The sequence below is a fragment of the Lolium perenne genome, chromosome 7 (genome assembly GCF_019359855.2).
Source record: "Lolium perenne isolate Kyuss_39 chromosome 7, Kyuss_2.0, whole genome shotgun sequence".
In the NCBI taxonomy this organism is placed as follows: Eukaryota; Viridiplantae; Streptophyta; class Magnoliopsida; order Poales; family Poaceae; genus Lolium; species Lolium perenne.
In genome coordinates this window covers 197,600,701-197,672,789 of record NC_067250.2, presented here as the reverse complement: position 1 = coordinate 197,672,789, position 72,089 = coordinate 197,600,701, and the positions used below count along the sequence as shown (strand labels likewise).

At 43.3% G+C, this 72,089-nt stretch overlaps 2 protein-coding genes and 1 pseudogene across 2 annotated transcripts; all 3 read left to right on the top strand.

Annotated features, from left to right (window-relative positions):
• Positions 1-1,700: 1,700 nt before the first annotated feature.
• Positions 1,701-4,422, top strand: LOC139829659 (probable cinnamyl alcohol dehydrogenase 5). The gene is made up of 4 exons (XM_051345038.1): positions 1,701-1,910; positions 3,096-3,723; positions 3,838-3,991; positions 4,093-4,422. The coding sequence occupies exons 1-4, from the start codon at positions 1,816-1,818 to the stop codon at positions 4,308-4,310; spliced, it is 1,095 nt and encodes a 364-aa protein (XP_051200998.1). The 5' UTR covers positions 1,701-1,815; the 3' UTR covers positions 4,311-4,422.
• A 4,331-nt stretch (positions 4,423-8,753) lies between these two features.
• On the top strand, positions 8,754-12,924 carry LOC127314550 (GTP-binding protein ERG). Its single transcript, XM_051345039.2, has 9 exons — positions 8,754-9,296; positions 9,843-9,932; positions 10,301-10,446; positions 10,561-10,719; positions 10,801-10,867; positions 11,575-11,682; positions 11,766-11,905; positions 12,145-12,261; positions 12,469-12,924. The coding sequence occupies exons 1-8, from the start codon at positions 8,793-8,795 to the stop codon at positions 12,242-12,244; spliced, it is 1,314 nt and encodes a 437-aa protein (XP_051200999.1). The 5' UTR covers positions 8,754-8,792; the 3' UTR covers positions 12,245-12,261; positions 12,469-12,924.
• A 40,177-nt stretch (positions 12,925-53,101) lies between these two features.
• On the top strand, positions 53,102-53,197 carry LOC127318136 (small nucleolar RNA Z247; annotated as a pseudogene).
• The last annotated feature ends 18,892 nt before the right edge of the window (positions 53,198-72,089 follow it).

The window sequence follows — 72,089 nt, the reverse complement described above, 5'->3', positions numbered from 1 at the left end:
ATTTTTTGTGATGTTCTTTGGGACTTCAATTAAGTTGTGGAGATTATCTAAGAGCAAGACCTTTGTGGCGATTTATTGGGAGCCTCCAATTAAGTTGTGAGATAGCCCCAAGCTTTGTGCGGGTTCGGTGACCATCCTCAAGGTTTCATAGTGGATCGGGGACATCCCTTTTGGTGGGAATTCTCGAGGAGAAAACGGTGAGACCTTCGTGGCATTTGGAGTGCTTTGTCCTCCACACCACTCCAACGGAGAGTATCACTCGCAAGAGTGTGAACTTTGGGATACATCGTCGTCTCCGCGTCACGTCGGTTATTTCTATACCCGAGCTATTTACTTGTGCACTTTATTTTGTTATAGCCTTCGTGTTTTAAGTTATATATCTTGCTATCATATAGTTGTTTGTATTGCCTAACATAAGTTATTGGTGCACATAGGTTAATCCTAGTTATATAAGTTTTGTGCTTGGCAAATTAAACGCTAGTATTATTTCGCATTTATTAAGCCATAATCGTAAAAGTTTTTAAACCGCTCATTCATCCCCCTCTAGACGATATCCGTATCATTTCATTTACGGTTTTAATTTAAGATATTTTTAGTATATTGTGCCTAGCTGATTTGGTGCTATTTTCGCCAATGTGTAGTACCCAAAGTGAACTTTGCAATGGAAATGCTTATCGATCCAGCATGGAGCGGGCTCCCCGATTCGGCCGAGATTTGCCGCATTGATGGGCGTTTCCAGAGGAAATAGTTGCTTTCAAAGGGATAAACATAGCGAACGATTTTATTCCTATTCACATCACACTGCAAGTAGTTTTCTACAATGTTTAAATTTACTGGGTGATTTTTTTAAAAAAAAGTCCACAATTTATATTAGTAGGATATCATCAACTTGTTGTGTGAGTTGGGCTGATCCCGAGCGGCCTTTGCCATCGAAATGCACAGTCTTCTTTGTGGGGCACATATGAGAATAGCAATAACACTATTATAAATTTGTATATTTTTTGTGGAGCTTGTTGAGCATGTGTGCTAGAAAGCAATAATTTTCTAAATCTAGCTATTTTAGCTGTAATATTATTCACATTGTTGTATGAGACTAGTTTGTATCAAATGTTTTGCAACAACAGTGTGATCCGTACCAGACCTAGCCGCCAGGGCGACTAGGGTTTTCCGCCTCCACCACCGAAGTTCTTCCTCGCGTGGAGTTCCAATCTTTCCCGGCCGAGATATATACTGGATTCTCGACCGAAGTGTTTAGCAAGCAACTTCCTTAGAGAATCCCAAGTCAGCCCCATATATCGTGAAGCATAATTTGAAGTGCCGACCACCGAAACGCCGCCAAGTCCAATCGCGCATACTACATCACCGCATGAATATAATGGAAATCAAATGTTTGAGGTATTTTATGATGATATATTTTATTTGGAGGGGTCACGTTAAACATAGCTAGCCAGCCGTGTATCCCATCACAAGTGTGTGTGGCTGGGGAATGTTTCATCCCGGCATGCACGGTGCACACCGGGCCGGACAGCGTCACTGTTCACGTGCCCGCACAGCCACAACCGTCACGGGCCGGTGGATCGGGTATTCGATTTCGATCGCGGGAACCAGCCCGACCGTGGCCCACCAAGCAGTGAGGCGCGGGCCGCGGCTATAAAGAGCACCGGGCCTCTCCCTTGCCCTGCATGCGTCGCCTCCAACACCTTGCCATATATATCGGTCAGCCGTACGTACGTTGCAGCACGACGACGCAGAGAACGGAGGGTGCGCTGCGCTCGACGAGTTTCTGGCCTGCCGGATCGCGCGCGAGCTGTGAGGATGTCACCCACGGCGGCGGAGCACACGAGGACGGCGGTGGGTCTGGCGGCGCGTGACGCCTCCGGCCACCTCTCCCCGCTCGCCATCACCCGGAGGTACGCCGTACGCGCCCCACCCCCTAGGCCTCGATCCATTGTATTGTAGCCTCACGTGTGTGTGTGTCCGCCCGTCCGGTACGTGTGACCACCACGCGCCGTCGATACCAAGGCCGCGCCCCGGTCGCCGGCCGTCGTGCGAGTGTGGCCGGGTTGGATACGGAGACAATGGCGGTGCTCTCTGCGCCGTCCGCCCATCCGGTCCGGTTGCTGCTCGCTAGATTTTCCCCCCTGAAATCCCTCCCTCGTGGGAAGAGGACGTACGCCCCCTGCATGCATCTCTGGAATGATTTATTCTCCAGAAATTGTCGTCTAGCTACGGCGATGCATGGTTACCTTATTTCGAATTTATGCCAAATTAAGAGCAAATTCCACATTTTTGCTCCCTAGCTATGTGAGACTGATCGTCGCATTTAGTGAAAATTCCTTGTAGTACCCCAATTAGTGAAACGTGTCTCTGATTTTACCCTTTCTAAACCTTTATCCAATATATTCATAGTGTATCGGTGGGCACAAAGCCATCACACGGCAATGGGGCCTTTGGTAGTTGGTGCTCGATAATTAGCTTTACTCTTCAAATTTTGAGTTTTATCGAAATGATTTTTTTAGTCTGGTTTAAAAGCTTTTATCAAATATGGCTATTTCAAATTCAATACTACTCCACCCGTCCAGAAATAATTGTCTCAAGACAAAACTAAGACACACATTTTTGGATGGAAGAAGTAAAAACTAAATCAATGTATTAACATTAAACAATGGGAGAAAAAGTACTAGTGTGCCTAAATGCAAACATTCCTTCAAGTATTAATCTCCAAGCAAATAAACGGTAGATCCGTGCACGAAACAAATGCCGCTCTCAAGCCAATTGTCTATATAAATTAAACTCTGCAGGTCTTTTTTTTAGGGTGTGTCTATGTCTCAGTTGACTGAGATTTTCTTAAGTCTCAGTCACCTTAGAAAAGTGCAACTGCAGTTCAAATAAAAGTGCAACTTGGTCCAGTTGCACATTTCTGGCAGAAAAGTGCAATTCACTTTTTTAACAGAAAAGTGCAACTCAAAGCACTTTTTTGTAATTGACTTAGACTTAAGAAAATCTCAATTGACTGAGACATAGCAAAACCGTTTTTTTATCGTCTGCATGGTGCATGGATGGAAGGATAGACAAATTTCTCATATTTCTTCCAGGAGCACTGGAGATGACGATGTGGTGATAAAGATCCTGTACTGCGGGATCTGCCACTCTGACCTGCACGGCATCAAGAATGATTGGAAGAACGCCAGCTACCCGATGATCCCCGGGCACGAGATCGCCGGCGAGGTGACGGAGGTTGGCAAGAACGTTAGCAAGTTCAAGGCCGGCGACCGCGTGGGCGTGGGGTGCATGGTGAACTCGTGCCAGTCGTGCGAGAGCTGCGGCAAGGGCTTCGAGAACCACTGCCCCGGCATGATCCTCACCTACAATTCGGTCGACGTCGACGGCACTGTCACCTACGGAGGCTACTCCAGCATGGTGGTGGTGCAAGAGCGGTTCGTGGTCCGGTTCCCCGACACCATGCCGCTGGACAAGGGCGCGCCGCTGCTGTGCGCCGGCATCACCGTGTACAGCCCCATGAAGTACCACGGGCTCAACGTCCCCGGGCTGCACCTCGGCGTGCTGGGGCTGGGCGGGCTGGGCCACGTTGCGGTCAAGTTCGGCAAGGCGTTCGGGATGAAGGTGACAGTGATCAGCTCGTCGTCGGGGAAGAAGGAGGAGGCCCTGGAGCGGCTCGGCGCCGACGCGTTCGTCGTCAGCAAGGACGCCGACGAGATGAAGGTATGCGGGCACGCTGGTTCAGATCATTTCCCCTGTCCGGTGGAGACTGGAGACGAGAGAAGAAGTGGAGTCTGGAGGGTTCATGTTTGTTTTGCTTTGTTGATGTCTTTGCAGGCTGCGATGAGCACCATGGATGGCATCATAAACACGGTGTCTGCAAACATCCCCCTGGCCCCTCTCTTCGGGCTGCTCAAGCCCAACGGCAAGATGGTCATGGTCGGCCTCCCCGAGAACCCCATCGAGATTGCTCCCTTCGCTCTAGTTGCCAGTAAGTCGGACGATCTCCGTAGATTGTCTTGCAAATATCATGCATTGGGCATTCTGTACGTAACTGATGCACACGTAATGAACGTGTGGCTGTACTTACAGCGAACAAGACCCTGGCCGGGAGCTTCATCGGTGGCACGAGCGACAGCCAGGAGATGCTGGACCTCGCGGCGAAGCACGGTGTGACGGCTGACATCGAGGTGATCGGCGCAGACTACGTGAACACGGCCATGGAGCGCCTTGCCAAGGCCGACGTCAGGTATCGCTTCGTCATCGACATCGGCAACACCCTCGACAAGGCTGCGGCCACCACGGAGTGAACCGTGCGGCTACATACTGCCATTGCTTACTGCTCCGTCCCAAATTAAGTGTCGGAGGTTTGTCCGTACGTCTAGCATTGTTGGAGGTTTGGTAAGCGTTTTAGTGTTTAGAATTAGCCCATCTATACCTAATAATAAAGGAAGGAAGGTTTCTGCCAAAATTTTCGTCCAACAATTTATTGGACGATTTTGCCCTCCCACCAAATCGCATAATACTGCACTGCCACTTGATACCGGTTCAGTTTATAATGTTTCCTGTTACGCCTCCCGCTCGGTCCCGGGCCACTCGGCGCGGCCGGTTGCCCCGCGCGCAGATGCCACCGATAAGACAAAAGAAAAACGATTAGACTTTTCTATTTATCTCAATCGCGGAAAGAGGAAGACCTCGGCCCGTTCGTTGGTTCATCCGAGTGAAGCGGGGTCAATCCAATGGGCCGCAAGGCGCAAGTCTAGAATCAGCGAAGAAATATGCAATTTCGTTCACGCGAAGTGCCTCCTCTTGATACGGTTGGATTACGGGTGTTCGATAGTCCCACCTCGCTCAATTGTACCTTACCACGCCGGTTTATATACCTAAAATTTCTGAAATCACCAAGCCGCCTAAGAAAGCAAAAAAACAGCAGCAATCATAAGAAAGGAATTAGCTGGCAATCGGGAGCCTAGATCTCCCAGTGGGAATATTGCAGAGCCACCATGACGAACGGCCGGTAGGCCGCCGGTCTCTGCGGGTAGAGAGACGGAGAATAATGCGCTGCCTTCCAAATCTCAGATGGGAATAGAGAGCTGAGCCTAGACCGCAGGCCTCTGCGCTCCGAGAGAAGATCGCGACGGTCGTGAGGAGAAGCGGAGCAGTGGGAAGAGAGCAAGATGAGGGAGCCTACGACTAGATATGAGTTTAATTCTCCAGCCTACGACTGTTCCTTTACAAGAGCTGAAGAGTCACGACTACCATTCACCGATCTTCTTGCGGCCAAGAGAAGAAGAAAACAAGGCGGTTTCAAACATGATATTACCACAATTATAATGTACTTCTCGCAGTTCACATGTGTCATCACAAAATTTGTCGACGACTTCTCGCGCGATCGTGTCAAATAGCAATGCCATTGGCAGCTAAAAGACATATGAGTTAAATAATAAATATCACAAAGACACATATTTATCAATAATTTAGACTAAGATCCATAAATTATAGCTTATACATAACATGTTTGAACCCACTTTAAATATTACTTGGTGACATTTTAGTTATGCTAAAAAATATTAATAATTATTTAATAACTATATTTAGGGCATTCAAATATTAATAATTCTCCAGCTTTATTAAAATTTAGATTAGATTTAAATGTATCTAATACAGTATATCTTAGTATTTAGATACATCCAAATTTATCTAAAAATAAGATATCCTTTTATAAACGGTGGGGGTATCTTTTTTAAAGACTAGGACAAAATCCGTGCGTTGCTACGGTATCACGCCGATCTAAATTACCATTCTTTCATATGTTATATATGTATGGTGATCAAATTCAAAACAAAATGGACCATCTTATTAGCATGGTTATTATACCGTGTATTAGTGAAAATCATATAACATCATTTCAAACATATTAGCGTGCTCCGCGCGTCGATCGAATCCAAATAGCATGTAGCCATTTATTATACGATGTATTGTAATAATCCAAATAGCATGTTGCAAATTACTCTACACCCATCCATGATCCCCACGCCATCAACAACGTCCACCTCTTAACCTGACATGCGGCGCTAGGATGCTCTCTCTCCCTCTGTCGGCTCGCCCCTCTCGCTCCTCCTCTCCACTTGTATCCTCCTAGGGGCGGTCATGAAATTTCAGGGGGGCAAGGAAAAATTTGAATGCCCTAAATATAGTTATTAAATAATTATTAATATTTTTTAGCATAACTAAAATGTCACCAAGTAATATTTAAAGTGGGTTCAAACATGTTATGTATAAGCTATAATTTATGGATCTTAGTCTAAATTATTGATAAATATGTGTCTTTGTGATATTTATTATTTAACTCATATGTCTTTTAGCTGCCAATGGCATTGCTATTTGACACGATCGCGCGAGAAGTCGTCGACAAATTTTGTGATGACACATGTGAACTGCGAGAAGTACATTATAATTGTGGTAATATCATGTTTGAAACCGCCTTGTTTTCTTCTTCTCTTGGCCGCAAGAAGATCGGTGAATGGTAGTCGTGACTCTTCAGCTCTTGTAAAGGAACAGTCGTAGGCTGGAGAATTAAACTCATATCTAGCCGTGGCCTTTTGCAGTTATGTTTAGATGCGCAAGAACATCGTCGAAGTAGAGTCGCAGCACGGCAACAGGAAGCCAGACGAAACGTCTTCATCGATCTGATCCGATCGTGCGTGCGTGTGTGTTGATTCCTCAACATGTCTCTTGACCTGAGCGGTGTACTAATTGGCATGGGCCTATTGTATGTCTCGTACATGAACATGGCCTAATCCATTCGCAAAAAAAAAAAACATGGCCTAATCACCGCGGGCCAAATATATTGATTAACATGGCTTAGCAATTGAGTTCGGCCGATTGGGCCATATGGGCTGCTTTATTACGTGTGTTACACACGGATAGGGGGGGGCGAACATAGCGATTTACGGGGAAATTAGCGATCATCGCTTATCTTTCCTGAGGCGCGAGCGAATCGTTGGGGGGGGCCTCGCCCCCGCTCGTCCCCCCTTCCCTCCGTCCCTGACTAAGTCACGAGGGAGAAGTAGGAACATAAGTGTGAGTGAAAGGAGTAGAAGAAATCGAAAGGCAAAAGAAAATATATTGATTGTGTATGAAATCACCATGCCAAGTGGCATTGTGCTGGTGGAATAAAGGAAAAATAAAAGGAAGACACAAGGTCAGAAATAGACATACTATGACCACAACGGTGAGGAAAAAACTTGCTTCAAATTGTCGGGGCTTCGAAGTAGTATCAATCACCGGAGGAGTGTTAGGATTCTTCTGATGGGGTTTCTCCCAATTAAGGATAGATGGACTCCTACTCAAATACGTTAGGAATATAACATACTCCCTTAAGTGTGCGTTTAATCGTCTTAAATCAAGCTTTATTAAATATGAACTATTTCCTAAAAAAATGTTGCTAACTTTATGTAAGTGTTTGACTTAAGAAAAACCTGGACATACAAAATGTGGACGTATATTTCTTTAGGGTTAGATACACGTGTTCTCTCTCAGTAGTCGGGAGATCTGAATATAAAGAATTTTTTTTGCGAGAATATAAAGAAATTTATCTATTCTAGTGGATGAGGGGTTTTGCAAAGGCCATGTTAGCATGTTTTTCACTCATTGTCGGGTGTAGGTGTTGCATGGTGGCTTTGAGCAGTGGCGGAGGTAGGAATAAATTTAAGGTGTGGCGGAATAGATAAATTAAAAATGCAAGACTCCACTAAATAAATAGTACTTTGTGTTTTGTGTTTAACATGTAGTACAATTTAATTTTGTTATTTCAAAAGAAAATATTGCACCCAAAATGTCTCGTAAAATGAAATTAAGAAGTGCAATTTCAGTCCACAAGAACGAGATCAATTTCAAGTATGAAGTGCAATTTCAATTGCAGCATGCATGTCATTATGTAGTTGCTCTTCTTCGTACCGTGTTTGTACTCACCCTCCCAGTCTTATCGCTTTGAGGGTCACGGTCTCACCTCGCCGGCCGGCCGGCGGCGGCTCTCTGCTCGTTGGTTTCTGTCGTGCAGAGCCGTCTCCGCTCCACGCACAATCTCAACTTCAGGGCCACGAGCCGTCATTTCAGAATTAGGCAGTTACCGACCGGCCGGATTGTACGTATACTACGCGTATCTTTGTTGGGAATGAATTATAAGTAACCACGTACTGCCTTAGGAGCGTTAGCGAAGAGGCTTGGCCCATCAATCCATCACAACACCCGGTATAGCTTTTTTTTATGTAAACGATCAATAAACCTAGTAGCACTTGCGTTACACTCTTAGGTATGGCGGCTGCCAAACCACGACAGATAGCTGGCTCCGCCCCTGGCTTTGAGGTTTTTGATGTATAATCTTTATCAGAGCTTTGTTAAGTAAAATAATAAAGATGACCGTATGCATCGATTGATGTAGAGGCTAGGGCATATCCTCCATTTTGATAAAATCTACTATATCTTGTGATCATTTCGTGTCTTTTCGTGTGTGTTTTACCTTAATTTCAAATATAGGCCAATCTGGACTTGAGAAACCCATCGGGCCGCATTTGAGCGTAAGAAGATGACTTATTTCCCAGAAGTTGCCCCAAGGACAAAGGCTCAATCACAGCCGGACTTGTGTAACCCAAAGGCCCACAAAGCCCGTTACACATTCCATGCTCCATTCCTGCCTTCCTTCCTTCTCTCCGCATCTCTCCAAAAAACGAACCTTAAACCCTCCGCCGCCGGGCGCCGCCGCCGCCTCCTCCTCCGCCGCCTCCGCCGCCATGCGCCGCGTCGTCCGAGCTCTCCGCCCCTTCCAGACGCTAGCGTCCCCGACCACCCACCTCCCTCCCCCCATCCTCCGTCTCCTCTCCACTTCCTCGTCCGCCGCCGGCGCCTCCTCGGACTCCGACTCCGCCGCCCCTGAAGCTGATTTCAACAGCGCCGACTTCTCCCTCCCACCCTCGGACCCCGCCCCCGCCCCAGCCTCCGCCGCACGCGCGCGCAACCCCGTCTCCGCGCTGCGGAAGCTCCGCTTCGACCCGTCCCTCCGCGCGCGCGCCGACGAGGCGCTCTTTGGGGAGAATAATGCGGGTATGCGGGTGCAGGACCCGGTCGAGGAGGAGCGGTCGCGGGAGGTGGCGCTAGCGCTCCTCGAGGCGGCCATGGAGCCGCCCGACGAGGACGAGGAAGAGCCCGGGGAGGTCAGGGAGGAGGACCAGATGTCGCTCTCCGTCGGGATCGTCGGCGCGCCCAACGCCGGCAAGTCGTCGCTCACCAACACCGTGGTACGTGTGATTTCTGCTCTTTCGTTATGTGTTCCACGGATGTTTCAGTAGTGGAGTTTATGACTTGGGTTACATAGTAGGAGGCAGAGCCTTCAGTCGCTCGGTACTAATTGGGAAATGTAATGTCCAAACTCCGAACTAATGCATAGAAACAAGCTAATAGTAGTGTTCGGACATGGGTTACATAGTAGGAATGTCAAGCTTGTTATAAGACCGTCAAAAGCTACATGTCATTCTACGATTTGGAGATAATCTGCACCAATGACATACCTCTCTATTTGGCTATTTCCGATGCCATTTATTACCTACTAGAGTAACATGATCCATTCAAGACCAATAAGGCAGGGGCAATGTTTCTTTTTCTTCTTTCTAGACGTGTATTCCTATGGTACAAGTTCTACAAAGATATCTGTTCATGAATGGACGGATCATTATTATTGAATGGTTCAATTCATGTTTGCAGTCCTGCCAATATGATGCACTTTCTCGTGGATGTATTTCTTGTAGAGTGATGCCTTATGTTTCCTTGTTCATTTCTGCTAACAGGTTGGCTCAAAAGTGGCTGCAGTCTCCCGCAAGACAAACACAACAACTCATGAGATTTTGGGGGTTCTCACAAAAGGAAAAACTCAGATAGTATGTTCTTTACCAAATATCTGCTTGTATTTCGTTTAACAAATAATTAGCGCAAGTCTTCAAAAGGGGAATTTTCTTTGACAGATAATTGGAATTTGGAAATGAGTTTGATGCCATCTAGTGCTTGTATCGTATCTACCAAGTTACTGACTGCATAAGAAATCTGGTTACATAAGTAGCGCAACTAGATTTTGGCTCTTTGCATCTGTTTATTCTATGAAAATTAAGAATTTTATAAGTTTAATGTAAAGCATTCTTTTCATCATAACATATTATTACCAATAATTAAATACTTGCTACTGAAAATGAACTGTGTTCAAAATTGTCTTGAAGTTTGAGTTGTTTTCAGCTGATAAAATTCTCTGCAGTGCTTTTTTGATACCCCAGGGCTCATGTTAGGGCACCATGGACTTCCTCATAGGGATGTCACAGTTCGTGTGGAGAGTGCCTGGAGCTCAGTGAACCTCTACGATTTACTAATAGTCATGTTTGATGTCAACAGGCATCTGAATATGTAAAGACTCGGTCTCGCATCAGTTTTATTTATTTTTTTCCTCTCATGTTCAAGTTTCGAATTATTTTAAGGTCATGATAAGGACATCACTTGACCATGTATTCATTTATGCAGGCCTGATTCACGAGTAATAAAGTTAATCAAACGATTGGGTGCTGAAGTAAATCCAAACCAGAAGCGCATATTATGCATGAATAAGGTTGATCTAGTGGAAAACAAAAAAGACTTGCTGCAAGTTGCAAAGGAATTTGAAGATCTTCCTGGATTTGAGAGGTACCACTTAGTCTGCATTGGAGTTTACATCGCCTTCCATTCTTCATATGCCTGATTAAAGTTTCTTGGAATGTTTTTTAGGTACTTCATGGTATCTGGACTAAAAGGCAAAGGAGTGAAAGATCTTGTTCAATACTTGATGGACCAGGTATTCTAATATATTCTCAACATTCAGTTTACGTTCGCGAATTGTCAGATAGCTGCATTCTCTTTATTTGGAAACATGCTTGTAATGAAAATTAAGAAGATATCAGAGATTCAAGAAAGTTAGATGCTGGGATCTTCTGTTTCAAAATAGTTGGAGGGGTACCATTGTGTAGATTGAAATGGCCATCTCATGTCCTGTTTATCATCCTATGAAGGCAGCTGCTTGAGATTAGGAAACTTGGATATAATTCTCTAAAGAATTTTAGCAGATATACCATTTAGCTCTGCTTGTATTTCTTGCTCCCACCGTTCCATAAAAAATTTGACCAAATGAAGTTGCTGAACAAAATGACCTTTATTTTTATGATTTGACACTTCACTTGCGTTTCGTTGTTGATGTAAACTGAATCCGAAATGCTTTGTTGGTTGATAACTAATACTCCCTCTGTCCCACAATAACTTGCACAACTTTGTCTAGATACGGAAGTATATAGATGCATTTTAGTTATAGATACATCCGTATCTAAAAAAAGTTGAGCAACTTATTTTGGGACCGAGGGAGTAGCATTAATGACAGTTTATGATCTCCTTTTAGGTGCTTGTCAGTTGCGAAATAGAAACATACGATGTAATAACTCTTTTTTTTGTCAATACCCGAAATATATCTCTTCTGTGTAGGCAGTGAGAAACTTATCTCTTCTATGTTAGGCAGTGAGAAGACCTTGGGATGAGGAGCCAACCACAATGACTGAAGAAGTCATGAAAACCATATCATTGGAGGTTGTGCGGGAGAAGATGCTGGATCATATTCACCAAGTAATTCTTCTAAATAACTCTCTCTGGGAACTGAGCAATCGTTGAATAAGATGGAATTATTTGCTAAATATGAGTTTCTGCAGGAAATCCCGTACGTAATTGAGCATCGGCTGATGGATTGGAAAGAGCTAAAAGATGGTTCTCTTAGGATAGAACAGCACTTCATTGCACCAAAGAACAGCCAGCGTCAGATTCTTGTTGGAAAAAATGGCTCTAAGATCGGGTAACATTCTCGTGTGCAAACATGCTCACATGTATTAGCATGACAAGCTCTTTCTATGATGAAGTGCCTTTTTTTTTTTATGTCTCCAGTTAGATGTATTACGAGAATTATTCTTGTGCGTGTTTCATGCTAATTTGTTGGCGTCTGTAGTGAAGGGCCTATTCAGTTCACACCTACAATCAAATGTAATCTTGTCCTTGCTTGATACTAATGTTCTGTTTTGGAATAAAACGTTTCAGGAGAATCGGTATTGAAGCCAATGAAGAGTTGAGGTCCATATTCAAAAGAGATGTCCATCTGATGCTCCAAGTTAGAGTTGCTAAGAAGAGGAATTCTTGAACAGATCACCAGATTGCGTGAGTTCCCCGTTTTATTTTCTGTTTACCCGCTTTTCTCAGTATTTTAGCAGCTTTAGTAGGAGAGATAGAAAGTTTCAAAAGGATTGCAGTTCATTTTTTTTTAAATAGCCACTGAATTGTATTTTTAGTTATCTTGGTCTCCACAGTTCTTATGATTCAATGCTTGATCACATTGTCTCAAGTAATATATGTTACTTTGTGTAGTTGTAGCGCATGTATAGACAGACTGCTGCCGAACTGAGATCTGCACCGCAGTGCTGGCAGAATGGCCCCCATTCACGAGACATTTGGTTGCGTGAGCCTATGTTTGGACCTTGGATAAATCAGGTCCACTGAATACTTTTGATGGCACCTCCACTTTGAATCAAGGGACCTAACCTATATATCAGCACTCAAATGCGAGCAGCGATTTTCAGTACAAGATTGCTCGATAGTAATATTTAGCACACAGACAAGGACAACAATTTGCAAAGTGGCGAGCTGCACGGCCCAGTGTATGTTGTGATATAGATATATGTACCTGTACTTGGTTATTTAGATTTCTAGTTCAAATAAGTTGTTCCCTCGGCCTGATATTGATAGACACACTTATGTAATCTAAGGACAACGAAACATCATCTAGGGTTGTGTCTTTTGTCAATTCTACTTTTTAAAACAGAATTACTGTGTATTTTTGAGAAAAAAACAAAATTACTATGAGTTGATATGCTGGAAATTTTCGCAGAACAGATAACAGGAAACAGTAGGAAGAACATAAGGGTGTGTGTGTGGTAGCTAGGGTAGATTTTTGGCTAATTGGAGCAGGCTCCATAAGTGTTAGCCCGTTTGGAACAAGCTTAGGGCTATTTTTGGCGATTTGTTTGGTAGCTTGGGTTGCATCACTAGGGCTTTTGGTGATTGGTTGCTTGGGCCAAATTCCGGTGATTGCTTGCTTGCAGTTAGGGGTTTTAACAGATTGGATCGGATTTTGCTATTTTCATATTCTTTACTATATTTTTTTATAGTGGATTTGGATCATAGCGGATAATGATCGGATGCGGATTTAAATATGGATTATGTTGGATTGCGAATATGAAACAGACTCGGATCAAAAGGGCATGGTTGAAAAAATATAGAAATAAAACAAGTACATTTAACGTGCACACTTGTTCATATAATAAAGAAAGTTACCGTGCCACTAGCATACTAAGACCCACTTCTTTTGAGTTTCTGCTTATGCATAAGCTAGTTTATAGGTTTCGGTGGGAGGAAACTGTGGTGGCGAGAAGCTTCTAGAAATTGTTTTTTTCTATTGTTTTAGGCTTCTGGAAATCTAGCTTATGTACTCGAGTTATACGTATACTACTTTTTAGCAAAAAATAACATATAAATAAATGAGAAAAAATATGAGAAGTTAAAAGATAACTAGAATATGGAGTCGCAGTTTAATTCATTGCATGTCCAAATAAAAAATATGTTGGCTATTTTGAAATTACGGTATAGATAACTTCTCAAGCTACCAAACTTCCAGCAATGGTTTGTCCAAGTGCAGCCATGATACCATCAGCAGAAGAGGAAGAGGGTCCACCACTGAAAGATGCACTGTCCACAAGGAGATATGTGGCTCGCTCGATCATGTCAAAATAGCCATCATATAACTTACTATCATGGATAAAATTAGGTAAACACATGCATGTAGTGATGATCTCCACTTGTGTCAGAGGATCGTAATGAGGTATAGAAAGCAAAATGCGCCACTTCATCTTGAGAACGCCAAAAATTATTAGTACAAAGCAATAATATTTCTAAGCAAACAATAATATTTTGTGTACATATTATAATTGTAATTGCTTACCATTAGGAGGGTGTGTACAAAGCAATAACATAGGTTCACGCCAGATACAATTTCATGCAAATACAAGATCGTAAGACTACTTCTTGTTGTGTTGTTCCCAAGTTATCTTTGTCCAATAAACCTTTGGCTAGGCGTATTATCCTCCTCCAAACAAGTGAATACATCACGATACTCATGTATAATGAAAAGTTAAGTGGCATAGAAGTACTCCTTACTCCCGGGCTTAGCTCCACCCTCGGAGATTAAGGCAACCATCCTTCTAATCTCCTTCCTTTTAGAATCCTTAGCATGCCCAGGGATGTCACATAATTCCTGCTATTCTCACCATCCACCATCCTCCTCTCCTCCTTTTTCATGAAATCAAGCAAGCGGTCCAACCTTGACACACTGCCAGTGCTCATCTTTGATGTTGCTTGAGGACTAGGTGGATAAGGGCATCTTTTACTCTTATTACCATGTGCACGGATAGGTGTAACAAGAGAGCCATCTTCACCTTCACACCATGAACCTTCAACTTCCTCAATGTTGATCCTAGATTGAGAAGCTTCAACCCAAGAGACCCAGACCTGAGATGATGGAGGCACCCTAGCAGTCACATTGGTCACTGCATTCTTGTCAAAAATTATTTTCATGTCCTCCTCATCTTGTAGCGGGGCTATCCGAAACTTGGCTGCCTCTGGACACATCTGCATAACACGAAACAACATTATAACATACCAAAATAAAACTAAACTAAAGCCTAACATATGTATTCGTCATTACCTGTATCTCTTGTGCCCACCAATCGTTGCTAGCATCAATAGTATGAGTTTTACGATCTCTTCTTAGACATGATGCATGTTGGACCAGCCCTTTCCAAACAGTGTAATCTTTTTTTGAGTGTTTCCACCTATTTTTCATTTGCTTGCGATCATAACCGATGGCATTCAAAACTTGGATCGGTCGATTATTACCATTCACTTCTTCAATGCACACATCAAGGAAAACGCGGTGAGCAACAACATCCCAAATTTGCTTTCACGTGTTTCGGCTTTTCCATCTAGATGCATAACACCATCAATTAAACTATGTACCAAATTAACAAACCCTCCCACATAAAGTGCCCGCAATTTCAGAGAACAATTAACATCACAGATATTGTAGTGACAACAAATATTTAAGCTGCTGATTAGAAGCATCACTACAAGAAATCCTGTCAAAAATTGCAAGCAAATCGAGCTATTTTACCAGAGCATGCGAGGACGACATCGTTGCTGCGGTCATGCGGAAGGATGACCTCGCGAGCTCGACTCGAGGACGAAGGGTGTCGCGGTGGGGTGACCGGGAGGCGTGAGCTGCGGCCGGCGGTGGATTGAGCGGCGATGGGGTGAGCTCCTGCGGCGGCGGGCTGAGGGGCGGCGGGGTGTGCTCCGGCGGCGCCGGGTTGAGCGGCAGCGGTGGCGGAACCCTAGCTCGCTATGTCCGTCGCGTGTGCGTTTCTTTTGGCAGAGAGAGGAGTGTTGTTTGGCTGTTCCTGGATTTTTTTCTTTCTTTCTGATTTTCAGTTGAGTCAAAATTCCAAACGTTTTGCGAATCCCGGGAGTGGCAATTCTGTTGTACAAAGAGAGAGACGGAGGGGCTGCTCATTTACCTGTTCGGTAGAAGCTCGAGAAACGATCGAGAAACTGCTTGATGGGAGCTTCTCGGTGGACACAGAAATGGGGCTTCGCGGTGGGGAGAAACGGGCCGGAAAATTTTCCTTCTTTTGGGCTTCAGCTCATGTGGACCTAAAAACTGCTCTATAAGGTGAAAACAAGTGGGCCTAACTATGTTGTCTACACATTTGGGGTTGGTTTATTTTATCGAATTATCCTCTTTGAGAACCTCAGATAATCCACAAAAATATCATATAATCCATTTCAATCGGACATTATCAATATCATATCCGCTACGTATCTGATGAATATCCTCTTGTCCAATATCCGCATCCGCATCCATATCCAGCGGATTTGTAAAAGTGAATACCATATCCTTAAAAAGGGATGCAAATTCGAAGCGAAAATTATTCGTACCATTTACACCTCTACTTGCAGTCTAGCCCAAATGGCATTGACGATGCAACATTGAATGTTTGGTACCATCCATGCAACGGTTGTGGTCATGTCTTCTCTCTATTGGTGACATTACCATATAGTTCATAAGTTCATAAGCAGATCCCTAACTATTACGAATGACAGTTCATCGGCATAATAATTAGCTACTAAGAATGGCAAAAAAGAATGGCAGTTCATATACTCCCTAGCTACTACAAATGGTGTATACCATTACAATACAACGGTAATCATAAAGGAGTTCGGCAAAGGGGGAGCATGGCGGAGTTTCTTCTTCTCAGATTATGGCATTACCTCTATCATGCTACATTGCATTTTCCCGTCATTAGCTCTGTCCTACCATATTGCATTTGCCCACTCCAGCCTCTTTTTGAAGGCTTCATTGTCGTCTTGCTCCACGCCATGGCCGGTCTCAACTTTACCAGGCGCAACAGTTTGTGGGAAGTAGTCATATTCGCCCCAAGCCAAGGTCCAGTTGTGAAGAATGTAGCAAGCAAGTACTAGTTTGACTTGAGCCTCGTAAGTGTGGAAAGGTTTCTGGTCAATAACCTTAAACCTATTCTTCAAAGCAGAAAAAGCCCTCTCGATTGTGACACTAAGGCTTGAGTGTCTCAGATTGAACTACTCTGTAGCATTTTGGGGCATGTTCCTTGCACTGAACTCGTTGAGATGGACCTTGTTTTCCTAAAGAGGGTAGAATCCATGTGTCAGGACAAGGATGCCGCCTAGAAGGGGAGGAGGGTTGAATAGGCGGTTTAAAACTTTTACGATTAAGGCTTGAACAAATGAGAAATAAAACTAGTGTTTAATTTGTCAAGCACATAACTTATATACCTAGGGTTCACCTAACCAACATCTTATGCTAAGCAAGACAAGCAACTATGTGATAGCAGATAAATAACTTCAAGCACGAAGGCTATCACAAAGTAAAATGCATAAGTAAAGTGCTACTCTTCGTTGGAGCGGTGTCGAGGCATAATGCCACGAAGGAATCACCGTATTTTTCTCGAGCCTTCCCACCAAAAGGTAAGTCCTCGATCCACTATGGAACCCTAAACCGAACCCACACAAAGCTTAGGAAATCTCCATAACTTAATTGGAGGCTAAGAACACCACAAAGACCACTAAGCCATCTAGAATCCAAAGACCCAAGAAGAACAAGCTACCGAAGTGAATATCTCACAAACTTTCACCTCCACGTATCACCGCAGAGAACTCAAACCGATGCACCAAATACAATGTCAAGAACTAAGATGCTCAAATCCTTCACTCTTAAATTTCAACAAAACTACTAAAGCGGAAGAACAAAGAGAAGAACACCAAAATATCCTAGATATAGATCCAAAGAATTTACTCACAAAGAGATGATTTTAATTGGTCAAAGAGTGGATCTAGATCTCCTATATATTTATCTCAAATAGATTAAAAAATCATTGAATGAAGGAGATTGCAAGCTCACACAAAATATCAACAATGGGTGAAAAGAGCTAGTGAAGAGAGAGAGAAGAGAAAGCTCACCTAAGAGAACTCCATTTTATGCTCAACACGTTTTCCGCTCGTTGGGAGGCTCTAGCTCTGGCCGAGGACTTCACCGTGCGTCATGTCAGTATTACATCGGACTGTCGAGGAGTTATTAGAGATATAGCAAATACTGCTCGAGGTTCTAACACATCTGTTATTGGAGAGATCAATGAGCATTCACTCAGATTTACTGTTGCTCGTTTCATGCATGAACGAAGGCAATAGTAGAAGCTCACAATCTAGCTCGTGTAGCTAGATCTCTCGATCCGGGGCGCCACATATGGTTGTTAAATCCCCATAAATTATACCGATTTTTCTGTCAGGTTCGAACATTATTGCTTAATAAAATGGGACGGTTCATCTTAAAAAAACTACTCCCTCCGTCCCAGTTTACAAGACTTATACGTGTCCCTAGGTCGTAAATTGGACACTGATAATGCAACATATTTATTACAAAATATATATCATTAAAAAGATTAGATGTTCTATTTTCTATTGATATAATTTTTATATTATACAAATAATATTATGTTGACCAAATTAACAATCTAGAAATACGTGCAAGTCCTATGAACTAGAACGAAGGGAGTAACTGCCCATCTTCTTCGAAACGAGGCAAAAGACTTGCCATTTTCAGTAATAAAGAAGAAGTACAGAATTTGGCCAGTTTATTAGCGGGAAACCGGCCGAAAACCGAAACAAGTGCCCCGACGACCGTCATAGAACACGACCGCCGCGGGGGCACAGAGCCACCCTGGCAACCCACACAAGATACACAGGCCACCCTGCCCATCTTCGATCTTCGTTCAACCAGAATCAAGTACGGCCAGTGCCATAACGAGCTAGCTAGCTCATTTTGCAAACCTGCAGAGCACGACCAACCCAAAGCTAGCTAGCTGCTTTGCACTTCTTATTTTCCTTTGCTCTCTTGAACAACACGGCCAGCGCAGGCTAGCTCCCATTTTCTTTTCTGTTAAAATTAAATAGAAGACAAACTTAAAATTGCAATATCAAGAGTTTGGAAATTTCGAATAGGATAAAACTAATTTTGTTGGAAAGATGACGACAAAAGCTATTCATATAAAGTAAAAATATGGAAATAAGTAGGGGATATTTTTCGGGAATGGTGTTTTGGAACATGGGAGCATATGCTCCCTATATTTTGAAATACATCTTACATATATTTTAAATTTCAAAAAAATCGAAACAAATAATTCGCACGTACATCTTCACGTGCTACGCGCTCACAAAGTCGTTTCATAAAAAATGAACTTATCATGTGACGTGTGTAAAAAAAGACAAAATTCAGTGCTGAAAATAATGCTTTTCACGGGATAAGTTTTCTCTTTTTTACATAGGCCACAAAAAATATTATTTTTTCGTGAAACTTGACGCATACACATATATTATGGAGATGTACATGTAGAATTTTTTGTCAGAATTTTTCCACACTTTGAAATATGTTTTGTTGGTAGAGGGAGCATAAGCACCCGGGAACCGAATTGAATTTCCGATATTTTTCTATGATTTTTTGAATAAAACCTCTTAACACGGAGAATCGAGAAAAGCTTCAATATCGAAAACGCAATAGGTGAAATCCGTTTTCGATTAACTCTTGTTATGAAAATAACCACAAGCTATAAATCACCACATGGTTAAGATTCAAATAACAACCAAGAAATATGATGCAAATATGCAACGATTTGATTGCACTCCAAACGATACGATCGAGTTACTCACTCGAGAGCCCCTTGACAGTTGGCGCCGAGCCTATAAACCGGCCTCCCAACTAAACAACGAGACCGGTAAGAAAGAAACCCGATCAAGAGCAAATCTTAACCCTGGCCATTTACTTGACCTAGATGATGATGAACTTGACTGCGACAAGCTAGATGGAACACCGTTTTTAATTATGCTTACAATATGACGTCTTGCGGATTGCTCCCCCATACTCTAATATGGAGAGCTTTTTCTTCGGTGCATCTTCAGATATCCATGAACACCATATGGATGGCAAGCTCTAAGCTCATGACCTCCTCGTGATGACTCATCTTAAACTTGGACACCATTTCATCTTATTTCAACCTTGAAGTTGCCTATGGATAAATCCTATAGTTAAAACTCAGTGCAAACATTAGTTCATAGAAATTGTTATTAATTATCAAAACCACACACGAGAGCTCCATGCACTTTCACCCTGCTCGGCATGCATATCCAGCATCCCCTATGTAGAACTTACCTTCAACCCATGAGGCCTAGACAAGCTGTCAGCTACGATGCTTGCATCATGAAAAAGACCTTCCCAACAACCTTGCACATAGGTGAACTTCAGATCGAAATCCACAACTGCTAGCACATTCTAGCTGGTGTAGTGCTTCCCCCCCTGAACACTGAAGAATATTCTTTGGGCACCCTTGTCGCCACATGAGTACCATCGATAGCCCGAATACAACCATCTGAAGCAACGCAGAGATAGTCATGTTTTTTACCATAGCACTTGTATGATGAAATGAATGAACATAATTAGTGTTCACCCTGAAATATGGCTACCATATGTAGTTGTTCTTAATCTTGGGAGGCGTGTTCTTGGATGGTGACTTGATGGCTTGATCATTTCGCCTCTTAATTAGCTCTCCAACTGCAAACAACACCTGCTGGAAGTAGCAAGAAATGGTCTCCATTGATCGTTGGAATGTGCTATGGATCACTCTAAACCTCTGGTTGTGAACACAACATGAAGAAACATGGCTACTTACTCTTCCACTGAGGTGATGCTATTTTGAAGCAATCCTCTCTCCTTGAACGTTTTCACAAGTGCATAGAAAATGGCTCGTCTCATCCGAAGCATTTGGCTGGACTCGACATCGTTGTAGTTGTAGATGTAGTTCTGGTTTGCCATCCTCCTATTGGTAACGCTGGACCGTACGAGAGATGAGGGAAGGCATCACGCCTGATTGCTCTCTTCTGCAACAAAAGGATCTAGGCCTGAATGACAACGATTAGTGTTGCGGCGTGATGCAGAAGCTGGATGTGGTCGTCCTAATCAAATCGATCTACGATTAGGAACAACCAAATCGGCTCTAGGGAGTTCTAGGTGAATGGATGTACTAGTAGGCCAGACACACACTAGAGTAGAACAATGTCGTTTACCTCAGCCATGGGAGATGATGAAGTGGAGTCGGAGAAGAAGGAGATTAGCCCATGTCTTAGCTGCAGATGACGGTGCGGGTCTGGTGCAGGAGACAAAGAAGGCGAGCTCCTCCTCTTAGAGGATGGCGAGGGTGTGGGAGTACAAGGAATCAACCGGAGTGGTAGATCTACGTCTCCTTCGCCTCCGGTGTCGGAAGGGAGGAATGGGGATTTTGGGTGCGGGCTAAGGGGGAAGGTAACCGAAAGTTTGCCTTCTCTCGCCGTATCGCGCCAAGCTACCAAACGCGTTCTAGACATAGTATCACGGTAAGAGGCAAAGTTGTCAATAAATCCTCCAAAGGAAGTTGTTTCCTCACAAACAACGATGTCTACAATAAATACTCCATGCATCACTGGCAAGAGTTTGGATTGTTTATTGTTGTATTAATAAACAATAGCACAGAGTTAGAGACCGACGTACTCTCTTTGTTTCCATATACTCCATCCGTTCAAGTATGTATATCTCAGCTTTATTAAAATTTAGATTAGATTTAAATGTATCTAATACAGTATATCTTAGTATTTAGATACATCCAAATTTATCTAAAAATAAGATATCCTTTTATAAACGGTGGGGGTATCTTTTTTAAAGACTAGGACAAAACCCGTGCGTTGCTACGGTATCACGCCGATCTAAATTACCATTCTTTCATATGTTATATATGTATGGTGATCAAATTCAAAACAAAATGGACCATCTTATTAGCATGGTTATTATACCGTGTATTAGTGAAAATCATATAACATCATTTCAAACATATTAGCGTGCTCCGCGCGTCGATCGAATCCAAATAGCATGTAGCCATTTATTATACGATGTATTGTAATAATCCAAATAGCATGTTGCAAATTACTCTACACCCATCCATGATCCCCACGCCATCAACAACGTCCACCTCTTAACCTGACATGCGGCGCTAGGATGCTCTCTCTCCCTCTGTCGGCTCGCCCCTCTCGCTCCTCCTCTCCACTTGTATCCTCCTAGGGGCGGTCATGAAATTTCAGGGGGGCAAGGAAAAATTTGAATGCCCTAAATATAGTTATTAAATAATTATTAATATTTTTTAGCATAACTAAAATGTCACCAAGTAATATTTAAAGTGGGTTCAAACATGTTATGTATAAGCTATAATTTATGGATCTTAGTCTAAATTATTGATAAATATGTGTCTTTGTGATATTTATTATTTAACTCATATGTCTTTTAGCTGCCAATGGCATTGCTATTTGACACGATCGCGCGAGAAGTCGTCGACAAATTTTGTGATGACACATGTGAACTGCGAGAAGTACATTATAATTGTGGTAATATCATGTTTGAAACCGCCTTGTTTTCTTCTTCTCTTGGCCGCAAGAAGATCGGTGAATGGTAGTCGTGACTCTTCAGCTCTTGTAAAGGAACAGTCGTAGGCTGGAGAATTAAACTCATATCTAGCCGTGGCCTTTTGGCTAGGTTCAGAGGTTGTTAAGGTTAGTGATAACTCTTGCTGTCTCTAGCGAGCTTCTTTTTTTCTTTTTTCTATGAAACTAGTTAAGACGGACCTTCACATTAAATTGGGGCATGAATTTCTTCGCAATTGTGTGATAGTCTACATAGAGAGAGAAATAGCAGAGAAGGTTAGTGTCGAAGAAATTATTCAGACCTTTGATATCCATGCTCGTAAAGCCGAGTTAAAATTGACGGATATGTAACTTCATTCACATTGCAGAAAAGACGCATATTTTGATTGTCTAGACCTTATAATATTGGTGGTGTTTTGTCAAAAAAATCTATGATTTTGATGCTTGAACTATTCGCCCCCCCTATCCGTAAATCCTGGCTCCGTCCCTGGACTTAGTCACCATCACTTCTCAGTGTGAAGAAGAACTATTATTTTCAACAATATATTTAGACTCTTCATTTAGTACATATAGTGGTATCTTCTATCTCTAAATAGGAACTCCCCACTACCTCATTTTCCAGCCTTCTCCTGCTTCCACGTCATCTCTATTTGTCCAAGCGTTGTGTTGTCGCGCACGTCCCCCGCCGCTGCTCGATGGCTGACTCGCTGGTCGCTTGATCTTTCCATTCCCCATTTTTTTTCCACATGGGGTGGGCGTTACTTGGGCTGGATGAGAGCATGTACATGGGCTGCACAAACACAATTTACTTCACCCGCTCGCCTTCCACGTGTAAAACAAACTGTTGGCCGCCGTTCGTCTCCGTGCTCTCTGGCGCCGCCGCTGTGTCCTACGACTTCATGGCCACACATCCGTCCTCTGCGACCTATGCCCTCCTCGCCACAAATGCCCATGAAACCGTTCCATGACATAATTGTTTTGCAAATACACAAGAAACTGCTACTTACCCGGCGCCGCGTTCATCTTTAAAAGGCTCCCCATGTTGCCATGGATTTCAAGGGCGCCCGCCTGCTCGCGTCGTTCTATCCGCTCCAGATTCTCCTTCCCCCTATCTTTTTTTATCCTCTCAATGGATCGCTCATATGGTTTTCAATCTGCAAGTTGCTCTTCCGCTCAAAAGCTGCTCCGCCCCCATTTGATCCGATTTTCTTCAGATTTTGCGTGCTGCTCACTCAATTCCCCAATGATTTTATTGGATTTCGATTGGATTCTGAGTCAAGGATGAACTGACGAAGAAGCCACGCTCCACGAAATTCTTACATTGGTACACAATATATCCTCTCTTACACTCAACTTTTAGTTTTTACATTGAAACATCGGATGCATCTTCTACTTTCTTCCTCTTGCTGATCGTATATGTATGTTCCCCTCGAATATCCCCTGATTTTATTTTACACTGAAATTTGCTACACTGGAATCTTCCATCAGATACATTATACATTTGTTAAAACAGATTGGCCAGAGACCAGAAATCCTTTTAGGCCAATTTCCATGTATTTGGTTTGCAAAGATGGATAATCCTGAGAGTTCTGAAAATCCTGCTAGCCATCCTGGTAGGTATACAGTCTCATGCTATTTTTTTTTTTGACAAAGTCTCATGCTATTGTACATACTGATATACATATCGACTTATTTAATTGTCATGTGCTTCATACGGACCTACAACATGTATAACAGAGCAACAGAGGCTCAGGGTTGTAACGTGCAAGGAATTGCCTGAAATTTGGTCAGGTACAGACTATAAAAACTCAGGGTGCCGCATGGATCAATGCCTTTTCATATGTCTAAAACTGTTGATTGGTCTACGTGCTACCAGTTGTGTGATGCAGTCTCCAACTCATCTCATTTGTATGTTTGATCAGCCACAATGTATCATTGACTCTTTGGTCATGGTTCTTTGCCTCTTGATTTGTACTTCTATCCATTTTAATTTGGGATTTCTCATTTTATACATTCTTTCATCTCTTTTTTAGCAGCGCTTCAACTTGCAAGGAAAAGCATCTGCATAATGAAATGAGCGCTCTACGATTTATCATGCTATATATTGAATAGTTTACCTATGAAGGTATCAGTTTGAGGAAACATTCAAATGTTCTTACATCCTTTCTTACAGAACTACATATTTTCTGTTTTGTTTTTTCCTACTTCTGTGTGAGAAGTCATTGTTCATACTACAGGTACATACCTAAGACATTGAGCTTTATTATCTTTGGGTTGAAACTGACCTAACAAGTTCACAATTTTTTGTGCAGTTGGATTCTACGGGAGTGATCTCTGCCAATGGAGGAAGACAAGTTTACAAACCGTTTGGTGCTGTCATATATTCTCTAATAGGGTGATCTGTGCAGATTAAAAAACTGTTCCTGTATGACGTCTCTTCGTGTACTAGACATTGGTGTAGTCAAAAGAGATATTTCATGGCCAAATTTCGCATTGTACAAACTAATTTGAAATTAAATGTGCATTTATCTATAATGTATATTTCTCATATGTTATAATTTTTTTCACAAAATATTTGCAATAAAGGTTTTACATCAACGCCATTGCAAATTATAATATGAATAAATAACCAATACTAATATAATTGACTGTTTCAGTTAGTTTTTTTGTTGACAAATGTCCATTTTAAAATTACAGTAATAACCCCTTACCCAATTTAAGGCACAAGAAAATTCCTCTTTATAACACAGGAATAGTCCCAGTTTATTTCTCCATATCAAAATGCAGATACAACTTTCATAGCACATGCTCCTTCCATCAGTAATCTATGTAGCGACAAGGAGTACATAACACGTGCTAAGTCAACCATAAATTTATGTTAATATTTCACATTGCTGTATTCATGTACAATTTTGTCTATCCAGCACACCAATGAGGCCCGCCACGTGTGCTTCCATCTTCACCTAATCGCCAAACAGAAGCTAGCCAGATGTATACTGAGGCAATATAAAATTTCAAGGGCATGAAACGACCATTAGTTGCATATAAGTTTCAAGATGGGGGACAAGGGGACATTCACGTGCTAACATCACAAGCATAAAAAAACAAAAACAAAAACATACTTAGATCAGATCATACGTTCTTCGCAACTGGATATATCAAACATGGAAAGATAGATGCCACACTTACCCTTTCTGATGACAAAAAGATTTACAAAGCCACTGCATTGCTCAGATCACGCAAGTAACTTTTTATTCAGTTTCAATAAATGACATGCGTTGCTTTACAACAAAGCTTTCATAAAGCTATATACTCCCTCCATCTCGTGAAAATTGTCCTAGATTTATCAAGATTTAGATGTATGTAGATATATGTAGATATAGGTTTCATGAGGCGAATTGAGTGTATAAAATCTTATTCTATATATTATTACATAACCCGCCGCAACGCGTGGGGTATCATCTAGTTCATATAGTTCCGGTGACACCGAGTTGAATTGTATATTATGACCTTAAAGGTCTTCCAAATGTCCGGCAATAAGGTAAGTAGTGGTAAGGGCATCTCCAACCGAGCGACCCAAACGAACGCGCTGGACCGTCCGTTTTGGGCCGTTTGGGTGGCCGAGCAGACACCCGGACAGCGGCCCGTGTCCGCGTGTCAGTTTGGGTCGCACACTGCGCCCAACGCGCGGACGGAGCGCATATTTAATAAAAAACAAAAATGAAAATAAAAAAGGAAAACAACCAAAAATAAATTTAAACTAGTGGTTAATTAAACTTAGCCCTATTTTGGGCAATTTTTACACAAAAGAAAGCCCTATATGGGCTTTAAACTAAAAAAAAAAAAGCAAACCCTAGCCAGGGTTTGCGAGCACGGTGGCCGCCGGCAGCAGTACTACTCCCAGTAGTACTCGTCGTCGTCGCCGTCGATGAGGACGACGCCCCCCGGCGGCGACGCGCTGTTCCGGCTCGAAACGCCAGAGGGCGCCGGGGACTCCGGCCAGGGCGACCACTGCGCCCTTTCCTGTGCGAGTGCGGGTCCGGAGGGCTCGCCGGCTGCGCAGCCGTGCCCTCCGCGCGGACTCCTTCGAGCTGCTCCTCCGCTGCGGCCTGCAGCTCCGCCTCTAGCCGGAGCGCGGCCCGACGCTCCTCCTCCTCTTGGAGCGCCGCCCGGCGCGTGGCCTCCTCTGCCGGCGCGCCATCTCGAGGAAGGCCCACGCCTCCACCCGGGCGTCCTCCTGGGCCTTCCTGGCCGCCTCCTCCGGCGCGGAGGCGCGCAGCGTCTCGGCGAGGTGTGGCCATTTGGCCAGCTCGTCGAGGTAGCGCTGCTCGCGGGACGCCGCGAGCGCCGCCGCAGCTCCGGTCGTCCTCCTCCTCCCGGGGCTGGGCACAGGGGCTGGGGCTCGCCGATGTAGAGGCCGCCGGGGCGGCGGCCAGCCCGCCTTGCATGTGTGCGCGGCTGCGCGCGAGGCCGCGCCGTCGCGGACGTGAAGCACGTGCGCCGACGCGCATCATGCTCCACCTCAAACCACAAGTCCCAGTTGGGACTTGCGTCGCCGTACGCGGGGTCCTGCTGGAGGACCGCCGGCAGCTGCGCGCGGCGCCTTCAGATCTCGGCTAAGCCGCGGCCAAAGCCCGGGATGGGCGGCACCGGAACCCGATCTGGGCTCAGGTGCCAGCCGTGGGGGAGGTGCACGTCCCCCCACGGCATTGGGACGCCGGCGTCCCAGAACATCTGCGCCACCGCTACGGTGACGTAGATCCGGTCGCGTCTGGGAGGAGCCGGCGGCGCGACTTGCCGGCTGCTGCCGGCCTCGTGGTCGTTGGCGGATGGCTCGAACTCGCGCTTCGGGGCCATGGCGGCGCGGAAGCTCTAGCCCGCGCGTGCGTGTGGCCGGGGTGGAGAGTGGGAACTGGATACGGACAGTCCCCTCCCCCAGTCCACATTTAATAGGACTGGGGCACCGACAGCTGGGCCAGCCACGCGGACCAGGCGGACACGCGAGGACGTCGCGTGCCATCCGCGCGGTGCGTCGCCGTGTTGGGCCGGATTTTTGTCCGGCTGGATCCATCCGGATGCGCGAGCGCGGGATGGATCGCCGCGTTGGAGATATTTTCTGCTGCGCAGCGTGGTGTAAAATACAGCCTCCGACGAAGATCGTACCAGCGCCGCGCCGCTTGATCGGCTTGCAGTGTGCTGCAACGCGAGTATACAACGTCAAACTATAAAGGTACTGCTGGAGATACTCTTATGGTACAACATGTCACTCCAATTTACGGATTGCGTGGTTGATTTCATGACAACATAAATAAGCCTGAATGAGAATCTTTACTACTTTAAAAAAGGGGAACTTGTTCCGTCGTCAGATGGTACGTCGTATGCTTCGTCAAATCCTTCGTCAATTCATCCTGCAGCACTCGCATGGGCCAGGCCCATCTCATCCACATTACACCAATACCGCAATAGTCGCTTTTTCATCTAATCTACTTCGTCTCTCTCTCTCTGGAAAGTCACCACACACACCGCCACCAACCTTGCACCGCGCTGGTGCTCAGCGGACACGGCAGCCCCAGTCCTCCCTTGTGGCTGTGGGGTTCACCTGGTCTTCCACCATGTCCCACTCCTCCCCACCCCCCGTCGTCGCGGTGGGGACCTCCCTCCAATGGTGCTGCTTCACCACCATCGTTGCGACGGTGACCTCCCCATGATGATGGAGTTCGAACTCAAGGCATATGGGGGCCTGGAGAAGATGTATTTGCTATGTCCCGTGGCTGCTGTCGGGGGCGAGGGGTTCGTGTTGCCCCTGATGGACGAGTGCGGCGAACGGAGGAGGAGGGCGACATCGGTGCGATGGGCCACTGAACTCAACCGCGTCGTCAGCTCCAGGATCCGCCTCCTTGCCAATGGCAGCGAGCCATCCAAGCCAGGCAAGAATACCACCCCCTCCGCCCACTCCACAAATAGATTGGTGTTTTGGTAATGCGATTTTCTCTGTGTAGTGTGTAGTGTTGGCGTTTGTAATCATGGGGATGTCTGCAATGATAGATTTGTTTGCCCTGTTGAAGTAACTTGAAATCTGTAATTGTGTACCTGACGGCTCTAGCGTTGATATAATTTTGGAGGATTTTGGGGAATGGTTACCGTTCGTTTTGAAGTTGTTGTTCTTTGATTGATCCGCAGATGAGTTGTGCGAGAAATGAATATGTAGCATTATCGGTTGACCGATTTAACATTTGTGTACTGATGTAGATCATGGATAAACATAGATTGCTAATTCTATATTAATCAATTACTTTTCTTCTACCATTATAACAACTTTTGATTGTAATGTCTATTATTTTCAAGCCACACATGCATTCTTAGAGACAGAACTAGACAAGATGTTTCTGAACTACCAGTTTATCAATTTCTAGTGAGAAATTTTATTGGTTGTGCTCAAAACAGTAAATCATATTGTGTTATGTTCAAAGGAATCACTGGATTGACTGCCACATCCTTCTTCAATTCAGGAACATCGTGCCTAGGCATGTGACTGCAAAACTGCATTGTTCCATTTTTGCTGCTATCGAATTTCTGCAGTGAAACATCAAACGGACATTGTTTTTCTAATGATCTTCTCCATATTCTTTTCAAATAACGTGGGAGATTGATGAATTTCTGATTGACATGGGATTCAATCTCTGCTCGATGCTACTTGTGTCATTCCCCTGCCACACCCTTGTTTACTTGGAGGTCAGACAAATTAATTTGTTACCAAACTGTTTCAGATTTTTCAAGTTAGTGATTCTCTCATATTGATGTTGTTAATAGGAAGGCTGCACAATGTGAGAGATGGTATTGCACTTACCATACCGGTGGCTTAACGGAGAAGATTCCCTTGTGCCATACTGGGTATGAAACCTGACATCTCTCATATACGGCCATGTCATATCCTCTCCATGATCGCACTACCTATGCGTTGGACATGGCAGGTTTGCTCCTTAGACATACGCGGACAGTGACAAGCATGATGTGTCTAAAGTCTAAACTCAAAGTTTCGACTCTGCTCATGGCAAATTTATTAGGATACTGTGGATGTATTCTACAGTTCAAAAGTTGTATTTTTACAAAGTATTTATTTTTTGTCGCATTAGGAAACAATTGCATATGCATAGCATTTCATTTACCCATTACATATAATGTTTGTTTGGAGTCCTTTTAAGTTGTAGCATTTTACCTTTTGTATCCATAGCTATACCAACTTTCATGTTATCATGTGTTTGCAACTTCTATCTTGGTAAATTTGTGGCGTGGCATGCAACTACATGTGAAGATTAGAATCTGAATGAAAATTTTGCACAATTTGTAAAAAATAGAGAATATATCTCTCACCGTCTAGCCTGACAACATGTGCTGGTGATGGATTTGGGCATGAAGGCTTTGCCAGAGGTACGAACCTCATACCCGTGCGCACTAGGGTAAGCTGCATCTACTTCGGAAATGTACATTTTACATACCAATCCATGTGGACTCAATCGGCGCAATAAGACATGTAACCTGTAAGTAATCATTCCGCGTAACATGTTTTGGACTACCAACTGATGTGGTAGTCATCAATCGGATTAACAAGTGCCTGTATAGCCAATTTTCCAGTTCTGCAGGAAATAGGAGGCTGAAGGAGAATAAAAACTACAGGAAACACTAGCTTTCCTCAATACAATCATATGTTCTTACTTGCTCATTCGAAGTCATTTTCTTCTTTATGTTTTGCTGTGTTTTCAATATGAGCATATGTTTAGGACTTTTAGTTTACTTAGAAATTTTACTTTATCATGTTCTTTTGCAAAGAGCAGACCAAAAGCAATAGCCAATTCAGAAAAAACAATGTTTTTTGTTTGTCCGCTGATATATATGTAGCACGGTGTAAATAATGAGCTCTTTGTCTGACACTTTGTTTTTTCTTGCATATGTTGGCCTGAGTAAAAGTTGAAGTATTCCAGATTGGCAGAGATGATCTATGGTCAAAATATTCTGAATCATTTTCTCCTTTATCTCCATACTCTTGGGATTTTAGTCAAGCTAATGCACATGTATTTTTGCATGTGCGTACGTCCATTGTCAAGTTGATGCACACATACTCTTGAACTCATGCTCACATGCCCGTGATCAAGCATACGCGATGTTTTAGTGTTGCAGGGGCGATGATGTTTTGTAGCTTGGAGTGGGGACTTGGTTTAGATGGTCAAAGTAAAAGGAGGCGGCTGGCCCAACCCGTTTGTTACAGGATCATAGGTTAATAGGATTATTAAACACAAGAGCTATGTTTTAACTGTTATATATAGCATATAAACATGATATTGCAGACTTAGTATTCATTTTTATTTTGGAGGAAATTGTTTGCACATATTCTGGATGGTTTTTTTTGGTATTTTTGTAAAGTAGGAGATACTTTTGTCGATGCTTTTAAACGAACAGAATATATGCCAACCATATTGCAATTTAAAGTTAATAAAAGATGTGAATTGTGCAATCACTAAGCTCTAAGTCGTCGGACATATATATGTTACACTCAGATCAAAATTCTACTCCGTCCGAGGATAGAAATCTGAAACCTCAATTCATCTGACCCAAATTAGCCGATGACTTAATCTGTCTACTTTTGGAATTATGTTGTTTGAAATCTTTATATTAAAATAAATAATATAATAAATATTGTTCATTCATTCATATTATTATATAAGGATCAATTAAGTAAGAACTAATGGAAACAAGCAGCGAGTTGGGTCCTCGAGCATTCCACCGGAGAAAAAACGAGGTGGAGAGAAATCTTGGCCACCATGGAGGATGACTGGGTGGCGATGAGGGGCTGAAGAATAGGAGAGACAAGCTAATGATGAAGGTTCATGTCCATCTTCTCCGTCTCATGTGAACATGGAAGATCTCTTGGCAAGAGCTGCCATACATGCGCTGTACATCTGAAGTCACAGTGGTGGTACACAACAATGAAATTGGATAAGTGTAAGGAAGAGGGGATTTTAGTTAATTAGTCCTTTTGTTTTAGTTTAATTTTCTCAAATATATCTCCGTTTGTTTTCTTTAAATTTCCGGGGGGCGGGGGGGGGGGGGGGGGGGGGGTTATAAATGTGTTATCTTTGTTGTCGCTGAAGAATAATGATGGACTGACTTCGTCGTTGCACTATTCGTATATTCATTATTTGTAAATAAGAAATAAGTATACCATCATCTCTTGTGGTGGATGAGAACGGTTTACTTGAAACTAAAAAAAATCAAATCATAGGCCATGGTAGATAACATATTTTTGAAATTGCGAGGAAAGAAAGAATCGATATTTGTTGCAATAATATGAATAGAACCACATGTCATCATGTTTGATGCAAAATGTTAAATTAGGAGGGGACAATTGTTTGATAAGTGTGTATATATGTTTTTATCCCGAAGCAACGCACGGGCATTTAACTAGTTACAACTAAAGATTAAAGTGAGTACCTTAGGGCAACCCATCCAGCAGGCGCGCTGCATAGTTCAGCGTGTGGCGCTGGCGCAAACAACATTCACACTTTTGTATCCACTTAACAAGATCAAACAAATCAAATTAAATCAACAATAATTGTCGAGTTTGTTGTTTTACATGACAAGCATTTCGGCCATTTCGGTGAACACCTAAAGAGCGCCAAGTTGCCTCTCGACTAGAAGAGGACATCGTCGCCGTCATGGTCGGCTCGGTGACGTGGAAGGATGGCGCGGAGGTTGAGGGTAAATCGGCCCGGCGCGGCGACGTAGAAGCACAACGAGGCAATGAGAAACCAAGGCTCGGCAGATCTACAACACCAGAGCCCAGAGGGTAAACCGTCCCGGCTCGGCGGCGGCCAAATCGGGGCGGCAAGAGCGAAGTGGAATGGGAGGAGGCAGGTCGGGTGGGGCATGGGTGAATATTCAGGCGGGGCGGTTGGTCCTTCATGCAAGCGAGAGAGCGATGTCGCACGCGTCAGCCCACGCCTAAAACATTCTGCCGAGCAACTTCATTTCCCCCTCCGCCAGCTCTCAACCGTTGACGAGGGAATACCTCGGCAATGCCTACGTATTGTAGACTAGGGTTTCGGGAAGAGCGACGATGGAGATTCCGGGGTCGAGATTAGGCACACGACGTACCCAGCTTCGGGTCCCCTCGGTGGAGGATCCCTACGTGCTGCTAGCAATCCACTATATGATCACAGTATGTTTACATGGTGTCGCCATCGGCGGAGCTATGTTGTCTATATTCTGTCTATCTGTTGTCCCTCCTTATTTCGGGTGCCCTGGCTAGCTTTATATATGCAACCAGCCTAGGGTTTTACAAGAGTCCTAGTCGACTACTTCTTCGGGTTGCCTTGTTGGGCCTTCTCCATATTTGGTCTTCTCCATATTGGGCCGAGCCGGGTATACTAATAATGGGTACCCGAAGGGTATGCCCATGTCAGTAGCCCCCGAGTTTATAGGGAAGTCGAAGACTTGCGTAGAAACTCCAAGCATAACCATCTACAGAGTCGAAGAAAATACAAGGCGAGGTCCATGTCGTAGATCATGTGCAGCGTAGATGATGTCGATGATTCTTGAAATTATCGGGTGCGCGGCAGCGCTCCCGATGGGAGTAGCCCCCGAGTCTATGGGCAAATGCTTGCACTTGGGCATAGACTCAAGTTGTACTACTCGATGAAGAACTTAACTATATTTCTGGGGGACTTGATGAAATCCATGTGCTCCCGATGGGAGTAGGCTCCACTCGAGTCGTAGAATCGAGTTGAGTCTACAAACCTTGATCATTGTAGATGCTGTCGAAGTTACTTTTCTATCGGGTGCGCGACCAGCGCTCCCGATGGGAGTAGCCCCCGAGGCTACAGCCAAGTGTTTGCACTTGGGTGTAGGCTCAACTTGCTTTTAATCGACACCACAATTTTTCCTCTTTCTTGTATCTTATCGGGAGGATGAACAATACTCTCGATAAGAGTAGCCCCCGAGCCTATGAGCAGGTGCTTGCACCTAGGCATAGGCTCAAGTTGTACTACTCGATAACGAACTTGGTGCGCCCCTCTTTTTATCGACTCCAAGCCGTTGCTATTTTTATTTGACATCCATATCTATATTGTACAGGGATAATGGTAGTTGGGGCTAGTTCATCTGACGGATCAGGTACTAGTTAACTGCTCTAGTGGCAATCCGCAAAAACCTACTTCAAGATCACGTCCCTGGACATGATCCCGGGATACTGGTGTAAACTTCGACAGGTGCCGCTTAAGGTCTTACCATTCTGTCGAGTCCCAGTCATGTTTTATCGGGTACCTAACGCGTCCGTTAGGATTTTTCTTCGTATCTGTTGATACGGATAAAAGTAGCAGAGCGCAGTCTTCGGCGATGCCACGCCCAGCAGAACGGATCTGGGGTCTTACCTTCGCAAATTTGCGGCATTCAGAAATTGATCGCAACTTTGGCGTTCTGAGAATATATTGTCGAGTGCCTTGTTCGGCTGATGCAATGACCCATTTTGCGGGTTCTTCTATATTTTTCTCTCGGGCTTGATGAGACAGCCGAATATATTGGTTCTTCTATATTGTCGTCAGGCACATCGCCGATGCTCTTGCTCAGAACAAATGACGAGTCAATGGACCCGAAGATTTGTCCATCCTCTTTTTTTTCCCTTTTTTTTCTACTCCTCTTATTTATTTATTATTATTTTTTTTTTTTTTTTTTTTTGGTTTCTCCTTGATGATAATTTCGTCGAGTTCCTCCTTCAGGAAAATTTCTTCGGGTCCTCTCTGAGGACAATTCTTCGGGTCCTCCCTGAGGAAAATTCTTCGGGACCTCCTTGAAGATAATTTTTCGGGATCTCCTTGAGGACAATTTTTCGAGACCTCCTTGAAGATAATTCTTCGGGACCTCCTTGAGGACAATTTTTCGGGACCTCCTTGAGGACAATTTTTCGGGACCTCCTTGAGGACAATTTTCCGGGACCTCCTTGAGGACAATTTTTCGGGACCTCCTTGAGGACAATTTTTCGAGTTCTCTCACGATTTCGTCGGGTTCCTCCTTGAAAAATATTTCATCGGGTGCTATTTTGATTTCGTCGGGTTCTGTCCTTTCTTGAAGACAATTTTGTCGAGTTCTCACTGTAGACAATTTCGTCGGGTTCTCTTTTATATACTTTGAAATTTGCTTTCTCCTGCACAAATGAACAAACTTTTTCTATCTTTTCCTTGACTCTCTTTTTCACATGCGGTGTCAGATGCTCAGATTCAATGATATGTAAAGTGAATATACGCCGCGCAGCCCCCGAGCATCAGGTGCGGCAAAAGTAAATGATAATCAACTTTATGTAAAACAAAGGAACACTTAGCTTTATTGGGTACGATGGAGTCGACGCGCGATGAAATCTTCGACTGCATAGAGGAAGTCGAACCGAAGTAGAAACCACCAAATAGCGATAATAGATGCCGCCAAATTGTTGATGAAGAAATAGCCGAGCCTCCGAGCGCTGCTGGGGTGACGTTATGATTGTTACTTAGATGTTGTGTCGCAGTTGCGACCCGAGGCGAAGTCATGGTCGAGCCCCCGAGTGTTTAGCCATGATGTCGAAAGAATTTGACGGAGTTGCGACGTCATATATGGTGACGCCATTTAAGATGAAGCCATAGACAATAATATATGAAGATGAATCCCAGATGAAATATTTGAGATGAATCTATATTGAAGATTACGCCATTAAATATAGAGCATATATTGAAGATAAATCCATCTATATCACAGAGGATGAACCCATTGACCAAGAATCCAAAGAATACCCATAGAAGATGAATTCGCTGATTATCATAGAAGATGAATCCATTGATCCGAAGAATCTAGTAATAACCATACAAGATGAATCCATTGACCCGAAGAAAATAGTTCCAGTAATAATCGTAGAAGATGACTCTCTTGACCCGGAAACGCATTGGATAGTATAATATTAGAAGAAACCAATGATAACTTTATAAGAGGAATCCGAAGTAGCCAAATCCAGTAAGCTGAAGAAAATAAATCCATTGAGCCGAAGAAGATAAATTCGCTAAGCCGAAGAAAAATAAATCCAATGAGCCGAGAAAGATGTATCCAGAGCCGAAGAAGATATATCCACTGAACCGAAGAATGATATATTCCATCGAGCCGAAGAATGATATATTCGGAGAAGATAATTCCACTAAGCCGAAGAAAAGAAATTCACCAAGTACCCGAATATATTTGCGGTAAAGAAGTAATGGCACAGCCCCCAGGTATTTTGGGTGTAGCGAAAGTAAATAATAATTGACTCTTGAAAAAGGAACACTTAGCTTCGTTGATCAGGTGCGACGGAGTCGTTTGCTGAAGCAGGTCGTGCAACGAACAAAGTCGATGTAGGCACGCGACGTCTGGCTGACATTGTTGATGTAGTCGCGCGGCACCTAACCGAGTTGGTCGATTTAGATGACGATGTCGAAATAATTGCGCAACAAAAAGATACCGATGTAGTCGCGCGGCGCCTGGCCGAAAGTATTCGATGAAGATGACACAGTCGAGGTGGCGGATCCATGACGGTGAACAGCCGAGTATGTCGAGTCCATGCTGTCGGGTCCGCGTAGCCGAGATAACTGGAGCTTGTTCCGATCTGAGCAATTTATATTGGGATTTCGTCGGCACATCTAGACTGCACCGTTTCATGCCATGAGTTCCATCTTGTTGACCGAGCATCTAGCTATATCTTTGCCTAAGTATAATGCAGACAAGTCAAAAGATCTACGCAGTAGTACTAGTCTAAATACATGTGAGAATACTTAGCTCTATTTTTCTTCACGAAGTGGTTGTTTGATGGTATTGATGCGGGTGCGCCAAACAAACTTCTCTCCTTTTCTTCTTATGTGGAGTGCTGTTTTGGCCACAGGTTGTCTTCACGTTTGATTGCCTTGTCCTTGAAGAACACGGACGGAACCAGCAGAGTTCCGATCAAGTTGCTGATTGCACCGTGGTGGTAGCTCGCGAAGTAGATGCGATCTAAGTTTTTTTTTTTTTTTTTTTTTTTTTCGTCTTCAATCTTGATGTCGATGAAGAACTTGATGATCCCGCCCGAATAACAAAATCCAAACGTCGCCAGTTCCCACAGACGGCGCCAATTGACGAGGGAATACCTCGGCAATGCCTACGTATTGTAGACTAGGGTTTCGGGAAGAGCGACGATGGAGATTCCGGGGTCGAGATTAGGCACACGACGTACCCAGCTTCGGGTCCCCTCGGTGGAGGATCCCTACGTGCTGCTAGCAATCCACTATATGATCACAGTATGTTTACATGGTGTCGCCATCGGCGGAGCTATGTTGTCTATATTCTGTCTATCTGTTGTCCCTCCTTATTTCGGGTGCCCTGGCTAGCTTTATATATGCAACCAGCCTAGGGTTTTACAAGAGTCCTAGTCGACTACTTCTTCGGGTTGCCTTGTTGGGCCTTCTCCATATTTGGTCTTCTCCATATTGGGCCGAGCCGGGTATACTAATAATGGGTACCCGAAGGGTATGCCCATGTCAACCGTCTACAGTTCCTGGTCGTCCCTCTCCTTCAGCCGGGCCGATCTGAAGCCACTCCGCCGGATTAGCCGGCCGAAGGCGGTGGAGGAGAAGCGCCGGAGTAGTCTAGGGTAGGTTAGTTTTCTTGTTCTTGGCGCTATGCCAGTGTTTGGGCGTATGTCCTGTAGCGGAGGTGGCGCCACGGATCTCCGCCGGATCCATGGCCTAGGCATTCTGCTGCTGCTGTTCTGCCTCCTCTGGGTGGAGGGGATCAGGAGAGGAGGGCGATCCACCTTCTTCAATAAGCTAGCGGCGGCGGATCTCGATGGCCTGTGCAAGTTCCAAGTTCTTCCTCCTCTTCTGGCCGGTCATGGCGGCGAGGGGAAGAGAGGACGAAGCTTGGCGATGCGTTCTCTTCATCTCCTGGCCGGCCTGGGTGGCGAGGGGGAGCTTGGAGGAGATGCATCTCTATTTGTGAAGGCTGCAAGATCCAGGTCTGTGGATGGCTGCAACCATGGGGATTTCTTCTTCCTCCCTCTTCTCTGGCTCACCATGGTGGTGAGATGGAAGTGAAAGAAGATGAAGGAGCTCTGGATGGGTGCTATCTGGTGCCTGGGAGGTGCTATATTGACGAGCTGCAACAAGTAGCTGACAATCATGCCGCTGCTATCCATGGCCGCGAGGGCGGCGCCTCTTCAGCCTCCGATGTGGAGGCCCTGAACCAGCTCTGCCACGGGTGCTCCAAATTGGCTCTCTGCGAAGTGATTCGTTCCCCGCAGGGAGGTGATGGACCGCGGCAGCAAGCTCTCGCCGGAAAAGGGCTCCGGAGCAGCTAGCTCTGGTTCCTCGGCGGCAACGCCTGGAGGACGCCGGCGATGTGTGGCAGAGACTCTGAGGGACCTGATTGCCTTTTCTCTTTTTGTCCCAGGGTGTGTTTTGTAATTTAGAGGACCCTTCTTCAAATTATTGGTTTCTCAGGGCGAGAGATGCTAGGGGTCCTCTTTGTAAATTGTACCTGCCACGTTTGGATGAATGAACTTCTGGAGGGCCCTGTCTTTGTGCAAAAAAAATAAAATAAAAAAAAATAAAAAACATTCTGCCGTGGATAGCACGAAACGCAGCGCGCGAACACGTCTTTGCACCTTCGGTTGGAGCGCGCGAAATTCCCTTCCACGCGATAAATGGGCATTTAATTTAGCGCGGCCGCTTTTTGCTCTAAAGGCATAAATTACTTGATTCAGAACGCCTTGTCTGTATATTCTTTTAGGGCATACAACTCCTACAAATTTTATCATGAAGTGCACACATGTTTCTCAATAATAATATTGCTTAAAACATTATCAACAACGTATAGTCAAATGAACCAGTGCCGCCCACTCATTTTAGTGGAGAACACTAGGTTCAAGCATTCTTCACATATAACAAGTCATTTATCTTGCCATATATATACTATATATAAAAGCTGACCCCATCTGCTAAATTCTCAGCAATTTAGATTTAGACACAGTTCACAGTTGCTTTTCATCCAATTAAACTTTGACGCGTGGGATCCTCCCAGCTGAGTTTCGCCAAGGCTTTTCTCCCTTTTATTTTTTGCCCGTTTCTCTGAATCCTACCATCGCCGGTCAAAGCGGCGGGGACGCCTCCACTACCGAACAACCCAGTACCCAGTCTCCATCCTGCAGATTATTCTCTTCTTCTAGAACCCCAAATCTAGCGCACACGTGCTCCTTCCGGGCCGGGCCGTCCTCTCCCTCCCTGGCCACCGTGCCTGTGCCAGATGGCCATGGCCGTGCTGTGCCTTGAGCACTGGCCCGCCCCTGCTCGGCGACCAGTAGGGCTGCCGCCTGTTCCTGCTTCACTTCGCAGCCGGCAGGCGCACATCGATGCAGTCGGCGGCATGGACGACGACCAGCTGGGATGCAGCCTGTTACTGGTTCGCTCCGCAGCCGGCAGGCGCACATCGAAGCAGTCGGCGGCATGGACGGTGGGGCCATGGCTCCGGCCAGTGCCGGACGCCCGCAGCAGGAGCGACCGGGGCGACGTCACAACGAGCGGAGCGGCGCATGGACGGAGGCGTCTCCATCGCGGGGTTCCATGCTCCATGTTGTCGTCCCACCAGGGTGCTCCTCTTCGTGTTGGATTTGGTTCGTTGTTTTTGACTTTTTGTTGTTCTTTGTTCCCTTACAAGGTACTGTTCTTTCTGATGCAGATCATCAGCCTTCTTGCGGTCTGCTCCTCAGTTGCGTTCACCTGCAAGGGACACTTCTATAGATAGATCCTTTGATAAATTTCTATTGACATCTCTTTTTTCTTCAGTGTGCAGGTACGTTATGATTTCGGTTCAAGTTAGCATTATTTTTTTTTGATTCGTCCGTCATACATGTGTGTTCACTGATTGATATCCGTAGATTGCCACTATTACTGATGCCGGGGCCGATTGCCATTGGTGTTCCTCCTGTTATTAGGAGGTTGTGGCTGCATCTGGATTGTGTGCTCCTTTTCAATTGGAAAGAGATAATCAGGTGAATGGTGTTGTTGGTGATCCTCACGTTCGTGCCCCTCTCTTTGGTATCTCGATATGAAATTTCAATATTTCATGGTTCCTACATATAATGTATTGTTGTTGTACCATTGGTTGCAGTTTCAGAGGTATCCTTTACCTCAGCCTCCACCAGCCTTAGGTTCAGCAGTGAAAAAGGGCTTCCACTGTAAGATCAGTGCCTACCTCATTCTGAAACTTAGGGCCTAGCACAATCACCTTACAGTCATGCCGTCAAACTTAGGACCTACCACAATCACCTTACAGTCATGCCGCCATGCCAAAAGTGAGAGTGGTATTATTTTGCCCAGTCTCCATCAGCAGATCAGTATTAGTAAATAGTAATAGATCGATTAATCCAATGAATGTTCTAGCACGTTCAGCATTATTTGCATTATCCTTTCCCTTAAGCTTTACGTGTTCGAAATCATTTTTGAATAGTCTTCACTGCAATGTGCTCTGTAGCACAGCATCGGTTTTCATTGTTGAGTTTAACATTGTGTTAGCCCTTTGGTATGTTGTGATTAGCACATTGCTCTTGAGTTCTTCCATCAAGTTTCATTAATTCAAGTTCAAAACATAAAGTTGTTCCTGCTCAGGATTACTTCTTGACTGTCTTTTCCACACTTTTCACATGTTTCTGTTCTTTCAAATTTATAGACATGCTTATCAGCAAATTCAAGCAATAATATGCCATGTTTGTGAAATTTAGATGTTCGTACCTGGGAGATATTTCAGTGTCCAGAATTCAGATGATTTCAAACATGATTAATTATATATGGAGGACCAGACATGGACCTAAAACAGATTCAACCATTCAATAAAAATTTCAGCACACCATATTTCTTACATGTGTATTTCAGGGTTTTGTATACGAGGTAGAAAGCTAAAAACTATAAGATTTATTGCTTACTATACAACTCGATGTACATAAATTCTTTTGCCTTTGCCGTAAAAAAATATTCAGCTTTAATTGAAATCACATAGAAACGTAATGGAAAGTCATGTGGCAAGCACCCACATTGACCAGTTTAGAGAATAGCTGAAGAAAAGATCAATCTAGATATCTGAGAAGTTCACTGTAGTTGTGTTTATTGGTGGTGTCTTTGCTATGCATCTAGGCGGAGATTGACGGGGCAGAATTAGAGACTGACATGTGCATGTCTTGGGACATCTCTTCATTGATATGACGGTGAATCATGTATTTTAAGTAATTCCTTTTATGATTACTTGATGTATACTGCCAACTGTAAGTATTTTACCTCTTAAATGTGTTGTAGGGTTTGATGGAGGATGAAAGCATGCAAGATGAAAGAGAGTTAAGATTCACAAACCAAGTTAATCAGAAACTAAACATTTGCTACTTCAATCCAAAAGTGTTGTATGCACATTGTTCTATGCTCAACTTAGTTGACACAGCCATCCAAATCAGCTATAGTTCCGAATAAGATTTGCATGGGGTATTGATGCGTGTAGTTGACACGTCCGTTGGGAACCCCAAGAGGAAGGTGTGATGAGCACAGTAGCAAGTTTCCCTCAGTAAGAAACCAAGATTTAATCGAACCAGTAGGAGTCAAGAAGCACGTTGAAGGTTGATGGCGGCGGGATGTAGTGCGGCGCAACACCAGGGATTCCGGCGTCAACGTGGAACCTGCACAACACAACCAAAGTACTTTGCCCCAACGAAACAGTGAGGTTGTCAATCTCACCGGCTTGCTGTAACAAAGGATTAGATGTATAGTGTGGATGATGATTGTTTGCAGAAAATAGTAAAGAACAAGTATTGCAGTAGATTGTATTCGATGTAAAGAATAGGACCGGGGTCCACAGTTCACTAGAGGTGTCTCTCCCATAAGATAAATAGCATGTTGGGTGAACAAATTACAGTCGGGCAATTGACAAATAGAGAGGGCATGACAATGCACATACATGATATGATAAATATAGTGAGATTTAATTGGGCATTACGACAAAGTACATAGACCGCTATCCAGCATGCATCTATGCCTAAAAAGTCCACCTTCAGGTTATCATCCGAACCCCTTCCGGTATTAAGTTGCAAACAACAGACAATTGCATTAAGTATGGTGCGTAATGTAATCAATAACTACATCCTCGGACATAGCATCAATGTTTTATCCCTAGTGGCAACAGCACATCCACAACCTTAGAACTTTCTGTCACTGTCCCAGATTTAATGGAGGCATGAACCCACTATCGAGCATAAATACTCCCTCTTGGAGTTAAGAGCAAAAACTTGGCCAGAGCCTCTACTACTAACGGAGAGCATGCAAGATCATAAACAACACATAGGTAATAGATTGATAATCACCATAACATAGTATTCTCTATCCATCGGATCCCGACAAACACAACATATAGAATTACAGATAGATGATCTTGATCATGTTAGGCAGCTCACAAGATCCAACAATGAAGCACATAAGGAGAAGACGACCATCTAGCTACTGCTATGGACCCATAGTCCAGGGGTGAACTACTCACACATCACTCCGGAGGCGATCATGGCGATGAAGAGTCCTCCGGGAGATGATTCCCCTCTCCGGCAGGGTGCCGGAGGCGATCTCCTGAATCCCCCGAGATGGGATTGGCGGTGGCGGCGTCTCTGGAAGGTTTTCCGTATCGTGGCTCTCGGTACTGGGGGTTTCGCGACGGAGACTTTAAGTAGGCGGAAGGGCAACGCGGGGGGCCACACGAGGGCCCCACACGCTAGGGCCGCGCGGCCAAGGCCTGGGCCGCGCCGCCCTAGTGTGGCGGCGCCTCGTGGCCCCACTTCGTCTCCCCTCCGGTCTTCTGGAAGCTTCGTCTAAAAATAGGCCCCTGGGCGTTGATTTCGTCCAATTACGAGAATATTTCCTTACTAGGATTTCTGAAACCAAAAACAGCACAAAATAGCAACTGGCTCTTCGGCATCTTGTTAATAGGTTAGTGCCGTAAAATGCACAAATACGACATATAATGTGTATAAAACATGTAGATATCATCAATAATGTGGCATGGAACATAAGAAATTATCGATACGTCGGAGACGTATCAGCATCCCCAAGCTTAGTTCCTGCTCGTCCCGAGCAGGTAAACGATAACAAAGATAATTTCTGGAGTGACATGCCATCATAATCTTGATCATACTATTGTAAGCATATGTAATGAATGCAGCGATCAAAACAATGGTAATGACATGAGTAAACAAATGAATCATAAAGCAAAGACTTTTCATGAATAGTACTTCAAGACAAGCATCAATAAGTCTTGCATAAGAGTTAACTCATAAAGCAATAAATCAAAGTAAAGGTATTGAAGCAACACAAAGGAAGATTAAGTTTCAGCGGTTGCTTTCAACTTATAACATGTATATCTCATGGATAATTGTCAACATAGAGTAATATAACAAGTGCAATATGCAAGTATGTAGGAATCAATGCACAGTTCACACAAGTGTTTGCTTCTTGAGGTGGAGAGAGATAGGTGAACTAACTCAACATAAAAGTAAAAGAAAGGCCCTTCGCCGAGGGAAGCATTGATTGCTATATTTGTGCTAGAGCTTCGGTTTTGAAAACATGAAACAATTTTGTCAACGGTAGTAATAAAGCATATGTATCATGTAAATTATATCTTACAAGTTGCAAGCCTCATGCATAGTGTACTAATAGTGCCCGCACCTTGTCCTAATTAGCTTGGGTTAACACTGATCATCATTGCATAACATATGTTTCAACCAAGTGTCACAAAGGGGTACCTCTATGCCGCCTGTACAAGGGTCTAAGGAGAAAGTTTGCATTGGATTTCTCGCTTTTGATCATTCTTCAACTTAGACACCCATACCGGGACAACATAGACAACAGATAATGGACTCCTCTTTTAATGCTTAAGCATTCAACAACAGTTAATATTCTCATAAGAGATTGAGGTTTTATGTCCAAACTGAAACTTCCACCATGATTCATGGCTTTAGTTAGCGGCCCAATGTTCTTCTCTAACAGTATGCATACTCAAACCATTTGATTGTGAAAACCGCCCTTACTTCAGACAAGACGAACATGCATAGCAACTCACATGATATTCAACAAAGAGTTGATGGCGTCCCCAGAAACATGGTTATCGCACAACAAGCAACTTAATAAGAGATAAAGTGCATAAGTACATATTCAACACCACAATAGTTTTTAAGGCTATTTTGTCCCATGAGCTATATATTGCAAAGGCGAATGATGGAAATTTAAAGGTAGCACTCAAGCAATTTACTTTGGAATGGCGGAGAAATACCATGTAGTAGGTAGGTATGGTGGACACAAATGGCATAGTGGTTGGCTCAAGGATTTTGGATGCATGAGAAGTATTCCCTCTCGATACAAGGTTTAGGCTAGCAAGGTTATTTGAAACAAACACAAGGATGAACCGGTGCAGCAAAACTCACATAAAAGACATATTGTAAACATTATAAGACTCTACACCGTCTTCCTTGTTGTTCAAAACTCAATACTAGAAATTATCTAGACTTTAGAGAGACCAAATATGCAAACCAAATTTTAGCAAGCTCTATGTATTTCTTCATTAATGGGTGCAAAGTATATGATGCAAGAGCTTAAACATGAGCACAATAATTGCCAAGTATCAAATTATTCAAGACATTTTAGAATTACTACATGTAGCCTTTCCCGATTCCAATCATATAACAATTTAACGAAGAAGATTCAACCTTCGCCATGAATACCATGAGTAAAGCCTAAGGACATATTTGTCCATATGCAACAGCGGAGCGTGTCTCTCTCCCACACAATGAATGCTAGGATCCATTTTATTCAAACAAAAACAAAAACAAAAACAAACCGACGCTCCAAGCAAAGCACATAAGATGTGACTGAATAAAAATATAGTTTCAGGGGAGGAACCTGATGATGTTGTCGATGAAGAAGGGGATGCCTTGGGCATCCCCAAGCTTAGACGCTTGAGTCTTCTTAAAATATGCAAGGGTGAACCACCGGGGCATCCCCAAGCTTAGAGCTTTCACTCCTCTTGATCATAGTATATCATACTCCTCTCTTGACCCTTGAAAACTTCCTTCACACCAAACTTCAAGCAACCTCATTAGAGGGTTAGTGCACAATCAAAAATTCACATGTTCAGAGGTGATTCAATCATTCTTAACACTTCTAGACATTGCACAAAGCTACTGGACATTAATGGATCAAAGAAATTCATCCAACATAGCAAAAGAGGCAATGCGAAATAAAAGGCAGAATCTGTCAAAAACAGAACAGTCCGTAAAGACGAACCTGGAAGGGGCACTTAACTTGCTCAAACAAAAAAACTCAAAACTAACGAAAGTTGCGTACATATCTGTGGATCACGCACGTAAATTTGCAGATTTTTTTGATTTTTTTACAGAGACTTCTGCGCGAATTCGTGACAGACAGCAATGCTGTTTCTGTGCAGCAATCCAAATCTAGCATCAACTTTACCATAGAGACTTTACTTGGCACGAAAACATGATAAGGAGAGGTTGCTACAGTAGTAAACAACTTCCAGGACTCAAATATAAAACAAAGTACTGTAGTAAAAACATGGGTTGTCTCCCATAAGCGCTTTTCTTTAACGCCTTTCAGCTAGGCGCAGAAAGTGTAAATCAAGTATTATCAAAAGATGAAGCATCGACATTACCTTGGGTGTTGGGAGTTGCCTCAACAATGCATTTTATCTTATCTATGTGAGTTTCAGAGGCTCCCTTTTCATTATTCTTAGGTTTGCTATCCTCGTCAAACAAATTTTCAGGAACAAGCCAACCATAATTAGTTTCTAGAGCATCGCTCATTCCTAGGAGCTTACAAAGTATTGTTGTCTTAATCTCTCCACCATCATTAACATTATTAGTGTACCTTACTCTCTCCATGTCCATCTTTTCAAGGATACTAACAAAATTGGTATAAGAGCCAAGCATATTGTATTTAATAAAGACCTTTCTAGCCTCTCTTGCTACACCACCAAATTCTTTAAGAAGGGTTTCTAAAACAAAATCTTTCTTTTCCCCTTCTTCCATATCACCAAGTGTGAGAAACATGTGTTGGATTATAGGATTGAGATTAACAAATTTAGTTTCCAACATGCGAACTAAAGAAGCAACAGCAATTTCATAAGTAGGAGCAAGTTCTACCAAGTGTCTATCTTCAAAATCTTCAACTGTACTAACATGAGTGAAAAAATCTTCTATATTATCTCTTCCAATTATAGACCCTCGGCCTACCGGTATGTCTTTTAGAGTGTAGTTAGGAGGAAACATGATGAAATAAACAAAAGGTAAGTAAAGTAAATGCAAGCAACTAATTTTTTTTGTGTGTTTTTGATATAGAGAGCAAGACAGTAAATAAAGTAAAGCTAGCAACTAATTTTTTTGTGTTTTGTTTCAAGTGCAGCAAACAAAGTAGTAAATAAAATAAAGCAAGACAAAAACAAAGTAAAGAGATTGGATTGTGGAGACTCCCCTTGCAGCGTGTCTTGATCTCCCCGGCAACGGCGCCAGAAATTTGCTTGATGCGTGTAGTTGACACGTCCGTTGGGAACCCCAAGAGGAAGGTGTGATGAGCACAGTAGCAAGTTTCCCTCAGTAAGAAACAAAGGTTTAATCGAACCAGTAGGAGTCAAGAAGCACGTTGAAGGTTGATGGCGGCGGGATGTAGTGCGGCGCAACACCAGGGATTCCGGCGTCAACGTGGAACCTGCACAACACAACCAAAGTACTTTGCCCCAACGAAACAGTGAGGTTGTCAATCTCACCGGCTTGCTGTAACAAAGGATTAGATGTATAGTGTGGATGATGATTGTTTGCAGAAAATAGTAAAGAACAAGTATTGCAGTAGATTGTATTCGATGTAAAGAATAGGACCGGGGTCCACAGTTCACTAGAGGTGTCTCTCCCATAAGATAAATAGCATGTTGGGTGAACAAATTACAGTCGGGCAATTGACAAATAGAGAGGGCATGCCAATGCACATACATGATATGATAAATATAGTGAGATTTAATTGGGCATTACGACAAAGTACATAGACCGCTATCCAGCATGCATCTATGCCTAAAAAGTCCACCTTCAGGTTATCATCCGAACCCCTTCCGGTATTAAGTTGCAAACAACAGACAATTGCATTAAGTATGGTGCGTAATGTAATCAATAACTACATCCTCGGACATAGCATCAATGTTTTATCCCTAGTGGCAACAGCACATCCACAACCTTAGAACTTTCTGTCACTGTCCCAGATTTAATGGAGGCATGAACCCACTATCGAGCATAAATACTCCCTCTTGGAGTTAAGAGCAAAAACTTGGCCAGAGCCTCTACTAATAACGGAGAGCATGCAAGATCATAAACAACACATAGGTAATAGATTGATAATCACCATAACATAGTATTCTCTATCCATCGGATCCCGACAAACACAACATATAGAATTACAGATAGATGATCTTGATCATGTTAGGCAGCTCACAAGATCCAACAATGAAGCACATAAGGAGAAGACGACCATCTAGCTACTGCTATGGACCCATAGTCCAGGGGTGAACTACTCACACATCACTCCGGAGGCGATCATGGCGATGAAGAGTCCTCCGGGAGATGATTCCCCTCTCCGGCAGGGTGCCGGAGGCGATCTCCTGAATCCCCCGAGATGGGATTAGCGGCAGCGGCGTCTCTGGAAGGTTTTCCGTATCGTGGCTCTCAGTACTGGGGGTTTCGCGACGGAGGCTTTAAGTAGGCGGAAGGGCAAAGCGGGGGGGCACACGAGGGCCCCACACGATAGGGCCACGCGGCCAAGGCCTGGGCCGCGCCGCCCTAGTGTGGCGGCGCCTCGTGGCCCCACTTCGTCTCCCCTACGGTCTTCTGGAAGCTTCGTCTAAAAATAGGCCCCTGGGCGTTGATTTCGTCCAATTCCGAGAATATTTCCTTACTAGGATTTCTGAAACCAAAAACAGCAGAAAACAACAACTGGCTCTTCGGCATCTTGTTAATAGGTTAGTGCCGGAAAATGCATAAATACGACATATAATGTGTATAAAACATGTAGATATCATCAATAATGTGGCATGGAACATAAGAAATTATCGATACGTCGGAGACGTATATGGTATGTTGTCCATATATATGTTGTTCTTATCACTTATATACTATCAAAGTTTGCCTTAGTGTTTGTTCCATGTTGTGGGAAACTGTAGTTACTTATGACTGGAGACAAAAAGATATGTGCCTTCAAATTCAAGGTGAGCACTGTTATCATGTTCTCATTTATTTGGTGTGCTTCTCGCTTCTCCTTCTTATTGTGTATCAGCATAACACTTGCAGGTGGTGCCAAAGGACAATACGCTTGATTGAGTAACCCTTCCTAGATTTTAAGTTTTGTCTACAAATAAGGCATCCAACTAATTCATCATCCATGTGATGGTCTTCCCACTAGAGGTAACTTCATCTTTGGTGTGATCTTATATATCTGTCAGGGTATTTGTACATGCTACATATGCACACGAATCACGACCATGCTACTATGGACCTATAGTTGCTATTAGTATTGTTATTTTCTTGCACTATTGATGTACATGCGCCCACATCCACTAAATTTTCAATACCGCGCTACTGTTTGTACATCTGGTTATAGCCCCACGGACCAGGAAGGCACTCTTCTTAGTAGTTTACTTTACTTTGCAGTGTTTCACTCGAACGGCGCATGATGTCTATTTTTTATACACCTGACCACAGGTCGGTTGTTTCTTTGGCCATTTCATATATACAACTACATAAGTTCGAACAAACTAGCTGTAACATTAGGTCATTTCATTTCCAACTAATACATATTTCCCAATTTTAGAATTTTAGTATATCACATCTCAACCCTTTCTACATCTTCTCTACCTCGCTGATTTCTTCATTTTTTAAATGTGCTAGCAATGATTACAGCCTTCCTAAAAAAATGTGTCAAAGAAGACAGAACTTCTCATGCATTCATGTCTGGCCTGGGAAAACAAAGACCTAGAGACTGGCAAGGTTATATATGGACCAGATTTTTATCATGGTATATCATCCGGTACATTTTACATAATGCGTCTGTGTTTTGATTTTCCTTCTTGAGAAATACACTTTTTTGTTCATATCACTATTACAGGGAGCAACCATGGAAGGTTGTGACCAAACAATCCTATAGAGAAATCATCGATCCATAGGTCCGCGCTGGCTATTATACTTCTGCTGGCTGGTTTCCTCAAATTATTGCAGACAATATATCTTCCTTCTTGCCGAGTTCCTTATATTCCAGTTTTACAGATGGCGTTATCTGTTTTAAATGGTCAGCACGATCCATTTACAATTGATTAATTATCTTTCCAAGCAAGTGTGACAAAATTTTCTATCATTTCTAACACTCTTGGGAGAAATTAATTCTATAAGATCATCATAAAAAACACTGCAGAAACCCCACTTTTGTCAAGTCTATACCAATGGGAAAACTATACTAAGTTGGACACATGCTTCCAGTTGCTGAAACCTGTAATTCTTGCTGTATAAGTTACTGGAGAAAGGTCAGTTGCCTTCCGTATAAATTAAAAATTCTTCTTTGATTGATGTTCCAGGGAAATACATTGGAGGGCTGTGTGCTAAACAACCACATAGATCAATTCAGAGACCAATTGAAGAAATATCCGATCTTTCATTTGAGATGTGCATCATCTCTGAAGCATGAAGAAATATCCAAGAAATTCTATGTATCTTGAAGTGTTGTGTACAATGCGCAACTATTTGGAGCTCTAGCAGCCCACATTGGAGATTATACTCTTCTTTTTAGGGTATCTAACATCACATATGATTTATCATCTATTTCATTTCCATCCTTTGATTACTGCATGCTCTATGTTGTTACCATTATTCGATCGTTTCTTTTCACTATACAAAAAACCGTTCATGCAAATTCGTACTAGCAGCTCAATGACATGCAGCTAATGTAATATCGAGTGGACTTGATCAGGCTATTATAATTTTCAGCACTCTGTATGACCATGACAAATGACATTACTGAAATACTAGCAAATCATTTCTATTTCCGTAGATGCAGTAGTGCCAACTTTCTATTAAGTATCTTCTCTTTTCCGCCTCATAATCACCCCACGGGCGCGGCGTGTCGCCGCGCCAACCTTCCTAGTAAGCCTAATAGCTAGTACCATTCAAAGATAGCATTGAACTGGTATTCATGTTTATCTTTCACCATGAGAAAATTGCAATCAACCCATACCACTTTGTTAGGATCAAACGCAACACAGTGCACCAATAAACCCCTCTAATTTGTAGTGAATTTGAGGACATCTTTTTTTGAGAAATTTCCACCAATCTATTAATAATCATTCATAGGAGTAGAAACAACCCAAAAAATAAAAAATAATATAAATAGGTCCATAGAACACCTAGCGACGACTACAAACATTAGCATGAGCGGAAGGCGTGCCGCCATCCTCGCCCCTCCATCAGCTGAGCCAAACAAAGTGACGTAGTAGAGTTTGTTGTAGTAGACAAACGGAAAGTCGTTGTGCTAAGATCCCGAAGAAGACCAACGCATCACCAAAGATGAGACCCGTAGATCGGGAGAGAAAAACCTGAAACCACACCAATGAACTTGAAAACCGACTGCCCAGAAGATCCATGGGACGCACAACTCCACGTGCACTTCGCTAGCACTAGACACACCAGCGAAGCAAGGATAGAGCGGAGAGGACCTCATTCTGACTTTAAGATGTAGCCGCGGCCTCGACACCTTGAAGAATACACTAAAAATAACCTAAAGAAAGACCTGAAACCCTCCCGCGGGCGAGGGGCCGTGGTCCGCCACGTCTCCAAGGCCGCAATGCCCCCGGAGGGGAGCGAACCGGCTCCAACGCTGCGAGGGGGTGGAACCCTAGATGGGTTTTAGAAGTCGTCTCATGACCGCCACTCGAATTTTGAGAACATCTTCAAAAGACAAATTTCACGATAAATAACAGAATCAAATGCATCAGTGACGTTTGCATGTTCAAATTGTTCGTGTACCCAAAATGCTCTATGGTTGAACTAACAAAAGCACTCTAATCTCATGCTCACTTATCCAACGGTCAGACAAACCAACCAGATTGAAATGCTCAAAGTAAGGATCAAACTCGTTAAGGTGCAAGTGCAATGTGAGTTATGATCAAATTTAACAGGTTACCCTCCAAGATCAGCTTTAATTTGGTCCTGTTCCACTGATTACGCACTCTAGTACACACCTATGGAAGGGAATAATGTCGTCATGTTATAGGCCGGCAATCTTTGCGAGCTTCAATTCAAGACAGCGATTTAGATTTAGACACTGTTCACAGTTGCTTTTCATCCAATTAAACTTTGACGCGTGGGATCCTCCCAGCTGAGTTTCGCCAAGGCTTTTCTCCCTTTTATTTTTTGCCCGTTTCTCTGAATCCTACCATCGCCGGTCAAAGCGGCGGGGACGCCTCCACTACCGAACAATCCAGTACCCAATCTCCATCCTGCAGATTATTCTCTTCTTCTAGAACCCCAAATCTAGCGCACACGTGCTCCTTCCGGGCCGGGCCGTCCTCTCCCTCCCTGGCCGCCGTGCCTGTGCCAGATGGCCATGGCCGTGATGTGCCTTGAGCACTGGCCCGCCCCTGCTCTGCGACCAGTAGGGCTGCCGCCTGTTCCTGCTTCACTTCGCAGCCGGCCGGCGCACATCGATGCAGTCGGCGGCATGGACGACGACCAGCTGGGCTGCAGCCTGTTACTGGTTCGCTCCGCAGCCGGCAGGCGCACATCGAAGCAGTCGGCGGCATGGACGGTGGGGCCATGGCTCCGGCCAGTGCCGGACGCCCGCAGCAGGAGCGACCAGGGCGACGTCACAACGAGCGGAGCGGCGCATGGACGGAGGCGTCTCCATCGTGGGGTTCCATGCTCCATGTTGTCGTCCCACCAGGGTGCTCCTCTTCGTGTTGGATTTGGTTCGTTGTTTTTGACTTTTTGTTGTTCTTTGTTCCCTTATAAGGTACTGTTCTTTCTGATGCAGATCACCAGCCTTCTTGCGGTCTGCTCCTCAGTTGCGTTCACCTGCAAGGGACATCTCTTTTTTCTTCAGTGTGCAGGTACGTTATGATTTCGGTTCAAGTTAGCATTATTTTTTTTGATTCGTCCGTCATACATGTGTGTTCACTGATTGATATCCGTAGATTGCCACTATTACTGATGCCAGGGCCGATTGCCATTGGTGTTCCTCCTGTTATCAGGAGGTTGTGGCTGCATCTGGATTGTGTGCTCCTTTTCAATTGGAAAGAGATAATCAGGTGAATGGTGTTGCTGGTGATCCTCACGTTCGTGCCCCACTCTTTGGTATCTCGATATGAAATTTCACTATTTCATGGTTCCTACATATAATGTATTGTTGTTGTACCATTGGTTGCAGTTTCAGAGGTATCCTTTGAAAAAGGGTTTCCACTGTAAGATCAGTGCCTACCTCATTCTGAAACTTAGGGCCTAGCACAATCACCTTACAGTCATGCCGTCAAACTTAGTACCTACCACAATCACCTTACAGTCATGCCGCCATGCCAAAAGTGAGAGTGGTATTCTTTTGCCCAGTCTCCATCAGCAGATCAGTATTAGTAAATAGTAATAGATCGATTAATCCAATGAATGTTCTAGCACGTTCAGCATTATTTGCATTATCCTTTCCCTTAAGCTTTACGTGTTCGAAATCATTTTTGAATAGTCTTCACTGCAATGTGCTCTGTGTTAGAGTTGTAATAATTAGATACGGAATCATATTCAGATATGGTGTATAGACACCGATCTGGACATCCTTGTACGTCCGACCCGGACACCCTTTGTACGCCCCAACGAGAGGCTATTCTCGTTCAATATAAGCACACACCCGAGGCCCAAGTGGTCATCGAGTTTTCTGCCTAAAACTATCATGGTATCAGAGCGTCTCCTTCCACGACGTTGCTGCTAGATCGATCCCCAAGAAAACCACCCGGCCGTGACCTTCGTCGCTGCTGCAGGAAAACCAACACCCGGCCGTGACCTTCGTCGCTGCTGCAGGAAAACCAACACCCAGCTGTGATTCCCGTCGCCGCTGCAGGACCAAAACTCCCGGCCACGACCTCGTCGCTGCTGAAGGATCAGAAATCAACCCGGCTGTGATCTTCAATCACTGCCGCAGGACCCCAAAACAACCCGGTCGTGATACACTGCCGAAGGATCCCCTCCCTCTCTCCTCCAATGGCTTCGTCCTTCTCAGCTATGGCGAGTTTGGCGGCAGCACTTGGGGCCCCTCCTACGGACAAGTTGACGAGGGACAATCATCTATTCTGGAAGACTCAGGTGCTTCCAGCTCTGCGAGGCGCACAAGTCATGGGGCTGCTCGACCGCTCCGATGTCGCGCCGGTGAAAAGCCTAGAAGTTGAGGATGAAGAAAAGAAGAAACAATTCGTGCCTAATCCAGCCTACGAGGTCTGGCATGCACGTGACCAAACTGTGATGGGTTACTTGCTTAAATCTATGTCTCAAGATCTTCTCGCCCAAGTCATTGGTCTCGAGCACGCCTCTGAAGTTTGGGCGACGGTCGAGGAGCTCTTCTCCTCCCAATCCCGTGCCCGAGTAAATATGCTGCGTGGTGCTCTTTCCAATACTAAAAAGCTTGATATGACGGCTGCTCAGTACATCAGCAAGATGAAGGAATTTGTGTCTGAGCTTGCAGCCGCTGGAAAAAAGGTCGATGATGATGAAGTAAAAGGTTACATACTTGCAGGTCTTGATGGTGAATACAATCCTCTTGTTGCTTCAATCAATGCCGTGCCCTCCACCACTCTCAATGACATGTGTGCTCAGCTGCAAGCATATGATTATCGTCAATCCATGTTGTCTGAGACTGGGCAAAACACTGGTTCTTTTCAGTCTTCAGCAAACAATGTCTCTCGCCGCCCTTCCAACTACAACACACACAACAATGGCAACTACAACTTTCCTCCTCCACGTGGTGACTATGGGCGCCAAGCTAGTGGTGGCTTTGGTCGCCGAGATGGTGGTGGCTATGGGCGCCGAGATGGTGGTGGCTATAGGCGCCAAGATGGGCAGCAGAACCGTGGGCGCTCCCCTGGTCGTTATGATGGCCAAGGGCGTGGTGCGCCTAAGGGAGGCCGTGGTCGTGGTCGTGGACGCAACCCCTCCCCTCGCCAAGATGTCACATGCCAAATTTGCACGAAATATGGACACCCTGCAAGTGAGTGCTGGTGGCGCTACGCGGATAATGATGATGATGACAACTCCCGCACCGAGGAGAAGGGTGCATATGGTGTTGACACGAACTGGTACATGGATACCGGTGCTACAGATCACATCACTAGTGAACTGAACAAGCTACACACTCGCGACACCTATAAGGGGCATGATCAAGTTCACAACGCAAGTGGTCAAGGTATGGCAATTCAGCATGTTGGTCATTCGATATTGCACACCCCGCATAGTTCTCTTCAACTTCGTAATATTCTGCATGTCCCTAGTGCCTCGAAAAATCTATTATCTACTCATAAAATTGCTCTAGACAACAATGCCTTCGTTGAATTTCACCCATTTTTCTTTTTGATTAAGGATCAGGCCACGAAGCAAATCGTGTTTAGAGGTCCTTGTCATGGCGGTCTTTATACTCTCGTGCTTCTTTCCACGGGAGCTCACAAGCATGCATTCATCACACTGAAGCCTTCTTCCTCTACATGGCATCGTCGTCTAGGGCATCCATCATCATTTATTGTTCAACAAATTCTTAGGAAAAATAATCTCCCTTATACCCCTGAAATAAATCCTTACATATGTGATCCTTGTCAACAAGCTAAGAGTCACCAGTTACCCTATCCTATCTCTACTAGTGTATCTACTGTTCCTTTGGAACAAATTTTTTCTGATGTATGGGGTCCAGCTCCTGCTTCTGTTAGCAAACACTTATATTATGTAAGCTTCATTGATGATTATACTCCCTCTGATTCATATTAATTGACTTCAATATGGATGTATCTAGAACTAAAATGTGTCTAGATACATCCATATTAGAGTCAATTAATATGAACCGGAGGGAGTAGCAAATTTACTTGGATATATTTGCTTAAAAAACGTTCCGATGTTTATCAAGTTTTTCTGAATTTCCAGCAACTTGTTGAACGTAAATTTGGTCGCAAAATCATCACCATGCAAACTGATTGGGGTGGTGAATATGAAAAACTCCATGGTTTTTTTCAAAAAATTGGCATTACACATCATGTCTCTTGTCCTCACGCTCACCAACAAAATGGTTCGGCTGAGCGAAAACATCGTCACATCGTGGAGGTTGGGCTTGCCTTGCTTGCGAATGCCTCTATGCCATTAAATTTTTGGGATGAAGCTTTTCTCACCGCCACTTTTCTTATCAACTTGCTTCCCACAAAAGTGTTAGATTTTGTTTCCCCCACGGAAAAACTTCTCAATGTCAAACCAAATTATGATTCCCTTCGTGTTTTTGGTTGTGCTTGTTGGCCCAACCTTCGCCCCTATAACAAACGCAAACTTGCGTTTCGCTCCAAGCGATGTGTTTTTCTTGGGTATAGCCCTCTCCACAAAGGAGTCAAATGTCTAGATGTGTCCACGGGACGTGTTTATATCTCTCGTGATGTTGTGTTTGATGAAAATATTTTTCCGTTCCATTTGCTTCATCCCAATGCTGGTTCTCGACTTCGTGAAGAAACTCTCCTTTTACCCGTACATTTGTCTTCTACGGCATCTAATCACGGGGGTGTGCATATTAACGATGATCATATGCCTGTTGTACCTATTACTAATCCTTCACAGGTTATTGAGGATATGAATAATGACGGGAGCGAAACCAGCAATACAGATGATGATGAAGGGAGTGACAACAGCAGCCGTGGAGATCCGAGTGAAAATGCTGAAAGCAATCATGAAATATCAGCTTCTGGTGAAGAAATGGAGAGAAATAGCTTCAGCGTGGATCCCCATGTTGATATACATGCAAATCCTGAGCAACCAGATCCAGATTCTCCATCGGATCATGCATCTGAAGTTTCTTCACGTGAAGTTCCGTTTGCTGGCCACCGGCAGGACGACACGTCGCCATCTGTTGGTCCCCGCCTGGGAGTTGACGTGAGACACACCCATGGTTCAGCTGCCAACGCAGGTCCCCGCCTCCGAACCGACAGCCATGCAGGTTCTCACCTGGACGTGGGATGCACATCATTCAGCGATACATCCACAACATTCAGCGATACCTCACCAATGCACAGCCCCGGTGTGCATCAAGAATCTGACAGGAGACAAGAAAAACCTGCGTCTGAGCGTTTTGTGCCTCCTCCTCCGCCTGCACCCAGAACAAGGCTACAAAAAGGTATAAAACAACCAAAAGTTTATACCGATGGGACTATTCGATATGGCTTGCTTATGTCTACTGGAGAACCTAACAATCTTGATGAAGCCCTTACTGATAAAAATTGGAGACAAGCTATGGAGGAAGAATATGGTGCACTTATGCAAAATAAAACGTGGCATTTAGTTCCACCAAGTTCAAGGAAGAATCTAATCGACTGCAAGTGGGTATACCGAATAAAAAAACGTGCAGATGGTACTATTGACAGGTACAAGGCACGGCTAGTTGCAAAAGGTTTTAAGCAACGCTATGGCATTGATTATGAAGATACTTTCAGTCCGGTAGTTAAAGCTGCTACTGTTAGACTTGTGATAGCTATCTCAGTGTCAAGGGGATGGAGTCTACGACAGCTAGACGTCAAGAACGCGTTCTTACATGGTGTTCTGGAAGAAGAGGTTTATATGAAACAACCACCTGGGTTTGAAAATCCGCATGCTCCACATCACATCTGCAGACTTGATAAAGCTCTTTATGGTTTGAAACAAGCCCCTCGAGCTTGGTACTCTCGTCTTAGCTCTAAGTTGAATGAGCTTGGTTTTATACCCTCCAAGGCAGACACGTCATTGTTTCTCTACAACAGATCAGGTATTACTATGTTTGTTCTTGTCTATGTTGATGATATTATTGTGACAAGTTCGTCAGATCAAGCCATTTCAGCTCTACTCAAAGATTTGAATGAGAACTTTGCACTTAAGGATTTAGGTGACTTGCACTTCTTTTTGGGTATTGAAGTAAATAAGTGTTCAGATGGGTTAATTCTAACCCATGAAAAGTATGCTGCTGATCTACTTGCAAGAGTCGGCATGAGTACATGCACACCATGTCCCACACCGTTGTCCAATACTGAAAACTTGTCATTGACCGATGGGTCTCCACTTGGATCTAAGGATAGTACGCAGTACAGGAGTATAGTTGGTGCACTACAGTATTTGACATTGACACGGCCTGATTTATCATTCTCAGTGAACAAAGTATGTCAGTATCTTCATGCACCAACTACTGTTCACTGGACAGCAGCAAAGAGAATATTGCGTTATATAAAATGTACATTAAAAGTTGGTCTTACTTTTCAGAAGTCTTCTTCTACTCTTCTCAGTGCCTTCTCAGATGCAGACTGGGCAGGTTGTCTTGATGATAGACGTTCCACGGGAGAATTTGCTATATTCTTTGGTCCTAACCTCATCTCATGGAGTGCCAGAAAACAAGCTACTGTGTCACGTTCTAGTACTGAAGCCAAATATAAAGCTATTGCCAATGCAACAACTGAGTTGATTTGGGTTGAAGCTTTGATTCGAGAACTTGGAGTTTCTCTCAAGGAAAAACCATGTCTATGGTGTGACAATCTTGGTGCTACCTATTTGTCAGCAAATCCTGTTTTTCATGCTCGTACAAAACACATTGAGATTGACTATCACTTCGTTCGAGAGAGAGTTGCCGACAAATTACTAGATATCAAGTTCATTTCCAGTAAAGATCAAGTAGCTGATGGTTTTACCAAAGCTTTGCCTGTAAAAAATTTAAATGAGTTTAAACGTCTAAAGGTTTAGATTAAGGGGGGCTGTTAGAGTTGTAATAATTAGATACGGAATCATATTCAGATATGGTGTATAGATACCGATCTGGACATCCTTGTACGTCCGACCTGGACACCCTTTGTACGCCCCAACGAGAGGCTATTCTCGTTCAATATAAGCACACACCCGAGGCCCAAGTGGTCATCGAGTTTTCTGCCTAAAACTATCACTCTGTAGCACAGCATCGGTTTTCATTGTTAAGTTTAACATTGTGTTAGCCCTTTGGTATGTTGTGATTAGCACATTGCTCTTGAGTTCTTCCATCAAGTTTCATTAATTCAAGTTCAAAACATAAAGTTGTTCCTGCTCAGGATTACTTCTTGACTGTCTTTTCCACACTTTTCACATGTTTCTGTTCTTTCAAATTTATAGACATGCTTATCAGCAAATTCAAGCAATAATATGCCATGTTTCTGAAATTTAGATGTTCGTACCTGGGAGATATTTCAGTGTCCAGAATTCAGACGATTTCAAACATGATTAATTATATATGGAGGACCAGACATGGACCTAAAACAGATTCAACCATTCAATAAAAAGTTCAGCACACCATATTTCTTACATGTGTATTTCAGGGTTTTGTATACGAGGTAGAAAGCTAAAAACTGTAAGATTTATTGCTTACTATACAACTTGATGTACGTACATAAATTCTTTTGCCTTTGCCGTAAAAAAATATTCAGCTTTAATTGAAATCACATAGAAACGTAATGGAAAGTCATGTGGCAAGCACCCACATTGACCAGTTTAGAGAATAGCTGAAGAAAAGATCAATCTAGATATCTGAGAAGTTCACTGTAGTTGTGTTTATTGGTGGTGTCTTTTCTATGCATCTACACGGAGATTGACGGGGCAGAATTAGAGACTGACATGTGCATGTCTTGGGACATCTCTTCATTGATATGACGGTGAATCATGTATTTTAAGTAATTCCTTTTATGATTACTTGATGTATACTGCCAACTGTAAGTATTTTACCTCTTAAATGTGTTGTAGGGTTTGATGGAGGATGAAAGCATGCAAGATGAAAGAGAGTTAAGATTCACAAACCAAGTTAATCAGGAACTAAACATTTGCTACTTCAATCCAAAAGTGTTGTATGCACATTGTTCTATGCTCAACTTAGTTGACACAGCCATCCAAATCAGTTATAGTTCCGAATAAGATTTGCATGGGGTATGTTGTCCATATATATGTTGTTCTTATCACTTATATACTATCAAAGTTTGCCTTAGTGTTTGTTCCATGTTGTGGGAAACTGTAGTTACTTATGACTGGAGACAAAAAGATATGTGCCTTCAAATTCAAGGTGAGCACTGTTATCATGTTCTCATTTATTTGGTGTGCTTCTCGCTTCTCCTTCTTATTGTGTATCAGCATAACACTTGCAGGTGGTGCCAAAGGACAATACGCTTGATTGAGTAACCCTTCCTAGATTTTAACTTTTGTCTACAAATAAGGCATCCAACTAATTCATCATCCATGTGATGGTCTTCCCACTAGAGGTAACTTCATCTTTGGTGTGATCTTATATATCTGTCAGGGTATTTGTACATGCTACATATGCACACGAATCACGACCATGCTACTATGGACCTATAGTTGCTATTAGTATTGTTATTTTCTTGCATTATTGATGTACATGCGCCCACATCCACTAAATTTTCAATACCGCGCTACTGTTTGTACATCTGGTTATAGCCCCACGGACCAGGAAGGCACTCTTCTTAGTAGTTTACTTTACTTTGCAGTGTTTCACTCGAACGGCGCATGATGTCTATTTTTTATACACCTGACCACAGGTCGGTTGTTTCTTTGGCCATTTCATATATACAACTACATAAGTTCGAACAAACTAGCTGTAACATTAGGTCATTTCATTTCCAACTGATACATATTTCCCAATTTTAGAATTTTAGTATATCACATCTCAACCCTTTCTACATCTTCTCTACCTCGCTGATTTCTTCATTTTTTAAATGTGCTAGCAATGATTACAGCCTTCCTAAAAAAATGTGTCAAAGAAGACAGAACTTCTCATGCATTTATGTCTGGCCTGGGAAAACAGAGACCTAGAGATTGGCAAGGTTATATATGGACCAGATTTTTATCATGGTATATCATCCGGTACATTTTACATTATGCGTCTGTGTTTTGATTTTCCTTCTTGAGAAATACACTTTTTTGTTCATATCACTATTACAGGGAGCAACCATGGAAGGTTGTGACCAAACAATCCTGTAGAGAAATCATCGATCCATAGGTCCGCGCTGGCTATTATACTTCTGCTGGCTGGTTTCCTCAAATTATTGCAGACAATATATCTTCCTTCTTGCCGAGTTCCTTATATTCCAGTTTTACAGATGGCGTTATCTGTTTTAAATGGTCACCACGATCCATTTACAATTGATTAATTATCTTTCCAAGCAAGTGTGACAAAATTTTCTATCATTTCTAACACTCTTGGGAGAAATTAATTCTATAAGATCTTCATAAAAAACACTGCAGAAACCCCACTTTTGTCAAGTCTATACCAATAGGAAAACTATACTAAGTTGGACACATGCTTACAGTTGCTGAAACCTGTAATTCTTGCTGTATAAGTTACTGGAGAAAGGTCAGTTGCCTTCCGTATAAATTAAAAATTCTTCTTTGATTGATGTTCCAGGGAAATACATTGGAGGGTTGTGTGCTAAACAACCACATAGATCAATTCAGAGACCAATTGAAGAAATATCCGATCTTTCATTTGAGATGTGCATCATCTCTGAAGCATGAAGAAATATCCAAGAAATTCTATGTATCTTGAAGTGTTGTGTACAATGCGCAACTATTTGGAGCTCTAGCAGCACACATTGGAGATTATACTCTTCTTTTTAGGGTATCTAACATCACATATGATTTATCATCTATTTCATTTCCATCCTTTGATTACTGCATGCTCTATGTTGTTACCATTATTCGATCGTTTCTTTTCACTATACAAAAAACCATTCATGCAAATTCGTACTAGCAGCTCAATGACATGCAGCTAAAGTAATATCGAGTGGACTTGATCAGGCTATTATAATTTCCAGCACTCTGTATGACCATGACAAATGACATTACTGAAATACTAGCAAATCATTTCTATTTCCGTAGATGCAGTAGTGCCAACTTTCTATTAAGTATCTTCTCTTTTCCGCCTCATAATCACCCCACGGGCGCGGCGTGTCGCCGCGCCAACCTTCCTAGTAAGCCTAATAGCTAGTACCATTCAAAGATAGCATTGAACTGGTATTCATGTTTATCTTTCACCATGAGAAAATTGCAATCAACCCAAAGCAAACTTTGATATGAATTAGTTTTCTTGAAATCTCAAGCTCAATCCATACCACTTTGTTAGGATCAAACGCAACACAGTGCACCAATAAACCCCTCTAATTTGTAGTGAATTTGAGGACATCTTTTTTTGAGAAATTTCCACCAATCTATTAATAATCATTCATAGGAGTAGAAACAACCCAAAAAATAAAAAATAATATAAATAGGTCCATAGAACACCTAGCGACGACTACAAACATTAGCATGAGCGGAAGGCGTGCCGCCATCCTCGCCCCTCCATCAGCTGAGCCAAACAAAGTGACGTAGTAGAGTTTGTTGTAGTAGACAAACGGAAAGTCGTTGTGCTAAGATCCCGAAGAAGACCAACGCATCACCAAAGATGAGACTCGTAGATCGGGAAAGATAAACCTGAAACCACACCAATGAACTTGAAAACCGACTGCCCAGAAGATCCATGGGACGCACAACTCCACGTGCACTTCGCTAGCACTAGACACACCACCGAAGCAAGGATAGAGCGGAGAGGACCTCATTCTGACTTTAAGATGTAGCCGCGGCCTCGACACCTTGAAGAATACACTAAAAATAACCTAAAGAAAGACCTGAAACCCTCCCGCGGGCGAGGGGCCGTGGTCCGCTACGTCTCCAAGGCCGCAATGCCCCCGGAGGGGAGTGAACCGGCTCCAACGCTGCGAGGGGGTGGAACCCTAGATGGGTTTTAGAAGTCGTCTCATGACCGCCACTCGAATTTTGAGAACATCTTCAAAAGACAAATTTCACGATAAATAACAGAATCAAATGCATCACTGACGTTTGCATGTTCAAATTGTTCGTGTACCCAAACTGCTCTATGGTTGAACTAACAAAAGCACTCTAATCTCATGCTCACTTATCCAACGGTCAGACAAACCAACCAGATTGAAATGCTCAAAGTAAGGATCAAACTCGTTAAGGTGCAAGTGCAATGTGAGTTATGATCAAATTTAACAGGTTACCCTCCAAGATCAGCTTTAATTTGGCCCTGTTCCACTGATTACGCACTCTAGTACACACCTATGGAAGGGAATAATGTCGTCATGTTATAGGCCGGCAATCTTTGCGAGCTTCAATTCAAGACAGCGATTTAGATTTAGACACTGTTCACAGTTGCTTTTCATCCAATTAAACTTTGACGCGTGGGATCCTCCCAGCTGAGTTTCGCCAAGGCCTTTCTCCCTTTTATTTTTTGCCCGTTTCTCTGAATCCTACCATCGCCGGTCAAAGCGGTGGGGACGCCTCCACTACCTAACAATCCAGTACCCAATCTCCATCCTGCAGATTATTCTCTTCTTCTAGAACCCCAAATCTAGCGCACACGTGCTCCTTCCGGGCCGGGCCGTCCTCTCCCTCCCTGGCCGCCGTGCCTGTGCCAGATGGCCATGGCCGTGCTGTGCCTTGAGCACTGGCCCGCCCCTGCTCAGCGACCAGTAGGGCTGCCGCCTGTTCCTGCTTCACTTCGCAGCCGGCAGGCGCACATCGATGCAGTCAGCGGCATGGACTGTTAACTTCATACACTAGCCACTTGAACCAAAAGTCCGAACTGATGGAAAGGGCTAGGCAATCCACATATACATTTCACAACACCCCCACTCGCGTGTGACGGGAGAAGAGAAAGTCAACACGTGAAAGAAGAAGAACACACCGAAACAGGGCATCAGCGGTGGCTAAAGAGGGGGCAACAACAATTTTTAGGCTTAATTGCGAAAACCATGTGAAAGCCAGAATTTGAACTCGAGACCTGGGGCTCTGATACCATGTTAAGCTTCATACACTAGCCACTTGAACCAAAAGTCCGAACTGATGGAAAGGGCTAGGCAATCCACATATACATTTCACAACATGGACGATGACCAGCTGGGCTGCAGCCTGTTACTGGTTCGCTCCGCAGCCGGCAGGCGCACATCGAAGCAGTCGGCGGCATGGACGGTGGGGCCATGGCTCCGGCCAGTGCCGGACGCCCGCAGCAGGAGCGACCAGGGCGACGTCACAACGAGCGGAGCGGCGCATGGATGGAGGTGTCTCCATCGCGGGGTTCCATGCTCCATGTTGTCGTCCCACCAGGGTGCTCCTCTTCGTGTTGGATTTGGTTCGTTGTTTTTGACTTTTTGTTGTTCTTTGTTCCCTTATAAGGTACTGTTCTTTCTGATGCAGATCATCAGCCTTCTTGCGGTCTGCTCCTCAGTTGTGTTCACCTGCAAGGGACATCTCTTTTTTCTTCAGTGTGCAGGTACGTTATGATTTCGGTTCAAGTTAGCATTATTTTTTTGATTCGTCCGTCATACATGTGTGTTCATCCATAGATTGCCACTATTACTGATGCCAGGGCCGATTGCCATTGGTGTTCCTCCTGTTATCAGGAGGTTGTGGCTGCATCTGGATTGTGTGCTCCTTTTCAATTGGAAAGAGATAATCAGGTGAATGGTGTTGTTGGTGATCCTCACGTTCATGCCCCACTCTTTGGTATCTCGATATGAAATTTCAATATTTCATGGTTCCTACATATAATGTATTGTTGTTGTACCATTGGTTGCAGTTTCAGAGGTATCCTTTACCTCAGCCTCCACCAGCCTCAGGTTCAGCAGTGAAAAAGGGTTTCCACTGTAAGATCAGTGCCTACCTCATTCTGAAACTTAGGGCCTAGCACAATCACCTTCCAGTCATGCCGTCAAACTTAGGACCTACCACAATCACCTTACAGTCATGCCGCCATGCCAAAAGTGAGAGTGGTATTCTTTTGCCCAGTCTCCATCAGCAGATCAGTATTAGTAAATAGTAATAGATCGATTAATCCAATGAATGTTCTAGCACGTTCAGCATTATTTGCATTATCCTTTCCCTTAAGCTTTACGTGTTCGAAATCATTTTTGAATAGTCTTCACTGCAATGTGCTCTGTAGCACAGCATCGGTTTTCATTGTTGAGTTTAACATTGTGTTAGCCCTTTGGTATGTTGTGATTAGCACATTGCTCTTGAGTTCTTCCATCAAGTTTCATTAATTCAAGTTCAAAACATAAAGTTGTTCCTGCTCAGGATTACTTCTTGACTGTCTTTTCCACACTTTTCACATGTTTCTGTTCTTTCAAATTTATAGACATGCTTATCAGCAAATTCAAGCAATAATATGCCATGTTTGTGAAATTTAGATGTTCGTACCTGGGAGATATTTCAGTGTCCAGAATTCAGACGATTTCGAACATGATTAATTATATATGGAGGACCAGACATGGACCTAAAACAGATTCAACCATTCAATAAAAAGTTCAGCACACCATATTTCTTACATGTGTATTTCAGGGTTTTGTATACGAGGTAGAAAGCTAAAAACTATAAGATTTATTGCTTACTATACAACTTGATGTACGTACATAAATTCTTTTGCCTTTGCCGTAAAAAAATATTCAGCTTTAATTGAAATCACATAGAAACGTAATGGAAAGTCATGTGGCAAGCACCCACATTGACCAGTTTAGAGAATAGCTGAAGAAAAGATCAATCTAGATATCTGAGAAGTTCACTGTAGTTGTGTTTATTGGTGGTGTCTTTGCTATGCATCTAGGCGGAGATTGACGGGGCAGAATTAGAGACTGACATGTGCATGTCTTGGGACATCTCTTCATTGATATGACGGTGAATCATGTATTTTAAGTAATTCCTTTTATGATTACTTGATGTATACTGCCAACTGTAAGTATTTTACCTCTTAAATGTGTTGTAGGGTTTGATGGAGGATGAAAGCATGCAAGATGAAAGAGAGTTAAGATTCACAAACCAAGTTAATCAGGAACTAAACATTTGCTACTTCAATCCAAAAGTGTTGTATGCACATTGTTCTATGCTCAACTTAGTTGACACAGCCATCCAAATCAGTTATAGTTCCGAATAAGATTTGCATGGGGTATGTTGTCCATATATATGTTGTTCTTATCACTTATATACTATCAAAGTTTGCCTTAGTGTTTGTTCCATGTTGTGGGAAACCGTAGTTACTTATGACTGGAGACAAAAAGATATGTGCCTTCAAATTCAAGGTGAGCACTGTTATCATGTTCTCATTTATTTGGTGTGCTTCTCGCTTCTCCTTCTTATTGTGTATCAGCATAACACTTGCAGGTGGTGCCAAAGGACAATACGCTTGATTGAGTAACCCTTCCTAGATTTTAAGTTTTGTCTACAAATAAGGCATCCAACTAATTCATCATCCATGTGATGGTCTTCCCACTAGAGGTAACTTCATCTTTGGTGTGATCTTATATATCTGTCAGGGTATTTGTACATGCTACATATGCACACGAATCACGACCATGCTACTATGGACCTATAGTTGCTATTAGTATTGTTATTTTCTTGCACTATTGATGTACATGCGCCCACATCCACTAAATTTTCAATACCGCGCTACTGTTTGTACATCTGGTTATAGCCCCACGGACCAGGAAGGCACTCTTCTTAGTAGTTTACTTTACTTTGCAGTGTTTCACTCGAACGGCGCATGATGTCTATTTTTTATACACCTGACCACAGGTCGGTTGTTTCTTTGGCCATTTCATATATACAACTACATAAGTTCGAACAAACTAGCTGTAACATTAGGTCATTTCATTTCGAACTGATACATATTTCCCAATTTTAGAATTTTAATATATCACATCTCAACCCTTTCTACATCTTCTCTACCTCGCTGATTTCTTCATTTTTTAAATGTGCTAGCAATGATTACAGCCTTCCTAAAAAAATGTGTCAAAGAAGACAGAACTTCTCATGCATTTATGTCTGGCCTGGGAAAACAGAGACCTAGAGACTGGCAAGGTTATATATGGACCAGATTTTTATCATGGTATATCATCCGGTACATTTTACATAATGCGTCTGTGTTTTGATTTTCCTTCTTGAGAAATACACTTTTTTTGTTCATATCACTATTACAGGGAGCAACCATGGAAGGTTGTGACCAAACAATCCTGTAGAGAAATCATCGATCCATAGGTCCGCGCTGGCTATTATACTTCTGCTGGCTGGTTTCCTCAAATTATTGCAGACAATATATCTTCCTTCTTGCCGAGTTCCTTATTTTCCAGTTTTACAGATGGCGTTATCTGTTTTAAATGGTCAGCACGATCCATTTACAATTGATTAATTATCTTTCCAAGCAAGTGTGACAAAATTTTCTATCATTTCTAACACTCTTGGGAGAAATTAATTCTATAAGATCATCATAAAAAACACTGCAGAAACCCCACTTTTGTCAAGTCTATACCAATAGGAAAACTATACTAAGTTGGACACATGCTTCCAGTTGCTGAAACCTGTAATTCTTGCTGTATAAGTTACTGGAGAAAGGTCAGTTGCTTTCCGTACAAATTAAAAATTCTTCTTTGATTGATGTTCCAGGGAAATACATTGGAGGGCTGTGTGCTAAACAACCACATACATCAATTCAGAGACCAATTGAAGAAATATCCGATCTTTCATTTGAGATGTGCATCATCTCTGAAGCATGAAGAAATATCCAAGAAATTCTATGTATCTTGAAGTGTTGTGTACAATGCGCAACTATTTGGAGCTCTAGCAGCACACATTGGAGATTATACTCTTCTTTTTAGGGTATCTAACATCACATATGATTTATCATCTATTTCATTTCCATCCTTTGATTACTGCATGCTCTATGTTGTTACCATTATTCGATCGTTTCTTTTCACTATACAAAAAACCGTTCTTGCAAATTCGTACTAGCAGCTCAATGACATGCAGCTAATGTAATATCGAGTGGACCTGATGAGGCTATTATAATTTTCAGCACTCTGTATGACCATGACAAATGACATTACTGAAATACTAGCAAATCATTTCTATTTCCGTAGATGCAGTAGTGCCAACTTTCTATTAAGTATCTTCTCTTTTCCGCCTCATAATCACCCCACGGGCGCGGCGTGTCGCTGCACCAACCTTCCTAGTAAGCCTAATAGCTAGTACCATTCAAAGATAGCATTGAACTGGTATTCATGTTTATCTTTCACCATGAGAAAATTGCAATCAACCCAAAGCAAACTTTGATATGAATTATTTTTCTTGAAATCTCAAGCTCAATCCATACCACTTTGTTAGGATCAAACGCAACACAGTGCACCAATAAACCCCTCTAATTTGTAGTGAATTTGAGGACATCTTTTTTTGAGAAATTTCCACCAATCTATTAATAATCATTCATAGGAGTAGAAACAACCCAAAAAATAAAAAATAATATAAATAGGTCCATAGAACACCTAGCGACGACTACAAACATTAGCATGAGCGGAAGGCGTGCCGCCATCCTCGCCCCTCCATCAGCTGAGCCAAACAAAGTGATGTAGTAGAGTTTGTTGTAGTAGACAAACGGAAAGTCGTTGTGCTAAGATCCCGAAGAAGACCAACGCATCACCAAAGATGAGACCCGTAGATCGGAAGAGATAAACCTGAAACCACACCAATGAACTTGAAAACCGACTGCCCAGAAGATCCATGGGACGCACAACTCCACGTGCACTTCGCTAGCACTAGACACACCAGCGAAGCAAGGATAGAGCGGAGAGGACCTCATTCTGACTTTAAGATGTAGCCGCGGCCTCGACACCTTGAAGAATACACTAAAAATAACCTAAAGAAAGACCTGAAACCCTCCCGCGAGCGAGGGGCCGTGGTCCGCCACGTCTCCAAGGCCGCAATGCCCCCGGAGGGGAGCGAACCGGCTCCAACGCTGCGAGGGGGTGGAACCCTAGATGGGTTTTAGAAGTCATCTCATGACCGCCACTCGAATTTTGAGAACATCTTCAAAAGACAAATTTCACGATAAATAACAGAATCAAATGCATCACTGACGATTGCATGTTCAAATTGTTCGTGTACCCAAACTGCTCTATGGTTGAACTAACAAAAGCACTCTAATCTCATGCTCACTTATCCAACGGTCAGACAAACCAACCAGATTGAAATGCTCAAAGTAAGGATCAAACTCGTTAAGGTGCAAGTGCAATGTGAGTTATGATCAAATTTAACAGGTTACCCTCCAAGATCAGCTTTAATTTGGCCCTGTTCCACTGATTACGCACTCTAGTACACACCTATGGAAGGGAATAATGTCGTCATGTTATAGGCCGGCAATCTTTGCGAGCTTCAATTCAAGACAGCGATTTAGATTTAGACACTGTTCACAGTTGCTTTTCATCCAATTAAACTTTGACGCATGGGATCCTCCCAGCTGAGTTTCGCCAAGGCTTTTCTCCCTTTTATTTTTTGCCCGTTTCTCTGAATCCTACCATCGCCGGTCAAAGCGGCGGGGACGCCTCCACTACCGAACAATCCAGTACCCAATCTCCATCCTGCAGATTATTCTCTTCTTCTAGAACCCCAAATCTAGCGCACACGTGCTCCTTCCGGGCCGGGCCGTCCTCTCCCTCCCTGGCCGCCGTGCCTGTGCCAGATGGCCATGGCCGTGCTGTGCCTTGAGCACTGGCCCGCCCCTGCTCGGCGACCAGTAGGGCTGCCGCCTGTTCCTGCTTCATTTCGCAGCCAGCAGGCGCACATCGATGCAGTCGGCGGCATGGACGACGACCAGCTGGGCTGCAGCCTGTTACTGGTTCGTTCCGCAGCCGGCAGGCGCACATCGAAGCAGTCGACGGCATGGACGGTGGGGCCATGGCTCCGGCCAGTGCCGGACGCCCGCAGCAGGAGCGACCAGGGCGACGTCACAACGAGCGGAGCGGCGCATGGACGGAGGCGTCTCCATCGCGGGGTTCCATGCTCCATGTTGTCGTCCCACCAGGGTGCTCCTCTTCGTGTTGGATTTGGTTCGTTGTTTTTGACTTTTTGTTGTTCTTTGTTCCCTTATAAGGTACTGTTCTTTTTGATGCAGATCATCAGCCTTCTTGCGGTCTGCTCCTCAGTTGCGTTCACCTGCAAGGGACATCTCTTTTTTCTTCAGTGTGCAGGTACGTTATGATTTTGGTTCAAGTTAGCATTATTTTTTTTGATTCGTCCGTCATACATGTGTGTTCACTGATTGATATCCGTAGATTGCCACTATTACTGATGCCAGGGCCGATTGCCATTGGTGTTCCTCCTGTTATCAGGAGGTTGTGGCTGCATCTGGATTGTGTGCTCCTTTTCAATTGGAAAGAGATAATCAGGTGAATGGTGTTGTTGGTGATCCTCACGTTCGTGCCCCACTCTTTGGTATCTCGATATGAAATTTCAATATTTCATGGTTCCTACATATAATGTATTGTTGTTGTACATTTGGTTGCAGGTTCAGAGGTATCCTTTACCTCAGCCTCCACCAGCCTCAGGTTCAGCAGTGAAAAAGGGTTTCCACTGTAAGATCAGTGCCTACCTCATTCTGAAACTTAGGGCCTAGCACAATCACCTTACAGTCATGCCGTCAAACTTAGGACCTACCACAATCACCTTATAGTCATGCCGCCATGCCAAAAGTGAGAGTGGTATTCTTTTGCCCAGTCTCCATCAGCAGATCAGTATTAGTAAATAGTAATAGATCGATTAATCCAATGAATGTTCTAGCACGTTCAGCATTATTTGCATTATCCTTTCCCTTAAGCTTTACGTGTTCGAAATCATTTTTGAATAGTCTTCACTGCAATGTGCTCTGTAGCACAGCATCGGTTTTCATTGTTGAGTTTAACATTGTGTTAGCCCTTTGGTATGTTGTGATTAGCACATTGCTCTTGAGTTCTTCCATCAAGTTTCATTAATTCAAGTTCAAAACATAAAGTTGTTCCTGCTCAGGATTACTTCTTGACTGTCTTTTCCACACTTTTCACATGTTTCTGTTCTTTCAAATTTATAGACATGCTTATCAGCAAATTCAAGCAATAATATGCCATGTTTGTGAAATTTAGATGTTCGTACCTGGGAGATATTTCAGTGTCCAGAATTCAGATGATTTCAAACATGATTAATTATATATGGAGGACCAGACATGGACCTAAAACAGATTCAACCATTCAATAAAAAGTTCAGCACACCATATTTCTTACATGTGTATTTCAGGGTTTTGTATACGAGGTAGAAAGCTAAAAACTATAAGATTTATTGCTTACTATACAACTTGATGTACATAAATTCTTTTGCCTTTGCCGTAAAAAAATATTCAGCTTTAATTGAAATGACATAGAAACGTAATGGAAAGTCATGTGGCAAGCACCCACATTGACCAGTTTAGAGAATAGCTGAAGAAAATATCAATCTAGATATCTGAGAAGTTCACTGTAGTTCTGTTTATTGGTGGTGTCTTTTCTATGCATCTAGGCGGAGATTGACGGGGCAGAATTAGAGACTGACATGTGCATGTCTTGGGACATCTCTTCATTGATATGACGGTGAATCATGTATTTTAAGTAATTCCTTTTATGATTACTTGATGTATACTGCCAACTGTAAGTATTTTACCTCTTAAATGTGTTGTAGGGTTTGATGGAGGATGAAAGCATGCAAGATGAAAGAGAGTTAAGATTCACAAACCAAGTTAATGAGGAACTAAACATTTGCTACTTCAATCCAAAAGTGTTGTATGCACATTGTTCTATGCTCAACTTAGTTGACACAGCCATCCAAATCAGTTATAGTTCCGAATAAGATTTGCATGGGGTATGTTGTCCATATATATGTTGTTCTTATCACTTATATACTATCAAAGTTTGCCTTAGTGTTTGTTCCATGTTGTGGGAAACTGTAGTTACTTATGACTGGAGACAAAAAGATATGTGCCTTCAAATTCAAGGTGAGCACTGTTATCATGTTCTCATTTATTTGGTGTGCTTCTCGCTTCTCCTTCTTATTGTGTATCAGCATAACACTTGCAGGTGGTGCCAAAGGACAATACGCTTGATTGAGTAACCCTTCCTAGATTTTAAGTTTTGTCTACAAATAAGGCATCCAACTAATTCATCATCCATGTGATGGTCTTCCCACTAGAGGTAACTTCATCTTTGGTGTGATCTTATATATCTGTCAGGGTATTTGTACATGCTACATATGCACACGAATCACGACCATGCTACTATGGACCTATAGTTGCTATTAGTATTGTTATTTTCTTGCACTATTGATGTACATGCGCCCACATCCACTAAATTTTCAATACCGCGCTACTGTTTGTACATCTGGTTATAGCCCCACGGACCAGGAAGGCACTCTTCTTAGTAGTTTACTTTACTTTGCAGTGTTTCACTCGAACGGCGCATGATGTCTATTTTTTATACACCTGACCACAGGTCGGTTGTTTCTTTGGCCATTTCATATATACAACTACATAAGTTCGAACAAACTAGCTGTAACATTAGGTCATTTCATTTCCAACTGATACATATTTCCCAATTTTAGAATTTTAGTATATCACATCTCAACCCTTTCTACATCTTCTCTACCTCGCTGATTTCTTTATTTTTTAAATGTGCTAGCAATGATTACAGCCTTCCTAAAAAAATGTGTCAAAGAAGACAGAACTTCTCATGCATTTATGTCTGGCCTGGGAAAACAGAGACCTAGAGACTGGCAAGGTTATATATGGACCAGATTTTTATCATGGTATATCATCCGGTACATTTTACATAATGCGTCTGTGTTTTGATTTTCCTTCTTGGGAAATACACTTTTTTTGTTCATATCACTATTACAGGGAGCAACCATGGAAGGTTGTGACCAAACAATCCTGTAGAGAAATCATCGATCCATAGGTCCGCGCTGGCTATTATACTTCTGCTGGCTGGTTTCCTCATTATTGCAGACAATATATCTTCCTTCTTGCCGAGTTCCTTATATTCCAGTTTTACAGATGGCGTTATCTGTTTTAAATGGTCAGCACGATCCATTTACAATTGATTAATTATCTTTCCAAGCAAGTGTGACAAAATTTTCTATCATTTCTAACACTCTTGGGAGAAATTAATTCTATAAGATCATCATAAAAAACACTGCAGAAACCCCACTTTTGTCAAGTCTATACCAATAGGAAAACTATACTAAGTTGGACACATGCTTCCAGTTGCTGAAACCTGTAATTCTTGCTGTATAAGTTACTGGAGAAAGGTCAGTTGCTTTCCGTATAAATTAAAAATTCTTCTTTGATTGATGTTCCAGGGAAATACATTGGAGGGCTATGTGCTAAACAACCACATAGATCAATTCAGAGACCAATTGAAGAAATATCCGATCTTTCATTTGAGATGTGCATCATCTCTGAAGCATGAACAAATATCCAAGAAATTCTATGTATCTTGAAGTGTTGTGTACAATGCGCAACTATTTGGAGCTCTAGCAGCACACATTGGAGATTATACTCTTCTTTTTAGGGTATCTAACA

Excerpts from the sequence above, each read along its gene's own strand:
- LOC139829659 (XM_051345038.1), top strand. The coding sequence starts at position 1,816 with ATGTCACCCACGGCGGCGGAGCACACGAGGACGGCGGTGGGTCTGGCG. Across the intron at positions 1,911-3,095 it reads CCGCTCGCCATCACCCGGAG|GAGCACTGGAGATGACGATG; the intron begins GTACGCCGTACG and ends TATTTCTTCCAG. Across the intron at positions 3,992-4,092 it reads TCCCTTCGCTCTAGTTGCCA|CGAACAAGACCCTGGCCGGG; the intron begins GTAAGTCGGACG and ends CTGTACTTACAG.
- LOC127314550 (XM_051345039.2), top strand. The coding sequence starts at position 8,793 with ATGCGCCGCGTCGTCCGAGCTCTCCGCCCCTTCCAGACGCTAGCGTCC. Across the intron at positions 10,447-10,560 it reads GTCAACAGGCATCTGAATAT|GCCTGATTCACGAGTAATAA; the intron begins GTAAAGACTCGG and ends TCATTTATGCAG. Across the intron at positions 11,683-11,765 it reads TGCTGGATCATATTCACCAA|GAAATCCCGTACGTAATTGA; the intron begins GTAATTCTTCTA and ends GAGTTTCTGCAG.